General features: G+C 37.1%; 1 protein-coding gene and 1 non-coding gene across 2 annotated transcripts; one reads left to right on the forward strand and one right to left on the reverse strand.

The window, feature by feature from the left end:
• The first annotated feature begins 31,426 nt into the window (after window positions 1-31,426).
• Window positions 31,427-31,530, forward strand: LOC131180391 (U6 spliceosomal RNA). The gene has a single exon (XR_009149167.1). It is a non-coding gene; the product is annotated as a U6 spliceosomal RNA (small nuclear RNA).
• Window positions 31,531-65,081: 33,551 nt separating this feature from the next.
• On the reverse strand, window positions 65,082-65,576 carry LOC131180099 (uncharacterized). The gene has a single exon (XM_058147712.1). The coding sequence runs from the start codon at window positions 65,574-65,576 to the stop codon at window positions 65,082-65,084; it is 495 nt and encodes a 164-aa protein (XP_058003695.1).
• Between the last annotated feature and the right edge of the window lie 6,513 nt (window positions 65,577-72,089).

Raw genomic sequence — 72,089 nt, forward strand, 5'->3', positions numbered from 1 at the left:
ATTGCATTTGTAAGAGTCGAGGTGACACTAACACAGATCTGTTTATCCTTCTTATTTTGAATAGGATATGGACCCTTCATCTCAGAGAGCCGTTGAGGAGGAAGTGGAGAGTCATGCTACACCTGCAGCAGCTGAGACTGGGGGCATGAGAGAATCTGCTCCGCCAGCTCAAGCAGAGCACCTCAGCCTCCATGAGCCATGTTCCAACAAATGGCCGACTTTTTAGACAAATGGCGGGGTAATGCCGGCACCACCACCACCACCGGCTCACAGTAAATCACACTGGAAAGACTAAGGAAGTTTGGGTGTGGACTTCTATGGTAAGAGAGAAGATGACTCTGTTGCGGTAGAATTGGTTGAGCAGGCAGGCGAGTCTTGAAACAACTCCACTGCACCCCTGAGCAAAATCTAGAAGCTGCTATCTCTTTACTGCAAGACAATGCATATGAGTGGTGGGACACTTTGTCCAGTGAAGTGCAGCCAGAAGCTGTAACTTGGGATTTCTTTCTCTCTGAGTTCAAGAAGAAGTATGTAGGTACTGTATATCTGGAAGAGAGAAGAAGAGAATTTATTAACCTGAGGCAGAGACAATTGTCCGTGGCTGAATATGAGAAGGAATTTGTCCGATTGAGCCGATATGGAAGGGAGATAGTCCCTAATGAAGCTGAAAGATGCAAGAGATTTAAAGAGGGACTAAATGACAACATCAAGATTCAGCTCACTGCCTTGGGAATCACAGAATTTACCAAGTTAGTGGAAGCTGCCATAAAGGTTGAAAAAGTGAGAATTAGTGAGTGGACTAGAAGAGAGAGACAGCAGAAGAGGGGACCGGGTCAGTCGAGTTCAGCTCCTGCATCAGGGAAGAAGTTCAAGGGTCCTCCTGCACAAAGTTCAACTCAGCCACAGGGTCAGGGTCAGTCTCAGGGGCCCAGGCCACAGTTCACCCCTAGGAGAGGTCACCCACACCATCGGTGGGCGCTCTCCAGGATGGGGTTCAGAGGACCAGCCGGCATCTTCTCGCATGTCCACACCACAAAAATGGCATAAGGGGGAGTGTTGGAGAGTGACTGGTGCTTGCTTGAGATGTGGGTCGAAAGAACATCAACTGAGGAACTGCCCACGCAGAACTACTACAGCTGCTCCGACACAAGCAAACAGACCTGCTCCTGCACCACCAAGGGGTAGAAGGTCTGGTAAATCCGAAGCTGTGGGACCATCTCAGAGGCCTGCATCTGAGCCAGCAGAGAGGCCAGATAACAGACCACCTGCCAGAAATTATGCCCTGAGAGCTCAGGAGGAGCAAGATGCCCCGGACGTCATCAGGGGTACGTTCTCCCTCTACAATACTCCTGTGCATGCATTGGTGGATCCAGGATCCACACATTCCTACATTTGCATCAACCTACCCGTAGAAAGGGGGATACTAGTAGGGGAGAGTGACCAAGACATTCTGGTCACTAATCCATTGGGCCACAGTGTAGTGGTGAACAAGGTATACAAGGGTTGCCCGTTAAGGATTCAGGGGTATGAATTCTTGGCAGACCTAATTGAGTTGCCCTTCCATGAGTTTGACGTGATATTGGGAATGGACTGGTTGTCACGTCATCAGGCAATAGTTGATTGCAAATTGAAGAGAATTTCTCTAAAAACTTCAGAGGGTAATGAGATCACAGTTGTGGGGGAAAGGACAGATTTCTTGTCCAATGTCATCTCAGCCACAGTTGCAAGAAGAATGATGAGAAAAGGCTGTGAAGCCTACCTAGCACATGTGGTGGATACTAGGCAGGCTAAGCCAAACCTGAGTGACATACCCACAGTGAGAGACTTCCCAGAAGTATTTCCTGAAGAGTTGCCTGGTTTGCCACCAGAAAGGGAAGTCGAATTTGCTATTGAGACACTGCCGGGTACCGCACCCATTTCCATTGCTCCTTATAGGATGGCACCCATGGAATTGAGGGAGTTGAAAACTTCGATTGCAAGAGTTGCTTGATAAGGGGTTTATACGCGATGTGTCACCATGGGGAGCTCCGGTTGTTTGTAAAGAAGAAGGATGGGACTTTGAGGCTATGTATTGATTACTGCGGTTGAATAAAGTGACCGTGAAGAACAAGTATCCGTTGCCTAGAATTGATGATCTGCTTTGATCGGTTGAAGGGAGCAGGAGTATTTTCTAAGATTGATCTCGATCGTGGTATCATCACCGAGGGTGAAAGATGTAGATGTGCCCAAGATCGCATTCAGGGACCAGATGGGCATTATGAGTTTCTGGTGATGCCCTTTGGCCTAACAAATGCACCAGTGGCGTTCATGGACCTTATGAACTGTATCTTCCATCCATACCTAGATCGGTTCGTAGTGGTTTTTATTGATGACATTCTGGTGTACTCCAACACCAGGGAAGAACATGATGAACATTTGAGGATTGTTCTCGCAAACCTCATGAAAAGAAGTCAGATGCTAAGTTGTCCAAGTGTGACTTTTGGCTGAATGAGATTGCATTCCTTGGACACATAGTGTCACTGATGGGATTAGGTGGATCCCAAGAAAATAGAAGCGATGATGGAATGGAAGCCTCCCGTAAATACAACCGAGGTCGAAGTTTCTTGGGGCTAGCTGGGTATTACAGAGATTTGTGAAGGATTTTCCTAATAGCCGCTCCAATGACCAAGTTGTTACACAAGAATGTCGATTTGACCGAATGACAAGTGTCGGACCAGCTTTGAGAAATTGAAGGCTATGTTGACAGAGGCACCAGCAGCACACAAGGTGTCCGGAAAGGACTTTGTGGTCTATAGTGATGCCTCACATAATGGGTTAGGGTGTGTATTGATGCAAGAGAGGAAGGTGGTCGCCTATGCCTCTAGGCAGTTGAGGCCACACGAACAGAACTACCCTACCCATGATCTAGAGCTTGCAGCAATTATCTTCGTGATCAAGATATGGAGGCATTACTTGTATGGTGAAAAGTGCTACATTTACACTGCACCACAAGAGCACGAAATATTTGCCAACCCAGAAGGAGCTCAACCTTAGACAGAGGCGATGGATTGAGTTCCTGAAGGACTATGACTGTGTAATTGACTACCATCCTGGGAAGGCAAATGTAGTTGCTGATGCTTTGAGCAGAAAGTCCATCACAGCTTTGAGATCACTGAATGCCCGTCTAACCTTGATTCGAGATGGAGCTATTTTGGCTGAGTTGCAAGTAAGGCCAAACCTGCTACAGCAGATACTAGATGGGCAAAAGGAAAATGAAAAGTTAATGGCTATTATGAGCAAAATCCTAGAGGGAAAAGCAACTGACTATGGGGTGAAAGCAGATGGGTGTCTGTACTACAAAGAAAGACTGTGTGTACCAGATGATGGGGAATTGAAAGCTAGTATTCTAAAAGAGGCACACACTAGTGTATATGCTATCCACCCAGGAAGTACAAAGATGTATCATGACCTGAAGCTTCAGTATTGGTGGCCTGGTATGAAGAAAGACATAGTTGACTATGTGACTAAATGCTTGACATGTCAGCAAGTCAAGGCAGAACATCAAGTTCCATCAGGTTTGCTACAGCCTATACGCATACCTGAATGGAAATGGGATCGGGTCACCATGGATTTTGTAAGTGGTCTACCTCTCACCCAGAAGAAATATGATGCAGCATGGGTAATAGTGGATAGACTGACGAAGTCAGCACACTTTCTGCCAGTTAGGACTGACTACTCACTGGAGAGGTTAGCAGAATTGTATATTAGTGAGATAGTTAGACTGCATGGAATCCCACTTTCCATTATATCTGACCGAGACCCAAGGTTCACATCGAGATTTTGGAAGAAGTTGCATGAGTCCTTGGGTACACAACTCCACTTCAGCACAGCTTTCCATCCTCAGACGGATGGACAATCCGAAAGAGTAATCCAGGTAAACAATTGAAACCCATGAAATTGATACAAATATTGAACTAAAATGATGACAATAACACGAAATATATGTCAGGTCCTTGAGGATATGCTGAGGAGTTGTGTCATTGAGTTTGAGGAAAGTTGGGATAGATATCTCCCATCGGCAATCAGATACAACAATAGCTATCAAGCTAGCATCCAAATGGCCCCATATGAAGTAATCGTATGGGAGAAAATGTAGAACTCAGCAGTCCGGACTGAATTGGGCGAAGACAAACTGGTAGGGCCAGACCTGGTGAAACAGGCTGAGGAGAAGGTGAAATCAATCAAAGCCAACTTAAAGGTTGCCTCAGACAGACATAAATCTTATGCCGACCTGAAGAGGAAAGAAATAGAATATGTGGTTGGCGACAAAGTGTTCCTCAAGGTGTCACCATGGAAGAAAGTGTTGAGGTTTGGAAGAAAAGGTAAGTTGAGCCCTAGGTTTATTGGCCCATATGAAGTTATTGAACGTGTGGGTCCAGTGGCCTATAGGCTAGCTTTACCTCCAGAGCTGGACAAGATCCACAATGTGTTCCATGTATCCATGCTCAGAAGATACCGCTCAGACCCTTCACATGTCATCTCTAGAGAAGAAATTGAAATACAACCGGATTTGACATATGAAGAAGAACCTCTACGGATCCTAGCTCGGGAAGTGAAAGAGTTGAGGAACAAACAGATTCCATTGGTGAAAGTGCTTTGGAGGCACCACAACACCGAGGAAGCAACTTGGGAAAGTGAAGAGACGATGAGGCAACAGTTCCCTCAACTGTTTGCATCAGGTAAATTTCGAGGACGAAATTTAAATTAGAGGGGAAGAGTTGTAACACCCTCCCGGTAACCACTCCGTACATTCTACTGTTCCGGTGACCTGTGTCGGTCCGGACAGCTAGAACATCCGGAAAAATATTAAAATTAAAGTCGGGAATCATAATTAACTCAAATATTAATAAGAAACACTTAGTAAAAATTTTAGAAATAAAATACAACCAAGCAAAACGAGCCGGTGCCCAAGCGATGGGTAACCGGAGGGAAGTTGCGGTTCTCGCAACGAGGAGCCCTAGACCCGGGGGAAAAATTATAAAATAATTTTTGGGACTCCAGAGAAGGGTAATTGAGGTTCCCATGGCATTAGAATGCCAAGAAAATACCTAGAAAAATTTTTCAATCGGTACAGACGATTTTGACCCGTTAAGCCAAACTGAGGGCATTTTGGTCATTTCGCCTTCTGAGGTGATTTTTGGCCGACTTGTCCAGTTGAGTAAATAATTAATATGACATAAAATATGAATTAATGTTGATGAAAAATTTATTAAAAATGAGAAATGAAAATAAGAAAACAAAAGTAAGAAGAAAAGTAAGTAAATGGGAATTATGATGTCATTAAGAAAAACTATGACTAATCAAAATTTAGCCATTATTTGACTAACTAATAAAGAGATAAAAGAAGACCTAAACAATTAAAAAACCAGCTGCTTTCTTCTTCTTCTTCTTCCTTAAAAACGTGATCCTCTCTTCTTCCTCCCTCCATGAAAATTTTCTTTCATTACCTCCATTTCCCATGAGTTTCCACCACTAAACCCTAACCCCTTTCATTAAACCTTGACCATATCACTTGGAGAAGCTTTTGGCAGCCAAGGAAAGGAAGAAAAAAGAGGTTTAGGGCTTTGGAAATTCTGCCCAAACAAGGTTAGTGCACTTATACCCATTAAACTCTTTAATTCCATGATTTTGGACTTGAACTTAGTAAGATTTGTAGTTTAAATGAACAAAAAACCTATGGGTATGAACACTTTAATTTCAGCAGCCCTAAGAAGAACCAATAAGGGAGTGTTTTGAATGTTTTTAATGGACTTAGCATGAGTTGGAGATTGTATTTAAGTTATATAATTACCTAGATATTTAACTAGGGTGCTAAAGGAGGTTTATGGGTAAATTGCCTTGGACACTAGGGTTTTGAGGCATGAAAAAGTGACTTGGATGACCAACCTATTAAAGAACACTCTAATGGTCAATAAGTGACCATTTTGGATATGTTGACCATAATTAGAACTGAAAAATGGTAGGGTAAAGTGAAAGTGAAATCTGCCCTAGGACAGCAGCATAGGGACTGAAAATTCAGTCCCTTTGCACAGCCATAACTTGGGCTGTGTTAGTCCAATTGGTGTTTGGCCAATTGGACATGAAACTAGGCTTATAATGGCACATTTTTGCTGAAGAAACCATGCCCAAAAGACCAAAGCAAAAGGGTCAAAACTCAGCCACAATCCGGATACCCTGCACTGAATTCTGCAGAATTTGCCAAATAAACAGTAACTGTTCATTTGGCCATAACTCACTGTATATTTGGTCAATTGGCCTGAAATTTTTACAGCAACAAGTTAAGACATAGACAAACAACTTTCATGAAGGAACATACCCCAAATTATGGCCAGAACCCATTCAACCAAGTGACTCAAGTTACTGTTCATGCACTGTAGATATGGTAAATTTCTGCAGAATGCATATCCGGACAGCTTGGGTTTTTGAGCCATATCTGGAGCTACAAAACTCCAAATGGAGTGATTCAAAAAAGGAAATTCAACTAGACAAAATAAGGAACAACTTTAATGTTTTACATTTCTTCAAATTCCAACAGTAACAGTGTCCAATGGATCAGTAAAATTGACTCACCAAAACTGAAATTTTCTGCTTGTGTGGGTTACACTTTGAAATGGTATTAACACTTAATGCCAACAAGTTTTAAACACCAAATGTGGTATGTTGGGAGTGCCAAAGGCAATGTACACATTTTTATTCCAAAATTCAACATTTTTGTTGACCAAGGATGAATAGTGACACCAAAAAAGTTGAAATTCACAAATTGACAAATTTAAGAGTTTCAAATGCCCTAGTATACCTAACAAGATTGGTTTGGATAGTTTGGCATGCCAATAGGGTTCGATTAGCGATCGCACATGGCAAAAATGCCATTACGTGATTTCATGGCTTTTAGCCATTCGACTTTGCATTGAGACTTGGCCTTGTGCACGATATTATTCTGACTTGTTAGTTATTACATTTGCTGCTGGGAGATGCATATGTGACCGATGGTTTGACGGCCCGAGGTACTAGGTACCCGTGCGGTTACCCGTTATCGATCGATCGTCTAGTGTAGGTTACTTGGGGCAACCAAATGAATAAAAGTGAACAACGTTAATGAAACAATGAATATATCAATACCAAACAAAGAAAGCATACACATTCTATACACATTTATTTTCTTGCTATTTTCTTTTATTATATTATTGCACCACTAAGCATTATTGCTTATCGCGTTGCTTTTGCCACGCGTAGGTACTGGAGATCCCGATCGCGAGCCCACTAGACCACAGACTGGGTGAGTCCATCCGGCAGTTCTGCTCAGTGTCCGTGTCACCTCGTCACCTGCAGTGCATGGGTAGGACACTAGATGTCATTTTGTCATTTTGTAATTAACTTTTTATTTTCTCATATGTATTTGGGATTTATGTAATGTATTTTGAGGTTCATGTAAATAATAAAGATTTATGGTCATGTATGGTATTAATTTGAGTATTTAATGGTTGTTTATATATATGAGAACCCTGAGAAAGGGATGTTTTGAGAAATGAAAAGGTTGTTGAGACCTGAAATTGACAAATTATTGAGATATTGATATTGAGTTTTGTTGATGATATTGGAGTTGAGAATGAATGAAATTGTATATTGGAAGTGTTTTTAACAGGTTCCGAAGAACTGTTTTCTCCATTTTTAGCCGGTACTCTGCCGGATTTTCTTTAAAATCTTCGGAACCTCAAATGAATAATACTTTTGATAAATAGTTAAAATAAATCATATTTCATAAATTAACTTCAAAAGCATGACACAAATTAAGTAAGGTATATTAGAGTGTGCCAGTACACCGTGTGGCATTACTAACTCGGGTATACTGTACACGGGTAAGGGGTGTCACATCTTCTTTTTACCCTCTTGTTTATACTCTTCTATGAGTATCTCCTGATATTTCATTTTCTCCCGAAGCTGGCCATTCTGTACTTCTGCTTCTTTCATTGTAGCCTGGAGAGAGCTCTTTTCCTTTTCCCATCGTATTGCTTGCTCTTCAAACCCCACCTTTTCGGTCCTTGCCTATTCCCTGAGCCTTCTTACTTTTCTTTTGAGGATCTGCTGTTGGTCCTCTAGCTGTTTTATTTGTCCTTGTAATTGCGAGTTTTCGGTATTTGCCTTTTGTAGAGAGTCGGCCAAGCGAGTGCTAGCTCCTTCTGAGAGGTTACTACCTTCGAATTTGGTTGGATCCGCGGTTAGGTGTCCTTGGTCCCTGCCAGCCCTCCATTTAAGATAATCACCAGTGACATTAGGCCCTTTAGGCGACCTTTCCACCATGGTGATATTTTCCCAGGATCTGCGAGCTATTTTCAATTCTTCCTCATTATCGAGCTCATGGTAAAAATGACCTTCGTGGTATTCTTCTATGTTGACTCCGGACTGGGTTGAGCCGAACTGCCTCATTACTAACGCTGGAGTGCAACTCGTGTATCCGGTCACTCCAATTAGAGATACTGATTGATTGCCCCCTGTGCTGACCAAAATGGGTTGACTCGATGTCCACAATTTCCTCCAACAATAGTCATGGCTGTTGAAGCTCAGGATCCGTTCTTGCCACTGCAACTCATCTTTTGGGCTGATTACTAATCTAGTCATCTTCTCGATGAGAGGCTGGTCAAGATACCAAGTCAACCCTTTGTCTCTACAGGACACATGTGACTGATGATCCAGAGGTGTAACAATTGAGAACACTTAATGGATCCCTTGCCTTGTTGTCTGCAGTAAGTAAGGGTTAAGAAAGTCTCGGCAAGAATTGCCGATACTGGATTGACCTTCTGTTTTTCTACTGCCCAGAATATCTCCGCAACGCTGTAGGTTATAATTCCCGAAGGTCCAGGGAACAAGATCAGGCCGTAGATCCCTAAGGTGAGCGTTAATGAAGCTTGATCCCACTGTTCCTTTTGGACATATTGATCCAACCACTTCTTAAGATAAGTCTAATACCATCCATGCGTGTTCCCTTTGACAGTTTCCCTAACCTTTGCTTCTTTTGGGGGAATCCCTATCATATGTGCGAACCGTTTCCAGGTCTGCCTATGCTCGAGGTGCAGGTAGATCTGATTTTGCTCTGCATAAGGAATTCCTAGCAATGCCTGATATTCTTCCATAGTGGGGGCAGTATCGATATCGTTGAAAGAGAACACCCCATACTTAGGATTCCGAACTGACAGCATGGCCTTTAATGCCGGGACTTGGACTTTGACTCGTATCAAGGTTGCAATCCTCCCATATTTCTCCTCGAATCGTGCCTTGACCTGATCGGGAAATGACTTCCAACCATTAGACAGACCCTCAAGACTGTTCATTCTGACCTCAACTTTGCTCAGGTCCAATGGAGGTAATAAGCTAGTGTGTCCCCTGGTGACATCGCTTCGTGGGGACACTGAACTATGAGGTGGTTCGGGCCACGGTTTAGCGTTCTGTTCTGATCTAAGAACTTCTTCTGCTGACTGACTCGAGGATGCCATGTTAAAAATGATGCTTATCCTTTTACAGACCTTAACTTGGTGATGCCTGTAAGAAAACTTATTAGCAGGGAGAATTCAGGTAATTTTGAATTATACTGTTGGCAAAGTGACACCTACACATTTATCAAAGTAGGAAAGTGTGTAGGTTTTCTTAACAGTATGATTCAAGATTACCTTCAAAAATAAAAATAAAGATAAAACATAAACAGAATAGGGTAAGAGTAAGTATGCCCCTTTTGTCCTAAAATGGGGAGAGTCCTGATACCTGATGGGTGCTACCTAATAGGATAGTTCTATCTTATAAGGTAGCTTGCTATGGCTTCCAGCGATTGTGATAGTTTAGCTCAAGGTCTAATTTTCTAAAAGCCACAGGTTCCCAGATTGCCTCTACTACAAACAGTAGAGGCCCATTCTATCACCATGATACTAACGGGAGAATTCCACGGGTATCACAATAAATAGAACAAGTTTCAACCTGAGCAGGAGCCTTCACGGATACTAACGGGGTAAAACCCACGGGTATCGCTACATGACTCCCTCCTATTTTCCTAAAAGGGGTAAGAAAAGCCCGGGTATAGGGCTGAAGTGTGTGAGGACATTGTGTGAGTGTTCAGTGTGTGAAGGGACACCTTTACCTCTTCCCAATATGGGGGAGTTTTTCTTTTTTTTTTTTAGACGAAGAGTGCTGCGATAAGACAATCAAGACAAGCAAAATGGTTAGCAAAAATAACAATGATTAATATATGAAATTCTGTAAATTTGACCCACCTAACTATGGTTTGAGCATAAAATTAAATCTACTTTTGGACCTCTGAACTAGGGTGAAGGTTCATATATCCCTAGTGGAGTCGCCAAGTTGTCGCAAGGTATTTTGCGGTCGCCTGGACGAGCACTCACCGAAGTGGGAAAGAGTGAGGAGTCGCCACTTTAATTTTGAGGGAAATTAAAGAAAACCATTTGTGAAATGCAAATTAAGATGAAACCACTTCAAATGTAGAGATTCTAGGTTCGGGGTCCGTAAACGGGTGGGGAAGGTGTTAGGCACCCCACCTCGTCCCTCAATGAGGGTGAGCAGATTTAACCTTATGCTCTTTATAAATTAAAGTCAATAGTTAGGAGGGGATTCGAATGGAGATGTTAATCCTTTTGATAAAAGGGAATATTTGATTTTTCACTAATTCGGATTACCCAGCTACACAAGTAAATGAGACAACCTTAGTGAATTGATGGGATTATTTTGCGTATTTGTTAAAATTTCGATTCGAGAATCGAATAAGAACTCTCCTCCGACCTCTTTTAGATGATCATTAAAATTTCAATTGGAGATCGGATAAGAACTCTCCTCCAATCTCTTTCAGATATTTATTAAAAATTTTGATTGAGAATCGGATAAGAACTCTCTTCCGATCTCTTTTAGATGTTTATTAAAATTTTGATTGAGAATCGGATAAGAACTCTCCTCCGATCTCTTTTAAATGTTTATTAAGATTTTGGATTGAGAATCAGATAAGAACTCTCCTACGATCTCTTTTATTTGAATGAGAGCCAGATAAGGACTTTTCCGACCTCTTTTAAATGTTTATTAAGATTTTGGATTGAGAATCGGATAAGAACTCTCCTCCGATCTCTTTTAAATGTTTATTAAGATTTTGGATTGAGAATCAGATAAGAACTCTCCTCCGATCTCTTTTATTTGAATGAGAGCTGGATAAGGACTTTTCCGACCTCTTTTAAATATTTGATTACAGCTACACATCATAAGAGCCTAAGGCTAAGGGTTCTGGCATTCGAAGATGCCGGGGACCCGAAGAAGACTTCTTTTGGTACATCGTGACTAGATATGGGATACCAGACTGAATTTTACCGACCTCCTATGTGATCGCCTTATCAGTACATTTTGGAAAGTAACATTTGCTTTATTTCATTTGCTAGTCTGAAATTCAATTTTACTCCAACCCCCCAACTTACCTAATTCAACTTTCGAGCTAGTCTAGTGGTTCGACTTCACAATTTTCCCCTGACTTATTATTTGAACTTTTTATTATTTTAAAGAAACTCTTAAGATACAGCTACCTATATTTTATCAAACTACTTATACGTTACTCGGGATTGGAACACGTACATTTGGAAATAAGAAAGGTTAACAAAAAGAATGGGCTGACGAACGAAAAGTAAACTCGAGAATAGCCTTCTTCGCGGGCCCCCTTTTTTAACACAATATAAACTTGGTGAAAATTGTGAGCATGAAAACAAGGGAAAATACGTAAAATAAGAACGAGCACTTGATAAAGCAGTGGTATAGACACTCACCTGTAGGGAGTTGAATCTATTGAACTAACTATGGAGTCATAAAAATGTAGCAGAGCTGCGGGCTGATAGCCTGAGGACTAAGGTTCGCCTTGAAATGAAGAATACCCCATTAAAATGAAGTCAAGTGGAGATAATGACCAGGTTTGAATGAGGTTGAGCTTGGAAAGTGGGAGTGGAAATAAAGATAACAAAGACAAAACTGAAGGTGAGGGGATGTCACAGAGCAACGAATGAACTAAAAATGAAAAGTTTCAGTATTCAAAACCCCTTCAAAGAAAATACTTTAGAAAAATGGTTTCTGAAGTTTTTCCATCTTTGAAAGCTTAAAAATAGCAGAGTGACAAACTGAATTAAGTTTCAGAGTCCTTCCGCTATAGTCACCACCTTTTCCTTTTCTTCGTCCTCTTCTTCAACAGTTTTTATGCAGGTATTTATAGGGACCGGGTGCTCCCAATGAAGGGTCAGAATTTTCTTTGAGGGAGATGGAAGGTTTGGATTTTAAAGGACATGATCCGATGCTTGGGAATTAAAGAGAATCAGAATGAGCGGCTGAGATCCTTTTCAGAATATTTGTCCTTTTTCTCTTCTAATCTGACGGTCTCAAATTTTCTTGTCCAGGGCGATCCGAGGGCTGGGAATAAAAGGCGCCGGTCTTGTCGTCTTCTTCTTTGATCCAAGGGCTCCGGGCTCGTCCTTACAAGTAAGATCAATGGTGGAGATTAGGATGTACAGGACTGTCATGACATACTCTGGCACCTATCAGTAATGTAGGCGATTCTGCAAATGAGGCGTGCGGTGGAGATCTCGTCTGCAACGCTTTAACTACCTCGGCTCTGATTATGATGACAGTTATTGGAAGTTGTCTTATTCTCCTTGCTTTTCGATCTCCCCTCCCTTTCGATCTTTCTAACACGCTCCTTTTTCGATCTCTCATGTCGGGCCCCCCTCTTCCGATCTCTTTCACTTCAGTCTTCTCCTTTATCTGGTCCGGTTCAGTCAAAGCATTTATTCCAAGGCGTTCGCTTCGTTTTTTGCTAGTAATAAATGCTCAGACTTTCTCTATATATACCCCCGATGGGAAATCCTCCCACATTTCATTTTTCCTCTTTCTCTCTCACTTTTCCTGTTCTAGCCACTCCGGCAACAATTTCGGCCATAATGGCGGCTTTGGATCTTTTTTCGGCTATTCGCCTTGTTCACCGACTGAAAATTTTTGACCCCGGTGATCGAAAAATCACTATGGCCATATTTGATGACAGTGAGAGAACCAGACTAAGTTACTGATCCAAATCGAGAATATCGATCGTGTCGACCTTGAGTCGGTTGACCGATATAATTGGCGAACCAATTTCGGGCGAGAAGACTGCTAATTTCCCTTCTACCATTGGTGAATGCCCTTCGAAGCTTATTTGGCTTCTCACCACAATGGGTGTTTCGACAGCGGCTCGGTTCCGAGCGATAACATTGATGACGACCTCTCTCATCCTCATGAGAGTCATAGTCTCCCCATCTGAGCTGTACATCTATCCGATGTCGATGGCCGGTCTCCTGATCAAACACATCTTTTGGTTTAGCCACGAGACTAAGCTTTAACATAGGTCTTTATTAGATGGGATGCATTGCCGATCTCTAGATATCACCCAAATGATGTAATCCAACTTTTAGTGTAATCCGATCTCTAGAGATCGCCCAAATGATGTAATCCAACTTTTAAGGTAATCCGATCTCTAGAGATCGCCCAAATGATGTAATCCGACCTTTTAAAAATAAAATTTTTATTTTGTCAATTGTCATTTCATTATTACCGTATTGGTTATTTTTCGATCTCTGAAGTATTTACCCGATCCGACTCTTAATTTGAATGACCCTTAATCGATCTGTAATTCAAAATGTCTATCTCAATCTGCCGATCTCTTAACTAGCCGATCTCCTTATGGAATCTCCGAAATATTCGTGAGACTTGTCAGAAAAGGCTGGCGAATCCCACTAACCGATGCGCCGCTTGGGACAACGTGAGCATTAAATGCTCAGACGGGTATAAATAGAAGATGGGTCAGCCAGTTGCTTCCTTATGTCATTTTCAGCCTCTCGCGAGTGATTCCAAAATCCTCTCATTTTCTTCAAGTTCTTCCGACGCCGATCACACTCTGGTAAGGGTTTTGATCTTTCTTTTAGTTTAAATTTTCTCTTTTCTTTGAAAATGAGCGGCGCCGAGGGTCAGAGAGCGGCAAGCCCCCCTTCCGTTCAGATCTCGTGGTCGTCAGATGAGGTAGAAGTAGTCGGAACAAGCGGGCGATCTGAACTTCCTAGGACCTCCATTCCAGTCCGCAGTCAAGCAGCACCCTCGAGGCAAACACATTCTTCAGGGAGAGAAAACCTCCCCATGGACGAGCTGCAATCAATCCTTCAAGAAACTAACCTGCAGTCGTTCAGCCAAGAGTATAACATTGAGCCCGATTCATATGAGCTCATTAAGTGTCACGGCGATCTTCGAGCCGATCACTTCTTCGAAGAGAATGATATGATCATGGTATATGAAGAGTAATTAAAAGCCGGGCTTCGGTTCCCTCTTGACGACTTCTTCAAGGAAGTCCTAAAATTTCACCAAGTGTGCATAGCCCAAGTTCACTCGAACTCATGGCGGATCCTAGTAGCCTTCAGAGGCCTTTGTCGAGCCAAAGGACTCAGTCCTACAGCTAAGGTGTTCGCTGAATTACATAGGCTAACTCGTCGAAAGGATGACGAGTACTGGTTCTTTCAGGTGAAGCCACATTGTGGGCTCTTTACCGATCTGCCGTCCTCCCTAAAGAATTGGAAGAATCGCTTTTTTATTCTGAGGAGAAAATTCCGAATGGCTTTGAGGGCTTCCCACGTAGCTGGCTGCATCAGGGCCCCTTGCTTCCAAAGCGCATCACCTTGAATAGGGAAGAGGGCCTAATAGTGATGAAACTTAAAGATCAGGCGGCCAGATAGAAGTTCTCTTGTCTAGATGCAGTGACGACCGAACTGCATCATTGGACAATGGAGTTGATTACTGGCGAAGAACGCGGGCTTCAGCTCTCTGACCTCGGCCTCGGTACTTTCTATATCTCTGATCTTTGGGCCTTAGCGATCTCACTAACCTTTTCTTTGTGCAGTTATGGCAAGCGGCGAGGCTTCCAAGGAGAGCCGGAAGTGGAAGAGAGAGGTCTCCCAGAAAGTGTGGGAGATGAAGCGTTCCGTGCTGCTTCAGACACCCAGGCATGATCCCGGAGAGATGCAATGAGGCTCATCTCAACCCTCAGGACCGCCGATACCTGACATAGAGGTAGTCCGGTCTCCTCCTCGTCAAGAAGAGCTGCCACCACCACCCGAGTTTGGCTAAGGTTTTAGGGGCCTCCATCTGCCTTCGGGAGGATCGAGATAGGCTAACCCCGAACAATCTTGATGATATCCTGACCCAAACTATAAGCTTGAGTGTGGAGAGTTTGGTGAACCAACACATTGTCTGGGAGAAGGCTCACCGGTTGAGGCAGGAGGTCGAGAAGGTGGGTCAGGAAGCTGCTTCCCTCCGATCTCAACTTTCATCCGCCCAAAACTACATATCTGAAATTGAAGGGCGGATGAAATTCTACGAGGATAAGCTGGCCGAGCAAGCTCATGTTCTTGAAGAGGTTCGGGCGCTCCAAGCCACTGAAGTCGCTCGCCTCACTGAAGAACTCAAAGCAAAAGAAGAAGAGGCAGTGACAAGGGAGGCCGGCGCTTATGTGAACGCTCATGGGGATCTCTTGGCCGAGCTCAGGAAGCTTTATCCCGAGGTGGACTTCTCCTGGATGGTGGATTTGGCTCCCCAAGACGAAGAGGATAGCGAGGAGGAGACCGAGGGTGATAGAGGGGGGGAACAAAATGTAGAACAGGCTGGAGGATCACCTCCAGCAGAATGACTTGTATATATTTTAATTGGAAATGAAATGAAATTCCCTTTTTGTTCAATGATTGGATGAGACCGGAAAGTATCTAAGTTGCATAAGCACTTGATTGTCTGAACATATTAGAACAACAACTAAAAGTGATTATTAATCTAAGTGTAAGAGGTCGGAAAACATTGTAAGCATGAGATAGGCTGAGAACAAACGCTAAACGGGACTTGATTAAAATTGGAAACTTGATTTGAACACTTAAGATCGGAATCATCATTAAACCGGATTGGAACCTTAACTTTATCAAACGATTATCCCCAAACTTTTAAAAGGGAGATCGGCAATAATACTGGTGGGATGAAGACCTGACGTTGGTTTGGTTTTGTTAGACAAGAGATCGGAAATGTGATTGACTGGCCAAAGAACTCAATAATTGATTTGAGAGACCGGATAGGATTGAGAGAGATCGGAAGTGTGATTAGCTGGCAAAGAGGTTTGGCGTCGATTTGATCCCTATGAAGAGAGATTGGAAATGAATTGAATGACATGTAGACTTGGCGTTGGAGATCGATTTCTAAGTCTTTTGATTTCAGGGATCGACCAAAATATGGTGTCGACAAAAGTAATTAAAAATTTAATTAAAAATAATTAATTTATTGGATATATAATATGATGGGTATAATTTTATAATATTTGAATTTATATACTTCAGAAAATTATAAGATCCTTGAAATGTGCTGAAAAGAATTTCAAATTTTAATAGTTAAGATTTTAGTAGCTAAAATTTAAAAATATTTAAAAAGAGGTGCCGCATGTTAATTTTTTAAGCATTTTTATTATCTTATGTGGTACACTCTTAAGAAATTGTTTTTAAGGCTTAGCTTCAAAATATAATTATATAATAAATTTAGGGAAAATTATAAAAAAGTAGCATGTGCTTTTACTTATTTTCACTTCAGGTTTTGTGGTTGAGTTTGTGACAAAGTGATAAACAGTAATTTTTCTTTTGAAAAATATCTTTAAAATTTGTGAGTAAATTATAAGGAGAAAAAACGGCCTTGTGGGAAGTTGTGGGTGGGTAAGAGCGAGTTGGTTCCTATGACCAAAACTTGAAGTTGCTTGTATGGTATCTCTAAATCTATGCATATAGAACTTGATTTGTCCTTTTTTCCTCATATTTTAGCTTTCACTTAGTAGATCTCTTATCTACTCTATTTTTTAAATACAAAAATGTATACATGGCATGTAATATGCCATAAGTGATGCTACTCACCCTAAATAATGTTCACCTAAAGTACGTTCACCCTAATGGGTGATCCACGTATCCCCTAACAGTAAAAGAAGGCTTTTGGATGCTTAGCCAAACCGGGCATTTGAACATACAGCTATGGAACGGGAAGATCTCCCTCTCTCTATACATGATTTCAAGATACTTACTTGATGAGTTAGAATCCTAATATGAAGAAGACTCCTAGACCAAATAGGACTCTATCAAAAGGATAGTATGAGATATTCAGGTATTAATCCCTATCACAATGTAACACTCCTAATCACAATGGGAATCTAACTGATGCTTATATATACATGGGGATTCAAATAGGACTCTATCAAAAGGATTGCATGAGATATTCAGGTATTAATCCCTATCATAATGTAACACTCCTAATCACAATGGGAATCTAACTGATGCTTATATATACATGGGGATTAACAGGTAAGCAAGATTTAACCTCATTCTCTCAATTCTTCCCTCTAATTCTCTAGTTCCTAATACGGACTTAGGCATTGGAGTGGTGGTCAACTAATCCACTCAGTGCTCTCCTGTTTTAATCAAAAGGATAGTATGAGATATTCAGGTATTAATCCCTATCACAATGTAACACTCCTAATCACAATGGGAATCTAACTGATGCTTATATATACATGGGGATTCAAATAGGACTCTATCAAAAGGATAGTATGAGATATTCAGGTATTAATCCCTATCACAATGTAACACTCCTAATCACAATGGGAATCTAACTGATGCTTATATATACATGGGGATTCAAATAGGACTCTATCAAAAGGATAGTATGAGATATTCAGGTATTAATCCCTATCACAATGTAACACTCCTAATCACAATGGGAATCTAACTGATGCTTATATATACATGTGGATTGACAGGTAAGCAAGATTTAACCTCATGCTCTCAATTCTTCCCTCTCATTCTCTAGTTCCTAAAACGAACTTAGGCATTGGAGTGGTGGTCAACTAATCCACTCAGTGCTCTCTTGTTTTGCAGATTTGTACCCATGGAGATTTTTGTGACAACATCATTACTAATGATACATTAGCACCCAAAATACCTAAATGAATATGATTCTATTCTAAAATAAGCATTATCCACTAAGGATAAGTATCCCACTTTATTAGGGATTCCAAATCTCATTTTAAATGGACTTCCTTTAAAATAGGAATCTTATGTCAAATACTAAATTCTATTCCAAATAGGAGTCTACCTGATGCCTATATAAGGAGATCAAGCCTCCATAGTTAGGTAGGTTATATTTAGCTAATTCTATGTTCAACTCTTAGTACCAACGCTGACTTCAGCGTCAGAGAGGTTGCCCAAGTCAATCCACTCAGTGTTCTCTCTTGTTTTATAAGTCTAGACCCATAAGAAGAATCCATGAATAGCATTATTGGTGTCTAAACTCATAAGAAAAATCCACGAACAACATCATTGGTGCCATCTATGGGAAGCCACCTATTCATTTTCTTATGATTGTTGTCATCTCCACCAAACCATGGTTTTAGATCCACTAGCTAAACCACCAATTATTGAAATACCACCCACTAGTAATGGTACCACCAATAGTGCCACAGTTGTAAATAATGCCCTAATGCAACTTACCCTAGAATAAATGCTGCTTTGAATTAAAGAATTTGAAGCTGAAAACTTAGGCCTAAGAAACCAAGCCATGTATTTGGACAATTTCAGTGCCCTAGAAAATAGTTCAACAATACGAGTTAATGAAGGACCTAAGTCTAATTCAAAAATGAGGAATGAGGAGGGTCTAGAAGTAAATTCAGCCAAGAAAGGTCTCAATTGGAGGTTAGTCTAGGCTATTGAAAAAGTGCAGAAAGAGATTGCTTGAGAAGATGACTTTGGGGTAGGAGATTATTCCCCTTTAATGGAGGAAATTCTAGCTAAACCATTCCTTGTAAAATTTAAACTCTCGAGTTTGGACAAATATGACAGAAAGACTGATCCTCACAGCCACCTTGCTAACTTTTGAACCACCATGCACCTCTAGAATATCAATGATTTTATCCTCTATAGGGTCTTCCCATCTATGCTAACTTGCATAACACAAAAGAGGTATCAATAACTCCTAGCAAATTCCATCCAAAACTTTGACCAACTGGTAAGCAACTTCAAATAGGAATTTATCACTTAGATCCCACCCAAAAAGCTCTCTTCTGATCTACAAAAAAATCTGGCGAGGAGAGCTTTCAGAGCTACATAGACCGATTTAATTCTGAAGCCATACAAGTGAAATAACAAAACCATGAGACAGCCTATAAAGCCCTAAAAAAAGGTTCCACCAATGTCAAGTTTGTTGATTCCCTAATAAAAAACCCTACACTAACATAACATATTACCAGCTAATAAAGAGTGCTCAAAAATACATCTGCCTAGATAATGAATGGCATGGAGCAAAGGTAGTTAAAGAAAAGAGGGATGCTTTGAAAAGTCGATCACACCAAACTAACAAGGGAAGGAATAGGTTAAGAAACTATACACCCCCCCCCCTGAACGAGTCTCAATCTTGAGTGCTAATGTAGATCCAGAAGAACAGGGAATTAGTAAGATGGCCTAAAAAGTTAAACCCCAGAATTAAGAGACCAAAGTAAGTTTTATAGGTTTCATGATGACTATTGGCATACAACGAATGAATGTAGACAACTAAAAGATAAAATTAAAAGGAAGGTAAGGGAAGGAACACTTAAAGGCTTTGCAAGAAAGGGCGATTGAGACTTTAGCTCTAAGGATAGGAGGGGTGGCTGTAGGGATAGAAAGAAGTCTGAAAGACAGCAAAACCAAAAGGGGGAGAGGAATAAGTCTGATGATAAAGACCCAATTGGAGTAATAAACTTGATTACTTATGGTCTCAGAAGAAAAGAGACCGGCTCTCGATGGGTCAATAAAAATTATGGTAGTCGAACAATTGAGCCAGTGTCCCATTACCTTTGGTCCTAAGGATGATAAGGTCGCTCACCCACTCTGATCCCTTAGTTATCAAAGCTAGATGCAACAAATACGAAGTAAAAAGAGTACTGGTAGACACTAGTAGTTTAGTTAACCTCCTTACTGTAACACCCCTCACCCGACTACAGTGTAGCCGAGCAAAGTGTGCTACATTCGGTGCCGGAGCACCCTATCTTATCTTACTTTATTCCTTTCATATTTTGATCTTGATATATTTTAATATTAATAAATTTTTTGACGGAGAAACCAGCGGAGTTTCCCCTATTTTATTACCAGTTGACGTATTTTACTATTTACCTGTTTGAAAGTTTCAATAATATTTTACAAATAAAATCTCATCAATTATTTTCATAACCATCTCATAATTCACATCTCATTCATATATCTCAATTTCATATTCATTTCCATGCATTATCTATATATTTCAAATCTGTCTTCGAATCCATACAATCTCATTCATGCTCAAATCACATAAGTAAAATTTTCAAATTTCTTTAATTTATATAATTTCATAATTTACATGATATATAAATTAATTACATATGAAAAAGCTAATTTATTAAATTACATTATATTTCTATTAATTACCTGCTCATAATCTACATTATAATACAATATCTAGCATTTTATACTAAATACAAAATATGATCTATATGGGCCCTATCTACATGCATTCTTGAGGAGGTGACAACCTTGAATACTCCGACCATACTGCAGATCTGGACTCCAAAAATCTTAGTCAAAGTACTGCGCGAGAAACAAATCCATCGCGCTAAGCATTCTCGCTTAGTGGTGCAATAATAGAACAAGAAAATAAAATATACAAATAAAGAAAGAACGAAGCATAATTTGAATATTTAAGAATCAATTTAATTTAATACAATGTGTCTAATATTAATTATCTTTTGTTCTCATTTGTTTCGCTTTGAAAGCGTTTAATTCAAATTCACAGGATAATGTACAACATACGAATTAATAAAAATACTCGATTTATATTTATATGGAAATAGAAGGTACATTTAAAATATTTAGTTAAGTTATACCTATTTTTGCAACTCTTTTATCATTTTACTTAACAATTTTTATGTGGTTTGGATCATTTCATAATTGTAACTAATTCTTTTGAAGTCTTATTAACTCATTTATTTGATTTCTAATATTTTTAATTACTAATAGTCTTAATTTATTTTAATAAATTACACTGCCCAAGTAACCTCTGACGGTGACTAAACTGGATAACGGGTCATTGGCTCTGGACACCGCGGTCCCTCGGGCCGTCATACCATGGGACGCAGAACGTCAACCACGTATGCAGTCAGTATGGCTAAAAAGCCATGATATCACATAATCGGGCATAAAAGCCATGAATACGGGTATAAGAGCCATGAATACGGGCATAGAGCTATGAATATAGGCATAAAGCCTTTTGCAGTACTGCTAAAACAATACCCTATTGGCATGCCAAACTATCCAATCTGACACACATGTCTAGGCAATACAAGGGCACATAATATTATTAAATATTAATATATTGTATTTTATGACTTCATTATTTCATGATAAATTTCGATTATAATTCATACATTCATTTGATCATTTATATGATCACAATTCACATCAATTATCCTTTTATACCATTGTACTCAAAACATTTTTCTTTTCTCATTTATACATTCAAGAATCTACTCATGTAATTACAATTTTTATATTTCAAGTTGAGTTATTAATATGTTATGAATTCCATTTGTGAGGGGCATATAAGCCCTAACTAATTATTCACATCAATTTGGTGATTTATTTTTCATGTTTCAAGTAATCCATAAATATTTCATGGATTTCAAATTTATGGCCTTAATTTCTTTTTAACAATTTTTACTAGGATGCATAGTCCACATTTGTCATACAATTCTAAGCAATTAAGCTTAGAATTGGTTCTAGGTCTTCATCTTAATTTACTAATCATTTTGATTACTATTCACCTTACTAGTCAACCCAAAATGTTGACCTTTTTATACTTAATGGATATATTAATTCTAATTACACCAAGATCCCACATTTTTAGTTTTACATTTGCTAGTATTAATTGCCAATTGCAATTTAAAGTCCCCTAGATGCATTTCTAATTTCAAATTTTGAATTTTCAAGTTTTGGTGTCACTATTCACCTTATTGGTCAATAAAAATGTTGACTTTTAGATAGAAAATAGGTACATTGGTTTTAAAACACCCAACATACCACATTTTGCATTGAAAACTTGTTGGCATTAAGCATTAATACCATTTCTAAACTTAAACCAAGGGAAGCAGAATTTTCAGTTTTTGAAGCCTAACTTTACTGTTCCATTAAGCACTGTTACAGTGGGAATTTGAGGAATTGGTAAACATAAAAGTTGTTCCTTATTTTGTCTAGTTGAATTTCTTTTTTTGAATCACTCCATTTGGATTTTGTAGCTCCAGATATGGTCCAAAAACCACAGCTGGCCGGATTGGAAAAACTGCAGAATTACCAAATCTACAGTACCATGAACAGTGACTGTGACTGCCATTTTGGTTAGGTTCTGTTCATAATTTGGGGTAGGTTTCTTCATGAAAGTTGTTTATCTATGTCTTAACTTATTTCTGTAAAAATTTCAGGTCAATTGACCATATCTACAGTGAGTTATGGCCAAATGAACAGTTACTGTTCATTTGGTCATTTCTGCAGGTGCTGTTGCAGGGTATACGGATTGGGGCCAACTTTTGGTCCACTTGCTTTGGTCTTTTGGGCATGGTTTCTTCAGCAAAAATGTGCCATTATAAGCCTATTTTCATGTCCAATTGGCCAAACACAAATTGGACCTACACAGCCAAAGTTATGGCTGTCTAAATGGGCTGGAATCACAGCCTCATTGCTGCTGTCTCTAGGCAGCCTTCCCATTTCAATTTGCCATACATTAGCTCACTTCAAATTATGATTAACTTGCCTCAAATGGTCACTAATTGACCATTAGAATGTCCATTAATCATTTCATCAGCCAAGTCCAATTTTTCACTCCCAAAACCCTAATTTTCCCTTTCAATTCACCCATACACCTAGTTAAGCACTTTCATTCATTCTATATGTGTATAGACACCTTAAACATAATCTCTAATTCATTTTAAGTCCATTAAAACCATCAAAAACACTCCATCATTGTTCCTTCCTTAGGGCTGCCGAAATTCATGGTGGACATACACATATATTTGGTTCATTTAATTCACAAATTCTTACTCAATTCAAGTCACTAACATGGAAATAAAGAGCTTAAGGTGTATAAGTGCACTAACCTCTTGTAGGGCAGAATTTTCCAAGCTCAAACTTCACTTTCCTTCCTTTTCTAGGCTGCCAAACACTTCCCCAAGAGGTATGGACAAGTTTTAATGAAAGGTGTCTAGGGTTTTATAGTGGAAATTCATGGGAAAATGGAAGTGATGTAAGAAATTTTTATGGAGGGCTATGGAAGAGAGGTCACGTTTTGAGGAAGAAGAAGAAGAAGATGACCAGAATTTTTGGTCCATTTTGTATCTTTTAAATTTTTTAAGAATACTTGTTAACTTGTGATTGGTTGGGAGTAAGATAATGACATCATGTGATGTCACTATCCCTAATTTTCTTTATTTTTCTTTTCTTTTCTTTTCTAATAACTTTAAATTAATTTTTCATCAACCTTAATTCATATTTTATGTCATAATAATTATTTACTCAACTGGACAAGTCGGCCAAAAATCGTCTCTGAAGGCGAAATGACCAAAATGCCCTCCGTTTGGCTTAACGGGTCAAAATTGTCTGTACCGATTGAAAAATTTTTCTAAATATTTTCTTGGCATTATAATGCCATAGGAACCTCAATGACCCTTATCTGGAGTCCCAAAAATTATTTTAAAATTTTTCCTCCTGGTCTAGGGCTCCTCGTTGCGAGAACCGCAACTTCCCTCTGGTTACCCTTCGCTTGGGCACCGGCTCATTTAACTTGGTTGTATTTTATTTCTAAAATTTTTACTAAATTTTTCTTATTAATATTTGAGTTAATTATGGTTCCTGACTTTAGTTTAAATATTTTTCCGGACGTTCTAGTTGTCCGGATCGACACTAGTCACCGGAACAGTAGAATGTACGGAGTTGCTACAGTGAGGGTGTTACACTTACCTTGGAGTGTATCAAAAGGTTAGCCTCTAGGTAAAAAAATCTATCCAAGGTCCCCTACCATCTAGATGGTTTGGGAGACAAGTCAACATTAGTGGTAGGAACAACCAACCTCACAATAGTCCTGGGTGACGGAAAGCACAAAAGGGAATTGTATGCTAAATTTATTGTGGTAAACATCTCTTTCTCTTATAATGCCATCCTTGGTAGACCAATAATAAGCGATTATGGCATAATAATAAACATGGGAATGCTTTGCTTAAAGTTGCCTGTAGTTGTAAATGGGTGTTGATCCAGTAGTTATGACCCACAAACCAAATGTTGATCCGAAGGCCAAACTAGTACAACAAAAGAAGAGAAAATAAAATTTTCCCTTGAGAGGTGAAAGGTAATATCAGAAGAAGTAAAAAAGCTAAAAGATGCTAGTTTAATTTTTGAAGTCCAATACTGATGTAGTCAAATTATATAGGCATTTAGGGTTAATATTCACTACAATTTGCCAGCATTTAGTCTCTTTTATATTTATTTTTAAGCATTTTTAATTATATTTTATAAAATACATTAATCCAACTAGTCTTTTGATTTTTATATTATATTAAGAGTTTTGATATGATCCTAGAGCCAATGACGAGTTTGAAAGACGTCTGGAGGTCAAAAAGTGAAGAAAAGGAAGCTGGAAGCATTGCACCGGGCATGTAAATGCATTACATAGCCCGTGCAAATTACATAGCCCATGCAAACTGTGTGACCTCCTAGATCCCTTGCAATTCTCTAGATAGAAGAAAACTAAAAAAAAAAAAAAGGTATAGAACATTGCATGGGGTACCTTGTGCAACATTAGATAGCCCTATGTAATGACTCAGAGGCAAAATTCTAGCCTGACTTTTCTTCCTTCTCACTCTATCTGAGAGGACTTATAAGGCTTTTAGAATTCTAAAGCAAGGGTTTTTACACTAGATATAAATATTATAAGTCAAGATTTGAGAAAAAAAGAAGGAACCTTTTTACATTCAAGAGAGCACATCACCTTCAAGAGAGCTAAGACCATGGATCTACAAGGTTTTTAGAATGGTTTCTAGCTGAAGTTCCAAAAGTCAAGGTTGTGATTCTCCATCTGGGTTCTTTTATTTTATTTTTTTCTCATGTATTTTCTTTATTAATTTATAAACTTAATTTCTAAAACTCACATTGTGTGAGTAGTTTTCTTTATTTTAGGGTTAAGGATGTAGCACTTTCAATTTAGTTATGGATTTGGTTTGATTTAATTTAATATATTGGGATTTTATTCTTTAATTCAGCTTCTTATGTTCTTAATGCATGCTTTGTGCTGAGCTCCACTTAGTATTAATTCTATATATTAATTGAAGGGTTGGAAGGTGAAAATTAATATTAGAATAACATAGTTTTAAAGTTAGAGTTCTTGATCTAGAGATAGGTTGGAATTTTGTGGAACTAACAATTAATCATAAAACTTAATGAGTTTTAATTAATTTAATAACCACGAAAGTAGGGTTTGAGTTGATTAACACACAACTTGAGTACTTTGAGAGAGGAATTAAGATAGCTTAGGATTAATTTCCTTCAAAGTAAGAATCTCCAATTTATTGAATGAATTAGATTAAATTTATAATAGATTGAAGTGTGAACCCCTAGCTCTAGAATGTTTTAGTTCATTGATATTAAGTTTAGTTAATTAGTTTATATTTGCCTTTAGTGATAATTAGTTTTAGTTTAATCATTCATCTCAAACTTAATAGTCTAGATAATTATAATAGTTGTGTAGTTTTGTACTCAACACGGTTTTTGTAGGAACGATACTCACTCTGTAACACCCTCACTGTATCCATTCTGTACATTCTACTATTTTGGTGATCAGTGTCAGTCTGGATAGCTAGAACGTATAGAAAAATATTTAAATTAAAGTGAGGAACCATAATTAACTCAAATATTAATAAGAAAAATTTAGGAAAAATTTTAGAAATAAAATACAACCAAGTTAAATGAGCCGGTGCCCTAGCAATGGGTAACCTAGTGGGAAGTTGCGGTCTTCGCAACTAGAAGCCCTAGACCCAGGAAAAAAAAATTCATAAAATAATTGGGACTCCAGAGAAGAGTCATTGAGGTTTTTATGGCATTAGAATGCCAAGAAAATGCTTAGAAAAATTTTTAGATCGGTACAGACGATTTTAGCTCAATAAGCCAAACGGAGGGCATTTTGGTCATTTCGTCTTCAGAGGTGATTTTTGGCCGACTTGTCCAGTTAAGTAAATAATTATTATGACATAAAATGTGAATAAATTGAAAATGAGTAGAAAAAAAAAAGAAAGAAAATGAAGGAAATTTAGAATTATGACATCACATGATGTCACTAAAGCTCTCCCACCCAATCACATTGTGACTCATGTCCATAAACCACTTAAAAAGCATAAAATGGGCAAAAAAATTGAAGAAACCAATCTGTTTCTTCCCTTTCCCATTTCCAACCGTGACTCTCTCATCTTCCCTCTCCCTAACCCATTCCTCCATGAAAGCTTAAGGCAAGCTTGAGACAACCCACCAAATCACCTCTAAGCCCTAACTTCTCTTCATGAAAAACTATCCCTACCACTAGAGCAAGCCTTTGACAACAATTTGAAGAGGAAAAAGAAGGTTTTGGCAAGCTTGGGAGTAGCTCCAACAAGGTTTGTGACCAATCTCCTTCCATTATTGTTTAATTCATGTTTATTAACATGAGATAAATGGAAATTGTTAAAAAAACAAAATAAAACTTATGTATATTCTCCCCTACAATTTTGGCAGCTTAGGGGTAGTTAGGGTTTGATGAATTTACTTGAAGTAAAGTGTTTATGAGCTGCCCATAGCATGAGATGAGTGCTTGAACATGTAAAAGTAAGTGAAATGCAAGTGTGATGCATGAATGAACCTTGAAAATGTGGACACTTGAACAACATTAGGGTTTGCTCATGTAATGGTATGTTAACATTGTAATGGTCAATTAGTGACCATTTGAATGTGTGTGAGGAGGAATTGAAGTAAGTAAGGATGTTGGAGTTGAACTTAGGCATGCTACCCTTGGTGACCTGCAGGACTGGTTATGAGTCCAGCAGGTTTGGGCAGCTATAAATGGAGTTGTAGAGGTTCAATTGGTGCAAGGCCAATTGAATATGAAACTAGACACATAATTTCACAACTTTGGTGAAGAAACCCTGCCCAGAAAACCAAATTAAGTTAACATAAAAATTGCCATAATCTAGGTGACTTACATTCTGCCTGGGCAAAATAACCAAATGAACAGTGTCTATTCATTTGGTCATAACTTAGTGTAGAAAGGTCCAATTGACCTGAAAGTTTACCAGTAGAAAGGTGAGGTGAGATGTATACCTACAACTTTCATGAAGAAACCTAATCCAAATTTTGACCATAACATGTTCAAAAAGTGACTTGCAGTCACTGCACAAAACACTATAGATTTGGTCAGTCCAGAAAATCTGGAAAATTTGTAATCCGGCCAGTTATGGTGTTTAGGCCATAACTTGAGCTACAAAACTCCAAATGGAGTGATTCAAAAAAGGAAATGTAACTAGACACAATAAGGTACAACTTTCATAAAGACAACTTTGCCAAATTCCTATTGTAAAAATGACTAATGAAATAGTAAACACAAGGCTTGAAATCTGAAAATTTTGAACAACTAGCACTAAACTTAGAAATGGTATTGGCAACCAAAACCAACAACTTTAGAATGCAAAATGTGGCATGTTGGGAGTATTAGAACCAATGTACCTATTGTCTATGCAAAAGTCAACATTTTAGTTGACTAATGAAATGAATAGTAACACCTAAACTTAAATTTTAAGAATTGTAAAATTTAAAAGTGTAACATGCCCTAGTAGGCCTAATGTGATTGGTTTGGATAGGTTGGCATGCCAATAGGGTTCTGATAGCAGTACTACATATGATGTATGGCTTCATTGCCATTTTGTGATGTGATAGCCTATGGCTATACTGATTATGATGTTTTACTTGGCTTTATGCCTTATTGCTTTTATGGCCTATTAGCCATTCTGTTTGCACACCGGGAGACACATTGTGACCGATGGTGTGACGGCCCGAGGTACCTGGTATCCAGTGCTAGTTTACCCATTTATCAAGTTCGATCAACTTGTATAGGTTACTTGGGCATGGAAAAGTATAACTGTAATTGAACTGATTATTAAAGAAAATACGGAAATTAAATATCAAGAATGATTACAATAAAATACAAAGAAGCTCAAAATCATCAAGAAAATAATTAACAAAATGCATAAAGAAGTTAATATCATAAAATGTAATTAGCTCTCGACTAAATAATAATTTAGTAATTATTCATTTCTTATGAACACAATAACTAAGAAATTATTACTTTTATTTGCATATTATATTTTCTTGTATTAATGACACCACTAAGCTTTATGCTTAGTGCGTCGCTTTTGCAACGCGTAGGTACTAAAGATTTGGACAGAGAACCCAGTAGACCACAGACTGGGTAAGGCCGCTCAGTTCTGTATAGTGTCCGTGTCACCTCACAGACTACAGTGCATTGGTAGGACACTAGGTCCCATTTTTGAATTTTGCGATTTTTGTAAGTTTTGTAATTAAACTCTTATTTTATCATGTATATTTGAAACAAATGTAATATAATTTTATATTAATATAAGTATTTGTAACTTTGTGATTAAAAATACCATGTGAGAATTTATTTATGATTTGAGCATGATGATAATGTGAAATGAATGAATGACAAAATGGAGAAATTGTTGTAAATCGATGTGATACAAATGGAGTTTGAGAATGATTGAAAATTATTGGAAGTGTTTTTCACAGGTTTCGAAGAACTATTTTCTCTATTTTTAGCCGGCACTCTATCGGATTTTCTATAAAATTTTCGGAGCCACAAATTAATTTACAATTTCAATAAATGATCTAAATGAGATCAATTTCATAAATTTCACTTAATAACTATAATAAATAAATTAAGAACTGATAAATATCAATGAGATAAGTTATGGTGTTTCGGTACACTGTGTAGCATATCTTACTCGGCTACACTATAGACGGGTAAGGGGTGTCACATTTAGTGGTATCAGAGCACGGTTTAGGCGTTTCTGGGTCTAGATCGAGTCTATACCATGCATTACAATTGTAAGAGTCGAGGTGACACTAATGCAGATCTGTTCGGTTTTCTTATTTTGATTAGGATATGGACCCCACGTCACAGAGAGCACTAGATGAAGAAGTAGAGAGTCGTGCTCCACTGCGATTGAGATCGGGGCCGGGGAGAACTCGCTTACTGCACTCACAGGCTCGATCGGCTATGTTTCAAAGAAATGGCTGAATTCTTCGCATGCATGGGGTTGTGCCACCACCACCACCTCCATAGTAGAAATCCCATCTAGAAAAACTGAGAAAATTTGGGGCTGTGGACTTCATTGGTAAGAAAGAAGTGACTCGGTGGCGGCTGAGAATTGGCTAGACCGTACAATAAGGGTATTGAAGCAACTGCATTGCAACCCAGAGCAGAACTTGGAGGGTGCTGTGTCCCTACTTCAAGATGATGCCTACCAGTGGTGGGACACTATTTCTAGTGAGGTCTGACCAGAGTTGATAACTTGGGATTTCTTCCTTGCTGAATTTAAGAAGAAGTATGTGGGAAGTCTGTACCTGAAAGACAGAAGAAGAGAGTTTATTAGTCTGAGACATAGGCATCTAGCAGAAGCGAAGTATGAGAAGGAGTTTGTCAGACTAAGCCGCTTCGGAAAGGAGATAGTCCCCACAGAAGCAGAGAGGTGCAGAAGGTTTGAAGAGGGGCTAAATGACAACATTAAAATAATGATCACTGCCTTGGGGATTATGAATTTCACGAAATTAGTTGAAGCTGCACTGAAAGTGGAAAGATTAAGTGAATAGAATAAGAAAGATAGGCAACGTAAGAGGGAATTTAGACCACGACAGTCAAGTATACTGACTGATAGTAAGAAGTTTAAAGGTTTTGGTTCACAAGATCAGACACAGGGCCAGAGAGGCCAAATTGGAATATCTATAGCTAGCTCCCCAAGCGCAATAACAAGGGGATCAGCCCCAGTGCCTGAATGTATGCACTGTGGTAGGGGACACAGAGGGGAGTGTCGACTATTAACTGGAGAGTGTTTCAAGTGTGGGGCTACGGATCATTTCATAAGAGATTGCCCTCAGAGGGGTGGTTCAATAGCTCCAGTACAAGTTGATAGACCTGCCCCTACAGTTTAAAGGGGTAAAAGAATGGGTAGAGCATAAACGGATGACATTTCACAGAAGATTGTTTCTGAGACAGTTGAAAGGCCCGAAGTCAGGGTGGCACCACAGGTATATGCTATGGAAGCTCAAGAGGAGCGAAACCCAGACACTGATGAGGCGATACAAGGAAGTGAAGAAACAAGGAGGTAGCAACTCCACGATTACTTAAGTCAGGTAAATTTCGAGGACGAAATTTAAATTAGAGGGGAAGAGTTGTAACACCCTCTCTGTATCCATTCCGTACATTCTACTATTCTGATGACCGGTGTCGGTTTGGACAGCTAGAACGTCTGGAAAAATATTTAAATTAAAGTGAGGAACCATAATTAACTCAAATATTAATAAGAAAAATTTAGAAAAAATTTTAGAAATAAAATACAACCAAGTTAAATGAGCCGGTGCCATAGCGATGGGTAACCTAGTGGGAAGTTGCGGTCTTCGCAACTAGAAGCCCTAGACCCGGGAAAAAAAAATTCATAAAATAATTTTTGGGACTCCAAAGAAGAGTCATTGAGGTTTCTATGGCATTAGAATGCCAAGAAAATGCTTAGAAAAATTTTTAGATCGGTACAGATGATTTTGGCTCAATAAGCCAAACGGAGGGCATTTTGGTCATTTCGTCTTCAGAGGTGATTTTTGGCCGACTTGTCCAATTAAGTAAATAATTATTATGACATAAAATATGAAAAAATTGAAAATGAGTAGAAAAGAAAAGGAAAGAAAATGAAGGAAATTTGGAATTATGACATCACATGATGTCACTAAAGCTCTCTCACCCAATCACATTGTGACACATGTCCATAATCCACTTAAAAAGCATAAAATGGGCAGAAAATTTGAAGAAACCAATCTGTTTCTTCCCTTTCCCATTTCCAGCCGTGACTCTCTCATCTTCCCTCTTCTTAACCCATTCCTCCATGAAAGCTTAAGGCAAGCTTGAGACAACCCACCAAATCACCGGCCCCCTCGGGGACATCCGATAAAATTGGAACGATACATAGAAGATTAGCATGGCCCCTACGCAAGGATGACATGCACAAATCGAGAAATGATCCAAATTTTTTGGTCCCTTAGGCAAATCCCACATCGGCAAAGCACGGAGATGGTCTTGGGTGCAAAAAGTAATGATATATAAAATGGGGGAACTAATCACTAGAGGCGCCTTTTGGTGGAATGGCCTGGAGAGTTGGAAGAACTCCAGGGTTAAGCGTGCTCACTTGAGAGAAATCCTAGGATGGGTGACCTCCTGGGAAGTTCTCCATTCCACCTATGGGACAAAACCGTGAGGCTTATGGCCAAAGTGGACAATTCCTCTAGTGGTTGGAGTCTGATCGTTACAATTGGTATCAGAGCCACTCGCGTGTCCTCTTGGGCGATGGTGGGGCAAACCTCATTGAGGACGCTGAGTCCCGAAAGGAGGGGAGAAAGGTCCCTTAGGCAAATCCCACATCGACAAAGCACGGAGATGGTCTTGGGCTCAAAAAGTAATGATATATAAAATGGGGGAACTAATCTCTAGATGCGCCTTTTAGTGGAATGGCCTGGAGAGCTAGAAGAACTCCAGGGTTAAGCGTGTTTGCTTGAGAGAAATCCTAGGATGGGTGACCTCCTGGGAAGTTCTCCATTCTATCTATGGGATAAAACTGTGAGGCTTATGGCCAAAGCGGACAATTCCTCTAGTGGTTGGAGCCTGATCATTACACACTCATTACTTTATTACTTGTTAATGATCTGTGCACTTGTAGGATATTGTAAAGCAAGTTTTTGGTGCTGTTGGTGGGGATCGGATCAATGATATTGAACGATAGGCAATTTAATTAATTTAGACATTCTATTTTATTTTATTTTAATTCTTACACGTCACTTGGCTTGTTTGATAAGTTTTCAGGAATTTTTATTTAGTTTATGACTAGAGGTAAACTAAAAAAGGAATTGCTTAAATTATACCACAAATAGATTGAACTGAAGCCATTAAAATGGGGAAAAAGCAATGAGAGACCAAATCTTCAAAAATGGTAAAGCAAGACACCAAACCTTTAAGAGACTATGGTGCACCTAACGTTCAAGGATTTCAACCAAGCGTGACATAACCTATAATAGCCACTAACAATTTCAAATTGAAACTAGCATGGCTTTAGATGATTCAACAAAGCTAGTTTTAGGGTTCTCCATTAGAAGATCCACATTTCCACTTATAATGCTTCCTCGCTATACGTGATACATTTAAGATGAATGGGGTTTCTAAAGATACCATTCGCTTAAGAGCATTTCCATTCTTTCTTAGGGATAGAGCAAGGAAGTGGTTACTATCTTGGCTCGCCGGTTCATTCACCACATTGGATGATCTATCACAAGCCTTCCTAGCTAGATATTTTCCACTTAGAAAGATAGCTAAACTTTGCATTGAATTGAACACATTTCGGTAAAGGGATAATGAATCTCTCTATGATGTATAGGAAAGGTACAAAGATCTTTAGAGGGAGTGCCCATACCATGGAATTCAAAATTAGCTACTCATTTAGAATTTATGATTAATAAGGAGCACCATTTATTTAGTAATTGGTGAAGATCTGATGGAAAGGACCACAACTAAAGCTTTTGATGTTGCCTACCATAACTTTAAGTGGGCCAATGAAAATGGAGGCACAAGAAATCAGCTAGAGTGCTTAAATTAGATGCATTAAGCATGATCAATGCTCAATTTGATCAGCTAACAAAGAGGTTAGATAGGTTGAGTGCTAATGCTTTTGGAGCTAGTAACTTGGTTTGTAATCAGTGTGGGGGACATCAAAGTTCAGAGTGCAATTATTACAATTATTACAACTATGTGAACAATAGTGGGATTTTCAACCAAAGATCTAGAGGGAACCCTTGCTCAAATACTTATAATCCTGGATGGAAGAACCACCAAAACTTCTCATGGTCTAACCAACAGAATTAGCCCACCAACCAACAACAAGGCTAGAAACCACTACCACTGAGGTTTCAATAAAGAAACCCTAATCCACCTTCATTACTTCCTCCTCAACCTTAACCATAACCCCAAAGGCAGAAATCATCCATGGGAGCTATGATGGAGAACTTTTTAATAGCACAACAACAGAAAAATGAGATGATTAAGTAGCTCACCTATAGAGTGGATCAACTATCCACTCACAATAAAATGCTTGAGAATTAGATTGTTCATTAGGTTAGCTCCTCAAGCAAAGCCCTTGGTAAAGCACCTAGCCAATCAGAGATGAACAAGAAAAAGCATTAGAGTGCTATTACATTGAGAGGTGGAAGTCTAATAGAGAATCAATTGGGCAATGGTGTGCAAGAAAGAGGGAGAGGACAAAATTGAAATGGCTACACTAGCAGGAGAGGAGAAAATTCTTTAAGACAAAGGTGTTGAGGAGAAGGAACCCAAATACATACCTCCTAAACCATATGTTCCACCTTTGCCTTTTTTGCAAAAGGCATTAAAAGCAATGCTTGATGCTTAATTTGGAAAGTTCTTGGAAGTATTAAAAAAGCTTTATATCAACATCCCATTTATGGAAGCAATCTCCCAAATGCCATCGTATGCAAAATTTCTAAAGGAGATCTTATCCAATAAAAAGAAGCTTGAGGAGTATGAAACTATCACATTTACTGAGTAGTGAAGTAAAATTCTTCAAACAAACTTCCTTCAAAACTTAAAGATCTGGGTAGCTTCTCTATTCTTTGTTCTATTGGTGCACTGACTATTGAATTAAGTGTTTCTTAGGAGGCAACCTAAGTTTTGCTTTTAATTTTTGAATTTGCTTATTTCTTTTGTTTTATCACCCTCCTAAACATGTTTTGATGTTTGTTTACTTTGTAGTTTGAAGAAGCACTTGAAAAGGAGGAATAGAAATCAACCATACAAATCTTCGAGGGAAGGCACACTTCAAAGGGGTAGTATTTTTTATCCATTACCTTTTCTTTATTGATTGCATTTATGATATTGCTCTTGAACTAATTATGCTATTTTGATGACATTGAGGACAATGTCAAATTTGAGTTTGGGGGTACAACAAATTTTGCATTTTAGGTTTTGCATTTGTAGAAAATTTTTACATTTTTTGCATTTTAGTTATAACATCAATAAAATTTTTGCATTTTTTTTAACTCTTTTGGTATGATGAGAATTGTTTTAATGGATGATTGAAGCGGCTTTGAGAGGGTTAATGCGTTGATTGCTTAGAAAATTATAAGTGGAAGAATGCTCGTAGTGGAATTGATATTTAGCTTTATATAGATTATTTTTCTTGGGCATGTGTGCATCAATCCATTACAATAAAATTGTGAGTTCTTAGAGCAAATATAAGTGCATGAATTTGATTTTCTAATTGTCTCACCATTCCTAGGATAGGTCTTTTAAACTTATTAAGGCAAAATCCTAGCATGCACTTGATTAAGATATGATTTAGGCATTCTTTGATTTTAGCCTCATTATAGCCTTAACCACCCTTGATTAAAATACATCCTTTGTAGCCAACCTGAGCCCATGTTTTTACCTATAAAATTTTCTTTTTACCCACATTATTCATCTAGCCCTTAACCCAAACACTTAACTTACCCTTATAAGAGAGCTTATTTGTTAAAGTGAGAGGTACACTAGATAAAAAAAAAAGGAAGAGAAAATATGGAGAAAGAAATAAAATAGAAGTGCTAGTATATGAAAACAAATTACAAAGAAATAATCTACCCAAGTGTTTAAAGAAAAAGTTTGGGGGTGGAAACTAACGAGGGACAAGTATAGTGTTTGCTTGGTTTTACAACCACTGCAAGTGCATGGGTCACTAACAAGTAATAAAATAATGAGTAGAGTATCATTCCCATGAGGAGTTATAGGCATAAGTACTAAACTACATATCAATCTTAACTGTTTAAACTACCAAAAGTTATACGAGGGTAAATTCTAAACTAAGATGAATAACTATTGAGAATTAAAGAAAGTGAATCTGGAAACTTAAAGAGAATTCTAACTATGTGAATAATTATGGAATTTTAGATTTCACACCTTAACCTTGTTATAGTTTTAATCTTGCTTTATCAATGGATTGAGTGTTTGTTTATTTGATGGAAATTAATCCTAATGTATCCTAGATCCTCTCTCAAGGTATTTAAGGTGTATTTCAATTAAAGCTAAATCCTACTTTCGTTAGTGATTAGTCCTAGTCAAAACCTTTTGAGATTTATGATTAATTTTTGAACTCCATAAAGGTTTTCAACCTATCTATAGGTCAGAGTTTCTAGGTTCAAAATCTTAATTTTTCAATACTAATGTTTAGCTCTCAATTCATCAATTAGTATTTTAGATCATGACTAGGTAGGTACCAACACATAGCATGTATTAAGAACAAAAGAAATTGAATCAAAGAACAAAACTCAATTCCATTAAATAAAACTCAATATATATCCATAACAAAAGTCAAGAATGCTACTTTCTAAATTCTATTTAAGGAGTTACTCACTTATGGTGAGTTTAATACACATAATGTAATAATAGTAAAAGCACATAAAACCAATCTGAAAACTAAAAACAAAAGAACCGAGGGAGGATTCTGCAGCTGTGAACTTTTGAAACTTTGGCTGACGAGTCTATCCTTGGTACTGATGTGATCCTTCTTCAAGATTGCTCAGGAAGGCTTCTCTCAAAACTCTTCCCTTTGTGTGTATATGATTTGTATCTTTTTTTTTCTTTTTTCTCTTTTTTCTCTTCTCTTCTTCCTTTTCTATTTTCTACTGACTTTTATTTATATTAGGTGTCTTAGGGTTAAGTTTTGGAGTCCCAAGGGCATTAGAAGTCCAATTGGTGTGCCAAAATAGGAGTTGGAGTCGGATTTAAAAAGTTGATAAAAGGTAGTACACAACCCGTGTGTGTGTTGGGGGGGGGGGGGGTTGCGGTAAGTTACACGGGTTAGATGCTTACACGGGTCAACTTACACGGCCCGTGTACTTGTGCATGCTCCATTTACTTTGTCACACCCTATCCCTCTGTAAGGCATGACATGATCTCGTAGTATACCTAATGAATTACCAACTTCGTCTACTGATAACACATTAAATACACTACAAGGGATTCTAAAACTTTTCTTACTTCTTTTACAGTGATGAGCACTATTTACAGGTGTTAAAAACTTTTTTGAACTGAAGTGAAACAGTTAGCACATTTGAATTATTAGTAATTTCTATAAAAATTTTGGTGGAGTGCCATCTGTATTTTGAATAAAAAAGTTCTTCAAAAACCTGTAAAAAGCATTTCAAATATATTTCCCAATCTCAAACTCCAACATTTAATCAACACAATATGTTTCTCAACTCAAAACCACAATAATTTTTCAATATTTCCAAAGGATGAGATAAAAGAAATATAGTACAAATTTTACAAGCCCAAAATAATTTACAATTTATTTTACAACTTCAATGTACAATTTTAATTTACAACTGCTCAAAACCAAGAACACTATATACTTACAGTGATCATACATTATAATACAAAATGCAAAATATGGTATACTCAATATACCCGATGATCTCTCACTGAAGCACTAGCAGCCTAGTCTGCTGCCCTGTCAGTCTGTCTACCTGCAATAGCAATGAAAAGCTATCGCTGAGTAAAATTTACTCAGTGGTGCACAATAACAATTTGAAATGCGATATATAAATCTTTTATTGACAATTCACAAATCAAATGATTCACAATTCCATTTCACAATTTACAAAGTTCATATAACACCACTTTGATCAAATAACTGAGTAACATAGTTTTGCCAATCAATAACACAATTTGATCAAATAACTGAATAATAAGTTTTGCCAATTAATAACACAATTTGATCAAATAACTGAATAATACAGTGTTGCCAATCAATAACACAATTTAGGCCATGACACAATTTTCCACACATGCCGTGTTGTACATCACGACAAGACACACTCACCCCAATAATCGAAATCAATGAGGGAGGAAGCTAGCTAAATAATGAGTACTCATCCACACTCACCTCAGACTGATAAATTAAAGAGGGAGGAATATAGTCTACCTATTAGAGCACTTGCAGGCATTACGTATCGCCATCCCTACAAGCTCCTGGGTTCACGCGTAAGAGTTCCTAGGAATCTTAGGCGTTACGTATCGCCGTCCCTACTTTGCTCCGATACCACTAAACACAATTTATCTCAAAATTTCCATTTACAAAGTAGGCAACACAATAATTTTCAAATAATATTCCCAAAACCAAAACAATCAAAAATTATTCATAACTCATTTCTTCAAATAAATTTACTAGTAAAAGCAGTGAATATAAAAGTATTGTGCACAGACACAATTTAAAACTATAATGTTCAATTAAATTTTTAAGTAGAAAATGAGAAGTCATAATTATTGTGCACAAACACAATTTAAAACAATAACATACAAATAATCATAATTTACTTCAATTGAAAAATTCAAAAGAAATAACTATTGTGCACAAACACAATTTAAAACAATCACATACAAATAATCATAATTTATTTCAATTGAAAAATTCAAAAGAAATAACTATTGTGCACAAACCTCTGATAACCGTCTCTTGGCTCTGACTCATTGTTTCCTTCCCTTTCCCTGAGTCTTTGCTAACTGAGAAACACAATTTGAAGTGTTTCAGTACTCATTTAAACTGTCTCTAACGATAATGCTTAATAATTAATTCATTGAGTTCTATTATTTCCTTAGTCAACCTAAGATGTCGACCCTCGACGCATTCTAGGTGAATTAAGTTTTAATGTTACTAATATGTCACATTTGTAGCCTTTTAGGGTTCGTACATGTTACCCAATTCATTTTCATGTATATTGCGTTTTATTGCAATTTATCGGATCCCGATATACTAATTTGACCTAGTTGGATGATCTAGTTCCCTCGATTTTCGGGTTTCGATCAAAACTACAAACTTGTAGATCTATGTCTTATTGCACGCGGGGCAAAATTTCAGGTCATTCCGAGTTTACTAGACCAAGTTATGGTCATTTTACTATTGCTGGTCAAAATGTACCAAAATTGGTCACTTTAGGTCATTTTAGGTTACTTATGGTTCGGCCAGTTTTTGGACCCGAACTTTTGCAAGCTATTTGACTTGCTTATGGTCATTTCTGGGCTTTGGTGTCTTCATAAAACTTGTAGATATATGTCTCAAATATTCATGGTAAAAATTTCAGGTCAATTGGACTTGTTTTGAGTGAGTTATGGCCAAAACACAAACTGCTGCCCAAATGGTCAATTTTCAGGCCTTAAATGCACTAATCTGGATTTGGTCATTTTTCAAGTTACCTTATAAGAAGAATTTTGGTAAGCTTCCTTCATGAAAGTTGGCACTTTTTGTGCCTAGTTTCACCACCAATTAGTTTCAAACCAATTGGAGCCACACACTTAAGGTTCTAGGCCAAAATGCACACTACCCTATTGCAACACTCTTCATCACATACCAAATACACTTTTAACACTTACCAAGTTACACATTCATGCCATTTCTGTTTTGTACCATAACATGAACACATTTCACAACACATTTTTGGTCACTTTGGTAGCTTATAACCACACTCAATATGCACATTATAGTCCAGAATTTACCAAGTTCAATTTACACACAATTTAACTACACAACCAAGCTCATTTACATATCCAAACTCAAACCCTCATACACATACACAAGCTACCATAACAAGTACCACAATTCAACATTAATATTCCATAAACCAAACCATGAAATAATATTTTTTTGGTTCACCATTCAAGCTGTCAATTTGTACCTCACTTTGAATAAAGTTCCAAGCTTCCAAATTCAAGTATACATTCACATATACTTAGTATACATCACCCAATTTATTCCTACACGTATAAAAACTTAATCAACCTTTTAATCTACCATTTACAAGCAAGAATAGACTACCCTTAAGGAGTTTCCATGGCTGCCAAAAATAAACATCTCCCTTAAAACATCAAACTCCAAAATTCTTTCCATAATTCAAGTACCCATTACATCCTCACAAACTTTAATGAAGCAATAATAAAAAACACATACTTACCACTTTGAAAACTCTTCAAAACCTCACCAAAAATTGATCTTCTTGCTTCCTACATGCTGCCCATGATGTGTAGAACAAGTTTAATGAAGATACTTGCATGGAATCATGGCTTGATCATGGACCATTAGAGCTCTTGCATGGACGGCAATGGAGGAATTTGGAGAATTGAGAATTCGGCCATGGATGTGTGATTTGAAGGAAATGGAGTTGTGAGTGGATAAAATCTGTTCCCAAGCCCTTTTATACCCCCACTTTCATTTAGTTTAATAGTTAAAATATTCAAATTTTCATAATTACAATTATTCCTCCCACATTTCCTTAATTACATTTTATATTTAATTTCTTATTTCCATGAAATTTCAATATTTAGTACTAGTAATTTTTAATGGATATTTGGTCAAAAGCCAACTCTGGATATCAAATGACCAAAATGCCCCTCTTCGGGTCAAATTCGAACTTTTTCGGTGCTACCAATTTACTCCTTGTACCGCCGATTTCTTTAATTTTTGTTTCCCGTTTATACTGACTTACTAATTTTTTTCTTAGACAATTCCCAAGTGTAATATCATGTATTTTTAATGGACATTTAGGTCAAAAGACAACTCGGGGTGTCAAATGACCACAATGCCCCTGTTCGAGCTGCATTCCCGATTTTTCGGTAACACCGAGTTTTATCGTTTTCTCGATTTCTCACTTTTCTTTGTACTAATTAATTTATTTTTATTTGATATTTTTAATGGTATTTATACTTCAATAGACATTTATTTAAGTCCTAAAAATATTTTTCAGGATTCCCCGCGGTCCAGGGCTTGTTAACGGTCCACGCCGCAACTTCCTGGTGCGGTCACCCATCGCTAGGGTTCTCGGCTCGCTTAACTTGGCTACATTTCATTGCTATTATTTTTCCTTTTTTTTTCTTGTATTTCATTATTTTATGTCTCCTCACTCATATCTAAGTGTAGTTCTCGGCATCCTAGCTGTCCGGACAACACTGGTCATCGGAACAGTAGAACGCACTACCCAATATAGGGGTGTTACAATTCTCCCCCCTTTAAAATAAATTTCGTCCTCGAAATTTTACCCAATAGTCATCTTATAATAGTCATACGTTTATTTTCTCCTTTCTATATGATCGTATAATCTTCTTTCCCTCGAATTTGTATAGGACTTTTAACAATTTAATACAATATTTAATTTATTTGTATAACACCAATCTTCTCTTACTATTGTGCTGTCTAATATTTCGGTTCACGTTCCTTCTTGAATGACCCTTGAGGTTATGTTAGAATGATTTATCTAGTCATTGGTCATCTGACCATTCTAGTCAATTGTTTTCCTCACATTCATAACATTTCTTTGTTATATCTGAACCAATTGTTCAAATTTTTACTTCCATAACTCTCTTTATCTATCAATATTCTATAACTTACTTCCCTTTTGTACTAAACTATAACCTTTCGATATTCTAACTTTTGAGTTTTAAATCCCTAAGTAGGATTTTCAAACTTATTTCCAACAATAAAATAATGTCCTTGCATAACTATACCAAAACAGATGCCGTTGGCAACTATTCTCATCTTGGTGTACTATCTAGTAGTACGTAGCCCTATACAATAATCTCAAGTCAGTACTGTAATCTGCAGCTTACAGTATAAACATCAAGAACATTACATAGTTACTACGATACATCCCAATATATCAAATTTTCCTATCTTTTATCCTTTTCAAATTCACTGATATCCGAAACTTATTCTGATTACAATATCCATTAACAATTACTAACAGTAACATCCTTGCCCTCATCTATAGTAATTCTATTACTGTAACTTACTTTTACGTCCTTTTGCCTTACATTATGTAGGCTCGCCAATTAGATTTATAATTTATGGTGTGTTAGAAAATACTTTTCACCGATAAATTCTTCCAAAACTAATTTCACTTATTATCACAATCCTTATCTTAAAGGACTAATCACTAATGCATCAAAATTTATTCCCCTGTAAAGGAATAACAATAGAACATATAGTTCTAACACTAACATAAAAGTATGCAGACCTCAGGTCAAACAATACATAAACGAAGAGTGCCATCCTTCTTCTTAACAAACAATACTGGCGCTCCCCATGGTGACACACTAGGGCGGATGAAGCCCTTTTCAAGTAGTTCTTGCCATCGTAACTTCAACTCCTTCAACTCTGCTGGTGCCATTCTGTATGGTGTTATGGAGATTGAATCCACACCAGGCAGAACATTAATTTTAAACTGCACTTCTCTTTCCAGAGGTAATCCTGACAATTCATCAGGAAACACATTTGGAAAGTCATATACTGTAGGGATGTCCCTCAATGCTGGACTCCCCACTTGGGTGTCTACCACATGTGCCAAGTATGCATCACACCCCATTCTGATCATTTTTCTAGCTAGTGCAGCCGAAATGACGTTTGATGGAAATAGCTACCTCTCCCCATGTATTACCACATCACTGTACTGAGGGAGACCAAAAGTGACTGTCTTCAGCCTACAGTCAATCATGGCGTGATGCCTGGCTAACCAATCCATGCCCAAGATGATATCATAATATCTGAAGGGCATTTCAATGAGATCAGATAGAAAAGTGTGTCCTTGGATCACCAAAGGACAATCCCTATACATTATATTAACCCTGAACTCTTATCCTAACGTACTTGTTACTAGCACCTCAAAGTTCATTTTTGTCCATGGAACAGCAGTGCAATCAATGATGCTAGCACTCACATAAGAATGGGTAGAACCCTGATCAAATAACACAAATACATCTTGATTAAAAGTTGAGAAGGTACTAGCCACAACATCAGATGTCTCGACTTCTTCTCTCTGTTTCATTGCGTAGTCTCTGACTATAGCACTGTCTTGCTCTGATTGTTTCATTGTGCCTTGGCTGCCTGCTGGGTTACCTCTACCCCTGCCTCTACCTCTGCGGGGTGATTGTGAACCTCTAGTGACAGGGCTCTGAACTAACCCTTCAGCAATAGTAGGAGGTGGTCTAAATCTACGGCCACTGGTGCAGTCCTTGGCAAAGTTTCCTATGCCTCCACAGTTATAACAGGCTCCTATGGCCTTGTAGCATACCCCACCATGATTTCGACCACAAGTTGGTGGGGAGGGTAGGAACTTCTAATTGTTCGGCGACTGGACCTTGGTGGTCTCTGCCTTGATGATCCACCTCTGTTATATCCCTGAGCTCGGGGCTCCTCAAATTCTTTTCTCTTCCTTAAATTACTTCTTGAGCTCTGACCCATAGGTTTCTCCCTCTTCTCTATTTCATGTTGCCCTTGTGGGGGTTGGGTCTATACTTGGGCTTAGGCTGACAGATTATCAGCCATTTGTTGAAAGAAAGTGGCCATTTGCTATGCCATTTGTGCAGTAATTTGTACCAGTAAAACTGGTACAGTCGGGCCTTCGACACTTTGTGGAGCTGGGGCCTCAACTTGCACCTCAGCCTCTATTGATTGATTGACTGAATGATCACCCTCTTCCATAGACAATTCGAGGATCTTAGACCTCCTAAACAATTAACACAAGGAGATTTCCTCCCGTTAGTGCATATTTATAATGTAATGTACTGTATGTATCAAACAATGACATTGAGCAGTTGTACTATGAAGAAAGAATATTCAAATTATAGGTAAAAACAGATTTAAAAACTTGCTCTGATACCACTTAAACATGTCACACCCTATCCCTCTCTAAGGCATGACATGATCCCGTAGTATACCTAATGAATTACCAACTTCGTCTATTGATAACCCATTAAATACACTAAAAGGGATTCTAAAACTTTTCTTACTTCTTTTACAGTGATGAGCACTATTTACAGGTGTTAAAAACTTTTTTGAACTGAAGTGAAACAGTTAACACATTTGACTTATTAGTAATTTCTGTAAAAATTTTGGCGGAGTGCCATCTATATTTTGAATAAAACAGTTCTTCAAAAACCTGTAAAAAGCATTTCAAATATATTTCCCAATCTCAAACTCCAACATTTAATCAACACAATATGTTTCTCAACTCAAAACCACAATAATTTTTCAATATTTCCAAAGGCTGAGATAAAAGAAATATAGTACAAATTTTACAAGCCCAAAATAATTTACAATTTATTTTACAACTTCAATGTACAATTTTAATTTATAACTGCTCAAAACCAAGAACACTATTTACATACAGTGATCATACATTATAACATAAAATGCAAAATATGGTATACTCAATATACCCGATGATCTCTCACTGAAGCACTAGCAGCCTAGTCTGTTGCTCACCATGTCTAGTCATGACAAAGAATGAAAAGCTATCGCTGAGTAAAATTTACTCAGTGGTGCACAATAACAATTTGAAATGCGATATATAAATCTTTTATTGACAATTCACAAATCAAATGATTCACAATTCCATTTCACAAATTACAAAGTTCATATAACGCCACTTTGATCAAATAACTGAGTAACACAGTTTTGCCAATCAATAATACAATTTGATCAAATAACTGAATAATAAGTTTTGCCAATTAATAACACAATTTGATCAAATAACTGAATAATAAGTTTTGCCAATTAATAACACAATTTGATCAAATAACTGAATAATACAGTGTTGCCAATCAATAACACAATTTAGGCCATGACACAATTTTCCACACATGTCGTGTTGTACACCACGACAAGACACACTCACCCCAATAATCGAAATCAATGAGGGAGGAAGCTAGCTAAATAATGAGTACTCATCCACACTCACCTCAGACTGAAAAGTCAAAGAGGGAGGAATATAGTGTACCTATCAGAGCACTTACAGGCGTTACGTATCGCCATCCGTGCAAGCTCCTGGGTTCACGCGTGAGAGTTCCTAGGAATCATAGGCATTATGTATCACCGTCCCTACTTTGCTCCGATACCACTAAACACAATTTATCTCAAAATTTCCATTTACAAAGTAGGCAACACAATAATTTTCAAATAATATTCCCAAAACCAAAACAATAAAAAATTATTCCTAACTCATTTCTCCAAATAAATTTACTAGTAAAAGCAGTGAATATAAAAGTATTGTGCACGGACACAATTTAAAACTATAATGTTCAATTAAATTTTTAAGTAGAAAATGAGAAGTCAAAACTATTGTGCACAAATACAATTTAAAACAATAACATACAAATTATCATAATTTACTTCAATTGAAAATTTCAAAAGAAATAACTATTGTGCACAAACACAATATAAAACAATAACATGCAAATAATCATAATTTATTTCAATTGAAAATTCAAAAGAAATAACTATTGTGCACAAACACAATTTAAAACAATAACATACAAATAATCATAATTATTTCAATTGAAAAATTCAAAAGAAATAACTATTGTGCACAAACCTCTGATAACCGTCTCTTGGCTGTGACTCAGTGTTTCCTTCCCTTTCCCTGAGTCTTTTCTAACTGAGAAACACAATTTGAAGTGTTTCAGTACTTATTTAAATGGTCTCTAACGATAATGCTTAATAATTAATTTATTGAGTTCTATTATTTCCTTAGTCAACCTAAGATGTCAACCCTCGATGCATTCTAGGTGAATTAAGTTTTAATGTTACCAATATGTCACATTTGTAGCCTTTTAGGGTTGGTACATGTTACCCAATTCATTTTCATGTATATTGCGTTTTATTGCAATTTGTCGGATCCCGGTATACTAATTTGACCTAACCGGATGATCTAGTTTCCTCGGTTTTCGGGTTTCGGTCAAAACTACAAACTTGTAGATCTATATCTTATTGCACGCGGGGCAAAATTTCAGGTCATTCTGAGTTTACTAGACCAAGTTATGGTCATTTTACTATTGCTGGTCAGAATGTACCAAAATTGGTCACTTTAGGTCATTTTAGGTCACTTTTGGTTCGGCCAGTTTTTGGATCCGAACTTGTGCAAGCTATTTGACTTGCTTATGGTCATTTCTGGGCTTTGGTGTCTTCATAAGACTTGTAGATATATGTCTCAACTATTCATGGTAAAAATTTCAGGTCAATTGGACCTGTTTTGAGTGAGTTATGGCCAAAACAATAACTGCTGCCCAAATGGTCAATTTTCAAGACTTAAATGCACTAATCCGGATTCGGTCATTTTTCAAGTTACCTTACAAGCAGAATTTTGTAAGCTTCCTTCATGAAAGTTGGCACTTTTTGTGCCTATTTTCACCTCCAATTGGTTTCATAGCAATTGGAGCCACACACTTAAGGTTCTAGGCCAAAATGCACACTGCCCTATTGCAACACTCTTCATCACATACCAAATACACTTTTAACACTTACCAAGTTACACATTCATGCCATTTCTGTTTTGTACCATAACATGAACATATTTCACAACACATTTTTGGTCACTTTGGCAGCTTATAACCACACTCAATATGCACATTATAGTCCAGAATTTACCAAGTTCAATTTACACACAATTTAACTACACAACCAAGCTCATTTACATGTCCAAACTCAAACCCTCATACACATATACAAGCTGCCATAACAAGTACCACAATTCAACATTAATATTCCATAAGCCAAACCATGAAATAACATTTTTTTGGTTCACCATTCAAGCTGCCGATTTGTACCTCACTTTGAATAAAGTTCCAAGCTTCCAAATTCAAGTATACATTCACATATACTTAGTATACATCACCCAATTTATTCCTACACATATAAAAACTTAATCAACCTTTTAATCTACCATTTACAAGCAAGAATAGACTGCCCTTAAGGAGTTTCCGTGGCTACCAAAAATAAACATCTCCCTTAGAACATCAAACTCCAAAATTCTTTCCACAATTCAAGTACCTATAACATCCTCACAAACTTTAATGAAGCAATAATCAAAAACACATACTTACCACTTTGGAAACTCTTCAAAATCTCACCAAAACTTGATCTTCTTGCTTTCTACATGCTGCCCATGATGTGTAGAACAAGTTTAATGAAGATACTTGCATGGAATCATGGCTTGATCATGGACCATTGGAGCTCTTGCATGGACGGCAATGGAGGAATTTAGAGAATTGAGAATTAGGCCATGGACGTGTGATTTGAAGGAAATGGAGTTGTGAGTGGATAAAATCTGTTCCTAAGCCCTTTTATACCCCCACTTTCAATTAGTTTAATAGTTAAAATATTCAAATTTTCATAATTACAATTATTCCTCCCACATTTCCTTAATTACATTTTATATTTAATTTCTTATTTCCATGAAATTTCAATATTTAGTACTAGTAATTTTTAATGGATATTTAGGTCAAAAGCCAACTCTAGATGTCAAATGACCAAAATGCCCCTCTTCGGGTCAAATTCAGACTTTTTCGGTGCTACCGATTTACTCCTTGTATCGCCGATTTTTTTAATTTTTGTTTCCCGTTTATACTGACTTACTAATTTTTTTCTTAGACATTTCCCAAGTATAATATCATGTATTTTTAATGGACATTTAGGTCAAAAGACAACTCGGAATGTCAAATGACCATAATGCCCCTGTTCGGGTTGCATTCCCGATTTTTCGGTAACATCGAGTTTTATCGTTTTCTCGATTTCTCACTTTTCTTTGTACTAATTAATTTATTTTTCTTTGATATTTCTAATGGTATTTATACTTCAATAGACATTTATTTAAGTCCTGAAAATATTTTTCAGGGTTCCCCGTGGTCTAGGGCTAGTCAACAGTCCACGCCGCGACTTCCCGGTGCGGTCACCCATCGCTAGGGTTCTCGACTCGCTTAACTTGGTTACATTTCATTGCTATTATTTTTCCTTTGTTTTTCTTGTATTTTCTTTTCTTGTATTTTCTTTTCTTGTATTTCATTATTTTATGTCTCCTCACTCATATTTAAGTGTAGTTCTAGGCATCCTAGCTGTCCGGACAACACTGGTCATCGGAACAGTAGAATGCACTACCCAATATAGGGGTGTTACAATTCTCCGCCCATTAAAATAAATTTCGTCCTCGAAATTTTACCCAACAGTCATCTTACAATAGTCATACGTTTATTTTCTCCTTTCTATATGATCGTATAATCTTCTTTCCCTCGAATTTGTATAAGACTTTTAGCAATTTAATACAACATTTAATTTGTTTGTATAACACCAATATTCTCTTACTATTGTGCTGTCTACTATTTCAGTTCACATTCCTTCTTGAATGACCCTTGAGGTCATGTTAGAATGATTTATCTAGTCATTGGTCCTCTGACCATTCTAGTCAACAGTTTTCCTCACATTCGTAACATTTCTTTGTTATATCTGAACCAACTGTTCAAATTTTTACTTCCATAACTCTCTTTATCTATCAATATTCTATAACTTACTTCCCTTTTGTACTAAACGATAACCTTTCGATATTCTAACTTTTGAGTTTTAAATCCCTAAGTAGGATTTTCAAACTTATTTCCAATAATAAAATTCTGTCCTGGCATAACTATACCAAAACAGATGCCGTTGGCAACTATTCTCATCTTGGTGTACTATCGAGTAGTACGTAGCTCTATACAATAATCTCAAGTCAGTACTGTAATCTGCAGCTTACAGTATAAACATCAAGAATATTGCATAGTTACTGCGATACATTCCAATAGATCAAATTTTCCTATCTTTTATCCTTTTCGAATTCACTGATATCCCAAACTTATTCTGATTACAATATCCATTAACAATTACTAACAGTAATATCCTTGCCCTCATCTAGAGCAATTCTATTACTGTAACTTACTTTTACGTCCTCTTGCCTTACATTAAGTAGGCTTGCCAATTAGCTTTATAATTTATGGTGTGTTAGAAAATACTTTTCGTCGATAAATTCTTCCAAAACTAATTTCACTTATTATCACAATCCTTATCTTAAAGGACTAATCACTAATGCATCAAAATTTATTCCCCTGTAAAGGAATAACAACAGAACATATAGTTCTAACACTAACATAAAAGTATGCAGACCTCAGGTCAAACAATACATAAACGAAGAGTGCCATCCTTCTTCTTAACAAACAATACTGGTGCTCCCCATGGTGACACACTAGGGCGAATGAAGCCCTTTTCAAGTAGTTCTTGCCACTGTACCTTCAACTCCTTCAACTCTGCTGGTGCCATTCTGTATGGTGTTATGGAGATTGGATCCACACAAGGCAGAACATTAATTTCAAACTGCACTTCTATTTCCGGAGGTAATCCTGACAATTCATCAGGAAACACATCTGGAAAGTCATATACTGTAGGGATGTCCCTCAATGCTGGACTCCCCACTTGGGTGTCTACCACATGTGCCAAGTATGCTTCACACCCCTTTCTAATCATTTTTTTGGCTAGTATAATTGAAATGACGTTTGATGGAAATAGCTACCTCTCCCCATGTATTACCACATCACTGTACTGAGGGAGGCCAAAAGTGACTGTCTTCAGCCTGTAGTCAATCATTGCGTGATGCCTGGATAACCAATCCATGCCCAAGATGAGATCATAATCTCTGAAGGGCATTTCAATGAGATCAGATAGAAAAGTGTGTCCTTGGATCACCAAAGGACAATCCCTATACATTATATTAACCCTGAACTCTTGTCCTAACGTACTTGTTACTAGCACCTCAAAGTCCATTTTTGTACATGGAACAGCAATGCAATCAATGATGCTAGCACTCACATAAGAATGTGTAGAACCCCGATCAAATAACACAAACACATCTTGATTAAAAGTTGAGAAGGTACCAGCCACAACATCAGATGTCTCGACTTCTTCTCTCTGTCTCATTGCGTAGACTCTGACTGGAGCACTGTCTTGCTCTGATTGTTTCGTTGTGCCTTGCCTGCCTGCTGGGTTGCCTCTACCCCTGCCTCTACCTCTGTGGGGTGGTTGTGAACCTCTAGTGACAGGGCTCTGAACTAACCCTTCAGCAGTAGTAGGAAGTGGTCTAACTCTACGGGCACTGATGCAGTCCTTGGCAAAGTGTCCTATGCCTCCACAGTTATAACAGGCTCCTATAGCCTTGTAGCATACCCCACCATGATTTCTACCACAAGTTTCACATTGGCGGGGAGGGTAGGAACTTCTAGATGTTCGACGACTGGACCTTGGTGGTCTCTGCCTTGATGATCCACCTCTGTTATATCCCTAAGCTCGGGGCTCCTCAAATTCTTTTCTCTTCCTCAAATTACTGCTTGAGCTCTGACCCATATGTTTCTCCCTCTTCTCTATTTCATGTTGCCCTTGTGGGGGTTGGGTCTGTACTTGGGCTTGGGCTGACAGATTATCACCCATTTGTTGAAAGAAAGTGGCCATTTGCTGGGCCATTTATGCAGTAATTTGCACCGGTAAAACTGATACAGTCGGGCCTTCGACACTTTGTGGAGCTAGGGCCTCAACTTGTACCACAGCCTCTATCGATTGATCGACTGAATGATCACCCTCTTCCATAGTCAATTCGAGGATCTTAGACCTCCTGAACAATTAACACAAGGAGATTTCCTCCTGTTAGTGCATATTTATAATGTAATGTACTATATGTATCAAACAATGACATTGAGCGGTTGTACTATGAAGAAAGAATATTCAAATTATAGGTGAAAACAGAATTTAAAAACTAGCTCTGATACCACTTAAACATGTCACACCCTATCCCTCTCTAAGGCATGACATGATCCCGTAGTATACCTAATGAATTACCAACTTCGTCTACTGATAACCCATTAAATACACTACAAGGGATTCTAAAACTTTTCTTACTTCTTTTACAGTGATAAGCACTATTTACAGGTGTTAAAAACTTTTTTGAACTGAAGTGAAACAGCTAACACATTTGAATTATTAGTAATTTCTGTAAAAATTTTGGCAGAGTACCATCTGTATTTTGAATAAAACAGTTCTTCAAAAACCTGTAAAAAGCATTTCAAATATATTTCCCAATCTCAAACTCCAATATTTAATCAACACAATATGTTTCTCAACTCAAAACCACAATAATTTTTCAATATTTCCAAATGCTGAGATAAAAGAAATATAGTACAAATTTTACAAGACCAAAATAATTTACAATTTATTTTACAACTTCAATGTACAATTTTAATTTACAACTGCTCAAAACCAAGAACACTATTTACATACAGTGATCATACATTATAATACAAAATGCAAAATATGGTATACTCAATATACCCGATGATCTCTAACTGAAGCACTAGCAATGAAAAGCGATCGCTGAGTAAAATTTACTTAGTGGTGCACAATAACAATTTGAAATGCGATATATAAATCTTTTATTGACAATTCACAAATCAAATAATTCACAATTCCATTTCACGATTTACAAAGTTCATATAACACCACTTTGATCAAATAACTGAGCAATACAGTTTTGCCAATCAATAACACAATTTGATCAAATAACTGAATAATAAGTTTTGCCAATTAATAACACAATTTGATCAAATAACTAAATAATACAGTGTTGCCAATCAATAACACAATTAAGGCCATGATACAATTCTCCACACATGCCGTGTTGTACACCACGACAAGACACACTCACCCCAATAATCGAAATCAATGAGGGAGGAAGCTAGCTAAATAATGATTACTCATCCACACTCACCTCAGACTAAAAAGTCAAAGAGGGAGGAATATAGTGTACCTATCAGAGCACTTGCAGGCGTTACGTATTGCCATCCCTGCAAGCTCCTGGGTTCACACATGAGAGTTCCCAGGAATCGTAGGCGTTACGTATCGCTGTCCCTACTTTGCTCCGATACCACTAAACACAATTTATCTCAAAATTTCCAATTACAAAGTAGGCAACACAATAATTTTTAAATAATATTCTCAAAACCAAAACAATAAAAATTTATTCATAACTCATTTCTCCAAATAAATTTACTAGTAAAAGCAGTGAATATAAAAGTATTGTGCACGGACACAATTTAAAACTATAATGTTCAATTAAATTTTTAAGTAGAAAATGAGAAGTCAAAATTATTGTGCACAAACACAATTTAAAATAATAACATACAAATAATCATAATTTACTTCAATTGAAAAATTCAAAAGAAATAACTATTGTGCACAAACACAATTCAAAACAATAACATACAAATAATCATAATTTATTTCAATTGAAAAATTCAAAACAATTAACTATTGTACACAAACACAATTTAAAACAATAACATACAAATAATCATAATTTATTTCAATTGAAAAATTCAAAAGAATTAACTATTGTGCACAAATATCTGATAACCGTCTCTTGGCTCTGACTCAGTGTTTCCTTCCCTTTCCCTGAGTTTTGCTAACTGAGAAACATAATTTGAAGTGTTTCAGTACTCATTTAAACTATTTCTAACGATAATGCTTAATAATTAATTCATTGAGTTCTATTATTTCCTTAGTCAACCTAAGTTGTCGACCCTCGATGCATTCTAGGTGAATTAAGTTTTAATGTTACCAATATGTCACATTTGTAGCCTTTTAGGGTTGGTACATGTTACCCAATTCATTTTCATGTATATTGCATTTTATTGCAATTTATCGGATCCCGGTATACTAATTTGACCTAGCCGGATGACCTAGTTCTCTCGGTTTTCGGGTTTCAGTCAAAACTACAAACTTGTAGATCTATGTCTTATTGCATGCGGGGCAAAATTTCAGGTCATTCTGAGTTTATTAGACCAAGTTATGGTCATTTTACTATTGCTGATCAGAATGTACCAAAATTGGTCACTTTAGGTCATTTTAGGTCACTTTTGGTTCGGCCAGTTTTTGTACCCGAACTTGTGCAAGCTATTTGACTTGCTTATGGTCATTTCTGGGCTTTGGTGTCTTCATAAGACTTGTAGATATATGTCTCAACTATTTATGGTAAAAATTTCATGTCAATTGGACCTGTTTTGAGTGAGTTATGGCCAAAATACTAACTGCTGCCCAAATGGTCAATTTTCAGGCCTTAAATGCACTAATCCGGATTTGGTCATTTTTCAAGTTACCTTACAAGCAGAATTTTGGTAAGCTTCCTTCATGAAAGTTGGCACTTTTTGTGCCTATTTTCACCTCCAATTGGTTTCATACCAATTGGAGCCACACACTTAAGGTTCTAGGCCAAAATGCACACTGCCCTATTGCAACACTCTTCATCACATACCAAATACACTTTTAACACTTACCAAGTTACACATTCATGCCATTTCTATTTTGTACCATAACATGAACACATTTCACAACACATTTTTGGTCACTTTAGCAGCTTATAACCACACTCAATATGCACATTATAGTCCAGAATTTACCAAGTTTAATTTACACACAATTTAACTACACAACCAAGCTCATTTACATGTCCAAACTCAAACCCTCATACACATACACAAGCTGCCATAACAAGTACCAAAATTCAACATTAATATTCCATAAACCAAACAATGAAATAATATTTTTTTGATTCACCATTCAAGCTGCCGATTTGTACCTCACTTTGAATAAAGTTCCAAGCTTCCAAATTCAAGTATACATTCACATATACTTAGTATACATCACCCAATTTATTCCTACACAAATAAATACTTAATCAACTTTTTAATCTACCATTTACAAGCAAGAATAAACTGCCCTTAAGGAGTTTCCATGGCTGCCAAAAATAAACATCTCCCTTAGAACATCAAACTCCAAAATTCTTTCCACAATTCAAGTACCCATAACATCCTCACAAACTTTAATGAAGCAATAATAAAAAACACATACTTACCACTTTGGAAACTCTTCAAAACCTCACCAAAACTTGATCTTCTTGCTTTCTACATGCTGCCCATGATGTGTAGAACAAGTTTAATGAAGATACTTGCATGGAATCATGGCTTGATCATGGACCATTGGAGCTCTTGCATGGACGGCAATGGAGGAATTTGGAGAATTGAGAATTTGGCCATGGATGTGTGATTTGAAGGAAATGGAGTTGTGAGTGGATAAAATCTGTTCCCAAGCCCTTTTATACCCCCACTTTCAATTAGTTTAATAGTTAAAATATTCAAATTTTCATAATTATAATTATTCCTCCCACATTTCCTTAATTACATTTTATATTTAATTTCTTATTTCCATGAAATTTCAATATTTAGTACTAGTAATTTTTAATGGATATTTAGGTCAAAAGCCAACTCTAGATGTCAAATGACCAAAATGCCCCTCTTCAGGTCAAATTCGGACTTTTTCGGTGCTACCGATTTACTCCTTGTACCGTCGATTTCTTTAATTTTTGTTTCCTGTTTATACTGACTTACTAATTTTTTTCTTAGACATTTCCCAAGTATAATATCATGTATTTTTAATGGACATTTAGGTCAAAAGACAACTCGGGGTGTCAAATGACCACAATGCCCCTGTTTGGGTTGCATTCCCGATTTTTCGGTAACACCGAGTTTTATCATTTTCTCAATTTCTCACTTTTCTTTGTACTAATTAATTAATTTTTTTTTTTATTTTTTTAATGGTATTTATACTTCAATAGATATTTATTTAGGTCCTAAAAATATTTTTCAGGGTTCCCCGTGGTCCAGGGCTAGTCAACGGTCCACGCCGCGGCTTCCCGGTGCGGTCACCCATCGCTAGGGTTCTCGGCTCGCTTAACTTGGTTACATTTCATTGCTATTATTTTTCCTTTGTTTTTCTTTTATTTTATTTTCTTGTATTTCATTATTTTATGTCTCCTCACTCATATCTAAGTGTAGTTCTAGGCATCCTCGCTGTCCGGACAACACTGGTCATCGGAACAGTAGAACGCACTACCCAATATAGGGGTGTTACATACTTCTTCAAGCCTTAGCAATAAAAGGTTACACGGATCTTTGAAGGTTACACTACCCGAGTTCTATGGCCTTTGTATTGTGGCTTTTCTATAACTTCTTCAAGTCTCACCAGGCAGGAGGTTACATGGGTTCAGGGCTGTGTTTACACGACCCGTGTAAAGTGTATCAGCAGCTTGCCTTACTTCTTAAGTTCTTCCAAGCTTTCTTCTTTCCTTTTATGCCTTGAATTTCCTTCAAAACACCTAAAAATATGCAGAAAACATAGATTTTAGTGTCGATCAGTGAAATTTACAAAAACTAATGAAATTATCAAATATGAATTCAATTACCTATCTAAATGCCATGAAATATTTTATAATTATACTTAAAAACATTTTTATAATACAAGTGTATCAATTACCCCCAAACTCAAACTTTTACTTGTCCTCAAGCAAATGAAAACCCTTTTTAAAACACTTTTTAAGGGAAACTTAGAAACATAAACAAAATTTCAATATGCATACATTTGAACTCCTTCCATCTTTCATACAAGTTTCCCTCTTTCAAGGCATTGAGACCTTAATAGCTGCTTGTTTAGATATTTACCCCCTTTATTGTGCTCCAACTAATTATTCCTCTATGCAAGGCCATTAATAAGTCACAAATAACATGTTTCATCAGGATAAACTTAAGAAACACTTGCTCTCCTAAGTTGCCTCTATTGAGGATAATTGTGGTGAGTTTGATTTAATTCTAACTCTATAGGCATATCTCAATTTCCTATCTCCACTAATATAGCATACACTTTCAAAAAATCAAAGGTATTTAAAAGGGTTGTAATGAGGCTAAGGATAATGATTTGGTTACCAATGAAGGGTTTTAAGGATTGCAAATATAAGGATAGCATCTATGCACAAAGTACTAAGTATACCAAGTTTATACTGCTGGTTTTGTATAGAGAGGAGGAGTTCTTGGTTTTTATAGTGCCAAGCATGCTTATCTTGGAACTTTCTCTTTTTTTTCCCCCAAACTCACTATTTTTGCTAGGTTGGAAAGAGAAGTTATTCTTTGATTTTAATTGCACACTTGCACTCTTCTTAACTTCTATACCCTCTCCTCATATTTTTTTTTTTTTTTGCACTTGATATACATATCTTTTATGCATTAGGCTTCCTCAAAAAGGTAAGGTAAGTGTTTATGCTAGGGGCTAGGTCAATAATTATGGGTAAACAAGGAAAATCATATAGGTAAAAATATAGGCTCAATTTGGGTGCAAGGGATATATTGTGATTAAGGGTGGCTAAGGCTTAATTAGGCTATATCAAAGAATACCTTAATCATCTCTTCATTAAGCATATGCTAGGATTTTGCATTGATAGGTCCAAGAGACATGTTCTAGACCTGGTGAGGCATTTTTAGGTTTGCTTGTATTTAAAAAATTTTCTCCTAATTTTGTAAGTTTAATGTGATAGATTAAAGGCTATGAAGGGGTTTAACTAGTTTAACTCCATTTAGGCGATTTAGCTTTTCCTAAACAACATATTAAAGGTTTTTTGCCTATCCAGATACATTCATTTCTTAATCCTAGGGAGTCCAATTATTAGTTGATCAAAGTTTTGGTTATAATTCTAAGTTAAAAGCCATTTGAAAAAAAAGTATAGAGTTCTCAAAATTTGCAAAAATTTTCTAGATTTTTAATATACAAGTATAATATGGATATAATTAAGCAGTATAATGAAATGCAATGTGTGAATGTATAAATGCATAAATGCTGTAACACCCTCCCCGTAGCAACTCCGTACATTCTACTGTTCCGGTGACCGGTGTCGGTCCGGACAGCTAGAACGTCCGGAAAAATATTTAAACTAAAGTCAGGAACCATAATTAACTCAAATATTAATAACAAACACTTAGAAAAAATTTTAGAAATAAAATACAACCAAGTGAAAGCAAGTGCCCAAGCAATGGGTAATCGGAGGGAAGTTCTGATTCGCAACGAGGAGCCCTAGACCCAGGGGAAAAATTATAAAATAATTTTTGGGACTCCAGAGAAGGGTTATTGAGGTTCCCATGGCATTAGAATGCCAAGAAAATACTTAGAAAAATTTTTCAATCGGTACAGCCAATTTTGACCCGTTGAGCCAAACGGAGGGCATTTTGGTCATTTCGCCTTCAGAGGTGATTTTTGGCCGACTTGTCCAGTTAAGTAAATAATTATTATGATCTAAAATGTGAATAAATATTGTTGAAAATTGAATTGAAAATGATTAGAAAAGAAAAGGAAAGAAAAATCCATAAAAAGCAATTTATGACATCTTTATGATGTCACTTACAAGTCCCCACCAATTGCATTCAAACAAGCATTTTTAAAACACTTAAAAGAGACTAAAAAATGGACTAAAGGGAAAGAAAAACGTGAGCAGCAGCCATTCTTCTTCTTCTTCACCAAAACGTGATTTTCCCCTCCCTCCATTGATGAGCTTGGCAAGCTCATGAAGCCCTAAACTCCCACCATATTTCCTCAAGTTCTCAACACAAAAATTTATTCTAGAAGCTTGCTAAGGTGTTTGGGAGCAAAAGGGAGAAGAGAAATTAAAGTTGGCAAGCTTGGAGATTCTTCAAGTTGAGGTTAGTGCAACTATAAACATAAAACTCTTAAATTTCATGATTTTGGACTTGAAATTTAGTAAGACTTGTAATTTAAATGAACAAAAATCTATGTGTATGAGCTCTTGAATGTTGGCTGCCCTAGAAAAGGAATATGTAGGAGTATTTGATGAGCTTAGAGTGAAATAGAAACCATGTTGAAGTTATAAACATATAAGCAATGCATTGGTAGTTACTAAGATACATGGCATAAACCATGAATTTGAATTAGGGTTTGGAAAGGTGAAAATGTGACTTGGCTTAGGAAATTATTAGAGAGCATTTTAATGGTCAATTAGTGACCATTTTAGGTAATTTGAACAACAAATAGACAGAAAAATGAGATTGCAAAGTGAGGATTGCAGGCTGCCCTAGGACAGCAGCATAGGGACTGAAAATTCAGTCCCTTTGCACTGCCATAACTTGGGCTGTGTTATTCCAATTGAGGTTTGGCCAATTGGACATGAAACTAGGCTTATAATGGCACATTTTTGCTGAAGAAACCATGCCCAAAAGACCAAAGCAAGAGGACCAAAACTTGGCCCCAATCCGGAACCCTGAAACTGCCTCTGCAGAATTGACTTAACTGTTCATTTGGCCATAACTCACTGTAGATTTGGTCAATTGGCCTGAACGTTTTACAGAAACAAGTTAAGACATAGACAAACAACTTTCATGAAGGAACCTACCCCAAATTATGGCCAGAACCCATTCAACCAAGTGACTCAAGTTACTGTTCATGCACTGTAGATATGGTAAATTTCTGCAGAATGCATATCCGGACAGCTTGGGTTTTTGGGCCATATCTAGAGCTACAAAACTCCAAATGGAGTGATTCAAAAAAGGAAATTCAACTAGACAAAATAAGGAACAACTTTCATGTTTTACATTTCTTCAAATTCCAACAGTAACAGTGTCTAATGGAATAGTGAAGTTGACTCACCAAAACTGAAAATTCTGCTTGTTTTGAGTTTCACTTTGGAATGGTATTAACACTTAATGCCAACAAGTTTTGAATGCCAAATGTGGTATATTGGGAGTGCCAAAGTCAATGTACATATTTTCTATCCAAAAGTCAACATTTTTGTTGACCAATGAGGTGAATAGTAACACCAAAACCAAAAATTGGCAATTTTGCCAAAATGTTGACTTTTGGATAGAAAATATGTACATTTAATGACCTAAGCTTTGAGAAAGTGACCAAAACTAACAAGTTTTAAATGCAAAATGGGGTACATTGGGAGTGTTAAAACCAATGCACCTATGTTCTATGCAAAAGTCAACTTTTTGTTGACTATTGAAATGAATAGTGACATAAAAACTTGAAATTCAAATTAATTAAAGAATTCAAAAGTATCAAATGCCCTAGTAGGCCTAATGTGATTGGTTTGGATAGGTTGGCATGCCAATAGGGTTCTGATAGCAGTACTGCGTATGATATATGGCTTCATTGCCATTCTGTGATGTGATAGCCTATGGCTATACTGATTATGATGTTTTACTTGGCTTTATGCCTTATTGCTTATATGGCTTATTAGCCATTCTGTTTGCACACCGGGAGACACATTGTGACCGATGGTGTGACGGCGAGTACACGGTACCCGGTGCTAGTTTACCCGTTTATCCATCCATCAATTTGTATAGGTTACTTGGGCATGGAAAAGTATAAGCGTAATTGAACCGATTGTTAAAGAAAATACGAAAACTAAATATCGGAATGATTACGATAGAATACAAAGAAATTTAAAATTCATGAAGAAGTTAATATCATAAAACGTAATTAGCCCTCGACTAAACACTAAGTGAGTAATTATTCATTTCTCATGAGCATAATAGCAAGGAAATTATGATTTTTATTTGCATATTATTTCTTTCTATTTTATTATTTGCACCACTAAGCTTTATGCTTAGCGCGTCGCTTTTGCAACGCGTAGGTACTGAAGATACTGATCGAGAGCCAGTATACCACAGATTGAGTAAGTCCATCCTGCAGCTCTGCATAGTGTCTGTGTCACCTCACTATCAGCAGTGCATTGGTAGGACGCTAGATGTCATTTTGGTATTTTGTAATTGATTTTATTTTCTCATATGTATTTGAACTTATGTAATATATTTTGATATTCATGTAAATAATGAAAAGTGTGGTTGTAAATGGAAAAGTGAATGTTTATCTATCATATATGCATGGTATCATATGAGATGGATGAATGATTGAGAAATGAATGGTTAACAAATGTTGAGAACTGAAATTGAAAAATATTGATGAGATTTTGATATTGGAGTTTGGAAATGATTGAATGTGAATATTGGAAGTGTTTTTCACAGGTTCTGAAGAACTGTTTTCTCCATTTTTAGCCGGTACTCTGCCGGATTTTCCATAAAATTTTCGGAACCTCAAATAAATTACAATATCAATAAATGAATTATATTTCATAAGTTATATTCAAAAGGAAGAATAAAAAATGAATTAAGATAAAATAGAGTGTTCGGCACACTGAGTGGCATAACTTGCTCGGCTACACTGTAGTCGGGTAAGGGGTGTCACAAATGCACCCCCAAACTCAGAACTGGCATTATTGTCAATGGCAAACAAAATAAGAAAAATGTTCAAAAAATAGCATGTTATTTATTAGGATAGAGAGTAAAGACATGTAGAGCAAAAAGATTAACAATCATGGACCTAGATACCAGAATTAAGGCCTAAGCAAGTACAGTATACCAAAAATAGCCTAATCTATGGTCTTATGACTAAAAACTCTTAGAGCGTGAGGAAGGGGCATATGTATCATGGCACTATAAGATCATATCCAACTTGTTATGGGCCTCTTGGAGACTATCTTTCACTGTGCGAAATAGGTCCTTAATAGTGGTCTCCAATGCCCACATCCGAGTGTCAAATGTGGCCTCCATCCTTTGTAGGAAAGCAAGCACGGGGTCGGTAGGGGGTGGTGAGTAGGGAGGAAGTCTAGTTAGGGATCCTTACAAGATAGGGTCTGGTTCCTCCTATTGTGGTTGTTGCTGTGCTACACTAGAGGATTCACCTCTTTCTCTCCCTCCCGGTGCTGCTTGAGGGATGACATTCCCTGCAGCATCAATTAAAAGGCATTGGTCTCCCACTTACTTGCATATCCCCATGGAGATACAGATGGTCTGGTCGATCCGAAAGGCACCAACAATGGGCCGTAAGTGGACATGGGTAGACACAAACTTGAAATGAAAAGCACTTACTGTGATTAGGCCACCCACGACAATGTTCCCCGTGGCTTGGTGGGATATCCGTCGAAAGTGGTTACAAAGGAAATAGCCTGTGCTACAATGCTGGCCAGTTACCATGCACCAAAGGAAAAATAGTTCACTATTACCACGTCTCATGATAGTGTGGGCAGCGAATCGATGCATGTAGCACAGAGTAGAGCTCACCAACCCACTAGATTTGGATTTGCAGGAATTGTAAATTTCTGAGTTTAGTGCAATGGATCACCAAAACTCAATACTGTTATAAACCAACCTGTTCTGCAGAATCTTTTAGTGTCTAGTACTATCAAAGCCAAAAATGGCATTAAACTAGCCCATGTTTAGGAAATGATCAACTTCCAAGAGGCAGAATGTGATCCTCCCTCTATCACCACTGTCAGTGGCCCATAGGGTGGCCTAGAAACTCCCTAGGAACTCCAAAGTGGTGTCCCTATAGGCAGGGTAGCGTAGTTAGACAAAACAGGTCCACCCAATGCTATCAAAAAGGATGTCTACCTCCGCTTTCAACCCTAATTTCTCCTGTAGGGCAGTGTCCATGTATTTGGTGGATGAAATCTTGTGGTGATCAAGCTTGGCACATAAGTCTCAATGCTCGGTATTATGGAAGGGCCAAGCGATGGAGAATTTAGGTTCTGGTTGTTGTTGGGGTTGCTGGTGTTATAGAGGTTATGGTTGTGGTTTTTATGGTGGGGCTCAGTGATTTCTTATGCATTAGGGTAGAGGTTAAAAGGGTTGGAATGGTGAATCATGGCCTTCTCGAGATAATGAGCCAACTCTACCTACAGCTCTATTTGCTGGTGCTATGGAAGAGGAAAGAATGAAGAAGTTTTTAGGGTTTGGAGAGGGGAATCAAGATGGAAAGGAAAACTTGTGAGGAAATCTTTTAAAAGAGGCGGATTTATAGGAGTTTAAAGGGTGGGTAATGGTTAGAGGGCATTTAAAGGGGCAAAGATGGCATTTGGAAGTGTTTTTCTACCTCTTCAGTGCGCTCTCTATGATGTTTTACACGGGCCCATGTATTACTACACGGCTCGACCCACATAACTTTATGTTTCTCTTTGTTCTATTCTCGAGCAGGTACATGGATCGTGTATTGTTACACAAGGTACCCCATGTAACTTTCTACCTATGTATTCCTATGTTTTCCACCTTACACGGGCCATGTGATGAGGAAAAGAGGCCCGTGTAAGTTTCTGCCCTAGGTTATCCCAACCTATTTTTCGAGTTTTCTAGTTACATGGGCCGTGTGTCTTCACACGAGGTGACCCATGTAACTTTCTGAGCAAAATTTTCTATGCTCTCAAAAGGTATTTTCTTATTTTAACTCTCTAAAAGTTTATGCTAACTTGTTTTTATGAACTAAATGAAAGTAGGAGTTCGCAATAAAAATACTCCCTTATTTTGTGGTTTACACTCTCTTGCGTGGATTAGACTTAATGATCTCCTCTTCCTTTTTATGTTCCTCTTATCCTATGTGCAATATGAAGAGTGGGGTGCCTACAAAATGAGAAAAACATTAAAAAAAAGGAAATTAAATTGTAAAGAAAATGTAAAAATCTCGGGTTGCCTCCCAAGTAGTGCCTATTTATAGTCGTTAGCTCAACTTTCTTTCAGCTTTATAATCGAATTGGAGGATTGTTATAGGATTGTGCGAATCCTTTCTCAATTCTGTCTCTCGATAAGTATGGCTTCAATCTCTACCCATTAACCTTGAAGGCACTGGAGGTTTTGCTCCACACTTCTACTGCTCCATGCGGGAAGATTTGAGTGACCTTGAAGGGTCTGAACCATTTTGACCATAGCTTTCCTGGGAAGAGCTTTAGCCTTGAGTTGAATAGCAGGACAAGGTCTCCTTCCTTGATTTCTTGCCTGGTTATGCCCTATCATACCATCTTTTGGTCCTGTCCTTGAAGATCTTTGCATTCTCATTGGTATTTTGGCTAATTTCATCCAGTTTATTGAGCTATAAAAGCTTTTTTTCTCTAGCGGCTTTCAAGTCAAAGTTCAGGGTTTGAATCGCCTAATAGGCCTTATGTTTAAGCTCGACTAGGGGGTGGCATGATTTCCTATAAACCAAATGAAAGGGGGTTACTCCAATGGGAGTTTTTTATGTAGTGCTGTAGGCCCACAATACATTATCTAATTTTTAAGACCAATCCTTTCTTGAGTGATTTACCATTTTCTCAAGGATTTGCTTCAGTTCCTTATTTGAAACTACCACTTGACCACTGGATTGAGGGTGATAAGGTGTTGCCACTTTGTGAGTCTCTCCATATTTCTTTAATAATGTCTCAAATTGCTGATTGCAAGAGTGAATTTCTCCATCACTAATGATTGCTTTTGGTGCCACATCTTGTGAAGATGCACTTCTTAAGGAATTTGGTTACCACTCTGGCATCATTTGTTGGTGTGGCTATTGCTTCCACCCATTTTGATACATATTTGACACTAACCAAAATATACTTTTTTCCAAATGAAGATGGGAATGGACCCATGAAGTCTATTCCCCACACATCAAATAGCTCTATTTTAAGTATACTGTACAATGGCATTTCATTCCTCCTTGAGATATTTCCTCTTCTTTGGCATTGATCACATATCAGCACAAAGGATCGCACATCTTTGAACATATTTAGCCAGTAGAACCCTGCTTATAAAATTTTAGTTGCTATTTTTATTGTGCTAAAAAGTCCTCTATAAGGTGATGAGTGGCAGTGTTACAGAATACTCTTTGGTTCCTCCTCTGGTATGCATCTTCTTATCAGGCCATTATAACATCTCTTGTACAGTAGAGGTTCCTCCCATGTGTAGTATCTCACATCATGTAGGAATTTCTTCCTTTACTAGTAGGACATGTTGGTTAGCAAAACCATGCACACAAGGTAATTAACAATGTCAACATACCAAGGGGCTTGGTAGATTACAAATAAGTTCTCATCTAGAAAGGAATCATCAATTGGCAGATCATCAAAGCTATCCCCATGTTCTTTTTGCCTGAGCCTAGACAGATGGTCGGCTACCACATTTTTTGTCCTCTTTCTATCTTTGATTTCAAGGTCAAATTCTTGCAGAAATAAAATCCACCAGATCAACCTTGGTTTTGCTTCTTTCTTATTCAAGAGGTGCCTAATGGCATTATGGTCTGTGTAGATGACAACTTTGGAGCCAACCAAGTAAGATCTGAACTTGTCAACTACAAACACAACAACTAAAAATTCTTTTTCTGTGGTTGCGTAGTTGACTTGTGCATCATCAAGTGTTTTACTGGCATAGTAAATGGCATGAACTTTCTTGTCCTTTCTTTGTCCAAGCACTGCCCCTACTGTGTAATCACTTACATCGCACATTATCTCTAATGGTAGCTCCCAATCTGGTGGTTGCATTATTAGTGCTGAGATAAGGGCTTTTTTTATCCTACAAAAGGAAATAGGGCAACTTTCATCAAAGTCAAAGGGAACATTTTGATTTAACAAATTGGTTAATGGCTTAGCTATTTTGGAGAAGTCCTTAATGAATCTTCTGTAGAAGCCTGTATGCCCCAAAAAGCTTCGCACTTCCTTGACTGATGAAGGTTGTGTCATTTTTTCAATGATCTCTATTTTTTCCTTGTCCACTTCTATCCCTCTTTCTGAAACTAGGTGCCTAAGGACTATGCCCTTTTTTACCATGAAATAGCATTTTTCCCAATTAAGAACTAGATTTGGTTCTTCACATCTTTGAAGCACTTTAGACATATTAGTTAAGCATTCATCAAAGCTAGTTCCATAGATAGAAAAGTCATTCATAAAAACTTCCATTATATTTTTAATATAATCAGAAAAAATGGCCATCATGCATCTTTGAAAAGTTGCAAGGGTATTACAAAGACCAAAAGGCATCCTTCTATATGCAAATATTCTATAAGGGTAAGTGAATGTAGTCTTTTCTTAGTCTTTAGGGTGAAGGGGCATTTGGAAGAATCTAGAATACCCATCTAGATAATAGAAATAGGAATGTTTAGCCAGCCTCTCTAACATTTGATCTATAAATGGAAGAGGAAAATGGTCTTTCCTGGTGGCACTATTCAATTTTCTATAATCAATGCACATTCGCCAATTAGTGACTACCCTAGTAGGGATCAATTCATTATTGTCATTTTTTACCACAGTTGTCCCACCCTTTTTAGGCCCTACATGCATTGGACTGACCCATTTGCTATCAGATATTGGGTATATAATACCTGCGTCTAATAGTTTTAAAATTTCTTTTTGCATTATCTCTTTCATGTTAGGGCTTAGTCTCCTTTAGTGTTCAATGGTGGGTTTACTGTTCTCTTCCATAGGTATTCTATACATACAAATAGAAGGTTTGATTCCCTTAAGATTTTTTATGGTGTACCCTATAGACTTGCTATGGGTCCTAAGTTTCCCTAAGAGTTTTTCCTCTTCTACAGAAATCAGACTAGCATTTAAAATGACAGGATGTTTGGAATTAGAGTCCAAGAATGCATACCTCAATGTAGAAAGAAGAGGTTGTAATTTTACCTATTTTGTTTCTTCTTGAAGGCTGTTCTTAGGTTGCTCATCCTGCAGATTTTCTACCATAAGTGCTTGGGCAAAAGGTAGAGGTGGATTTATCTCAAAAGATTTTGCATATGCTACAATTTCCTTGGTTTCATTCTCCATTGTGTGGCCATGCACTATACAAGCTTCAAGAGAGTCTTCAGGATATCTCTTTTGAAATTCTTCCTCCACTAGCTTGTTTGTGATGTTAACCTTTAAACATTTATCAGGTTTAGACTTTTGCTTCATTGCTTGGAATAGCTTGAATTTTACCTATTCATCCCCCATTTTGAGAGTTAGACGCCCATTTTTTATGTCTATGATTGCTCCAGCAGTTGCCAAGAAAGGTCTTCCTAATATTATGGGAATTTGGACATCCTCCTCCATCTCCAGGATAATAAAATCTACTGGAATGAAAAATTTTCCCACCTTGATGGGGATGTTTTCTAGGATGCCAACTGGGTACTTAACTGATCTGTTTGCTAATTGCAAGGAAATGGTAATTGGTCTCAATTCTCCCACATTCAGCTTTTCACATATGCACAAGGGCATTAGGCTCACGCTGGCTCTAAGGTCACAGAGGGCTTTGTCAATATTCATATTGCCAATCAAGCATGGCATGGAGAAGCTTCCAGGATCTTTTAATTTTGAAGGCAGCTTGTTCTGTAGGATGGCACTACATTCTTCTGTTAGAGCAACTGTCTCATAGTTTTTTAGTCTCTTTTTCTTGGAAAGGATTTCCTTTAGAAATTTTATATAGGAGGGCATCTGAGATAACACTTCTATAAAAGGAATACTGATATAGAGCTTCTATAAAACCTCTAAAAATTTCCAAAAATGCTTGTCCAATTTAGCTTTCTGGAATCTTTGAGGAAAAGGTAAGGGGGGCTGGTAAGGTTCTGACAGTTTCTTTTTCTTCTTTTCCCCTTCTTCTTTTCTTTCCTTCTTGAACGTCAGGATTTCCAGGAGTATTTTCCTTTTGTTTTTGCTTTTCTTTTGGTTCTTGTAATATTCTCCCACTCCTCAATGTGACAGCTTTGCAATATTCTTTGGGATTCATCTCAAGTTAACTAGGTAATTTTCCACCTTGTTTACTTGAAGAACTAGCCTACTGAATGATCTGATTTTCAAGCATTTTATCATGGGTGGCCAGTTGATCCACTCTAAAAGTTAGTTGCTTGATCATCTCATTTTGTTGTTGCTGTGCTGCTAAAAAGCTCTCCATCATGAACTCCATAGTCAACTTTGATTCTGCCTGTTGAGGTTGAAAGAGTGGTGGTTGTTACTGCATCAAATTTTATCCTCTGTTCTAGAAACCTAGTGGTGGTGGCCTATATCCTTACGGTTTGTTTATGGGCTGGTTTTCAGAATTCTGTGAGTTGGACCATGAAAAGTTTGGGTTATTCCTTCATCTAGGGTTATATGTGTTGGGATATGGGCTATTAACCTGCCTCTGGTTGAAGTTCCCTCAATTGTTCACATAGTTCAGCTGCTCTGTGGAAAGCTTACTATAAAGACTGCATTTTAAAGTTGTATGACCTCTTCCATAGCTATCACAAAATTGGCTATTTGGTCCTATTAAATTAGCCTACATTTTATCAAGTCTTTTAGTGAGTTGGTCAAACTAAGCGTTAATCATGCTGAGGGCATCTAATTGTAGGATCCCTGCTGTTCTTCTTGCATCTCCCCTTTCATTTAACCACTCAAAATTATGGTATGCAACCCTTTCCAGTAATTCCAAAGCTTCAGCCACTGTTTTCTCCATAAGGTCTCCCTCTACTGCTGAATCAACTGAACTCCTTGTAGATGGTAGCAAACCATTGTAGAAATTCTAGACAAGGAGCTAATCTTCTATGCCATGGTGGGGACATTCCCTTTAAAGGTCTTTGTATCTCTCCCATGTATTATAGAGTGACTCACCTTCCTTTTTCTTGAAAATGTTCAATTTTAACCTTAATTTTATGGTTTTTATAGGTGGTAAGTACCTTGCCAGGAAGGCTTGTGAAAGACCTTCCCAAGTAGTGAAAGTACTAGCTAGTTGAGAAAGCAGCCACTTCCTTGCTTTATCTCTTAATGAGAATGGGAATGCTCAGAGTCGAATGGCTTGATCAGAGACTCCATTCATCTTGAAAGTATCACATAGAGCGAGAAAGCACTCTAGGTGATAGTGTGGATCCTCTATAGGTGAGCCTCGAAACTATGTTTGCTGGATCATCTGGAGCTATATTGGTTTGAGTTCAAAAGAATTGACCTTGATTGTAGGCCTGGTGATGCTAGACTAAAATCCATGAATATTAGGACTCCATAGTCTCTCAGGGATCTTTGCCTGTTATTGTTGTTATTAGCCATAACTGGACCTTCAATAGCTTTAGGTTTGGATTCTGGCTTTTGATTTCTTCTTCCTCTCTTGATGGTTCTCAGAATCTTATCTATTTCAGGATCCAATTCTACCAATTCTTCTTCAGGTTTAGTTGTTCTGGTCATATACTAATTTCTGTACTTGAAAGAAGAAAAAATAAGTTAATATAAAATAATAAAAGAAATAAATGTTTAAATCAGCTAAATTGCCTATAGCATAATATTACTAAACTCTCCAGGAATGGTGCTAAAAAATTGTTTGTCTGGTTTTATAACCACCGCAAGTGCATGGATCACTAACAAGTAATAAAGTAATGAGTAGAGTATCATTCCCATGAGGAGTTATAGGCGTAAGTACTAAACTATATAACAATCTTAACTTTTTAAACTATTAAAAGTTATAAGAGGGTAAATTCTAAACTAAGACAAATAACTATTGAGAATTTAAGAAAGTGAATCTGGAAACTTAAAAAGAATTCTAATTACGTGAATAATTCTAGAATTTTAGATTTCACACCTTAACCTTGTTATAGTTTTAATCTTGCTTTATCAATGGATTGGGTATTTATTTCTTTAATGGAAATTAATCTTAAGGTATCCTAGATCCTCTTTCAAGGTATCTAAGGTGTATTTCAATTAGAGTCAAACCCTACTTTCGTTGGTGATTAGTCCTAATCAAAACCCTTTGAGATCTATGATTAATTTTTGAACTCCACAAAGATTATTAGCCTATCTCTAGGTCAGAGTTCCTAGGTTCAAAATCTTAATTTTCCGATACTAATCTTCACCTCTTAGTTCATCAATTAGTATCTTAGATCATGACTAGGTGGGTACCAACACATAGCATGCATTAAGAACACAAGAGATTGAATCAAAGAACAAAACTCAATTCCATTAAATAAAACTCAACATATATCCATAATAAAAGTAAAAAAGGCTACTTTCTAAATTCCAGAATTTAAGGAGTTATTCACTCATGGTGAGTTTAACACACATAATGTAATAAAAGTAAAAGCACATAAAACCAATCTGAAGACTAAAAACAAAAGAACCGAGGGAGGATTTTGCATTATGAACTTGTGGAACTTTAGTTGAGAAGTCTATCCTTGGCACTGATGTGATCCTTCTTCAAGACGGTTAGGGTTCCCCAGGAAGGCTTCTCCCAAAATTCTTCCCTTTGTGTGTGTATGTAGCTATATCTTTTTTTTTTTTCCTTTTTCTCTTTTTTCTCTTCTCTTCTTCCTTTTTTGTTTTTTGCTGGCTTTTATTTATATTAGGTGTTCTAGGGTTAAGTTTTAGAGTCCCAAAGGCATTAGAAGACCAATTAGTGTGCCAAAATAGGAGTTAGAGTCGAATTTAGAAAGTTGCTGAAATGTAGTACATGGCTTGGGAAGTAGAAATTGCTGGAGCTAATGGCCTCTTTTCAGACATGGGGGAGGGGGGGGGCGCAGTAAGTTACACGGGCCTTGGATGCTTACATGGGTCAACTTACACGGCCCGTGTACTTGTTCATGCTCCATTTACTTTTTGAAGCCTTAGCAATAGAAGGTTACACAGGTCTCTGAAGGTTACATAGCCCCTGTACTGTGGCTTTTCTACAACTTCTTCAACTCTCACTGGGTAGGAGGTTACACGTGTCAGGGGTTATGTTTACACGACTTGTGTAAAGTGTATCAGCAACTTGCCTTGCTTCTTAACTTCTTCCAAGCTTCTTTTTTTGCTTTTATGCCTTGAATTTCCTTTAGAACACCTAAAAATATGCAGAAAATATAGATTTTAGTGTGGATCAGTGAAATTTACAAAAACTAATGAAATTATCAAATATGTAAACAATTACCTATCTAAATACTATGAAATGTTGTATAATTATGCTTAAAAACATTTATATAATACAAGTGTATCATATAGTAAACCCAAAAATTATAAATAAAGTCCCTATTCAATTAGTAAGAAGTATACTAGCACTAGAGTCAATTTGTAAATTTCTTCTCTCCATAAGAAAAAAAAAAAGAAATAAAGAAAAAAAAATTGTCGGTGTGTCTTGATCTTTTATAGATTAATATCTCTCATACTTTGATTACCGTATATCATTTTCTTTGATTGCCACATTATTACACTTTAACTCCATTATAACCTTATGAAAGCACCTTTTGATCTTTTAATAGTGTGTGCTACATTAGTGGAGATAGGGTTAGGAGGTCCGCCTATGGGACTTTGGAAAATTAACTCAATACATTCATATAGAGACATTAAAAATCGATAAGTGTATATATACTTATTTAAGCAAAGCAATTTCTGATAATTAGTGTGTATACATATGTTTTGGGTTGATAATTTATGCTTCACTAGATATTGATACATACAATGGATGTTTGACTTCTTAGTATTTTGATAAGTTATTGACATGTTGATCTTTCTAAGGTTGTCTTTAAAAGTCTAGAATTTCATTTCTTGTCATATTAAAAGGAAAATGCCTATCATAGGCATTTAGTTTCTATTTTGCTTGAGAGCAAACAAAGGTTTGAGTTTGGGGGTATTTGATGCAGTCAAATTAAATAGGCATTTAGGGTTAATATTATTGCATTTATTTAGCATTTAGTCTCTTTAATGTTTTTCTTAAGCATTTTTAATTATATTTTATAAAACATGTTAATCTAACCTAATCATTTGATTTTTTATATTATATCAAATGTTTTAATGTGATCCTAAAGCCAATGACGAGTTTGAAAGAGGTCTGGAGGTCAAAAAGTGAAGAACAGGAAACTGGAAGCATTGCATCGAGTGTGTAAACGCTTTATACGGCCTATGCAATCAGCCCCGTGTAACCTCCTAGACCCTTTGCAATGCTCTGGATAAAAGAAAACTCAAATAACAAAGCTACAGAACATTGCACAGGGTACCCCGTGCAACATTGCATACCCCATGTAATGCCTCAGAGGTAGAATTCCAACCTGGCTTTTCTTCCTTCGCACTTGATCTGGGACTCTTACACAAGGGTTTTTACACCATATATAAGTATAATAAGTCATGATTTGAGAAAAAAAAAAAAAAAAAAAAAAAAGGAACCTTTTTACATTTAAGAGTGCACATCACCTTTAAAAGAGGCAAAAGAGGAAACAAATCTGCAAGGTTTTTAGAGGGGTTTCTAGCTAAAGTTCCAAAAGTCAAGGGTGTGATTCTCTATTTGGGTTCTTTTACTCTATTTTCTTCTTATATATTTTCTTTATTATTTTATAAACTTTAGTGTAAAATTCACCATGTGTGAGTAATTTCCTTTATTCTAGGATTAGAGATGTAGCACTTTCAATTTAGTTATTGATTTAGTTTGATTTTATTTATTATATTGGGTATTCTATTCTTTAATTCATCTGCTTGTATCCTTAATGCATGCTATGTGTTGAGGTCCACTTAACATTGATTATAGATATTAATTGAAGGACAGAAAAGTGAAGATTAATATTGGAATAATAGGGTTTTGAACTTAGGATTCTTGATCTAGAGAAAGGCTTAAATTCTATGTGGAACTAACTATTAATCAAAGAACTTAATGGGTTTTAATTAATTTAATTGCCACGAAAGTAGGGTTTGAGTTAATTAAAACACAAGTTGAGTGCCTTGAAGGGGGACTTAAGATAACTTATGACTAATTTCTTTCAAAGTAATAATCTCCCATTTATTGAATAAATTAGATTATAACTATAATAGATTGAAGTGAGAACCCCTAGCTCTAAAATGTTTTAATTCATTGATATATAGCTTAGTTAATTTGTTTATATTTGCCTTTAGTGATAATTAGTTTTAGTTTAATCATTCCTCTCAAACTCGATAGTCTAGATAATTATAATTGTTGTGTACTTTGGTACTCAACACGGTCCTCATGAGAATGATACTCACTCATCACTTTATTACTTATTAATGATCTGTGCACTTATGAGATTTAGCACAACAAATAGCCAACCTATGTTGCCAATGTTGTCCTTTTCAAAAAAGGTTAATGGTAAGTGGAGGATGTGTGCAGACTTCACTAACCTTGATAAGGCTTGCCTAAAAGACCATTAGCCCTTGCCTACCGTTAATCGATTGGTAAATGCCATGGCTAGACATGCCATATGTTCATTGATTGATGCTATTTTTGGTTACCACTAGATTTAAATGGAGCCTGGCAATACAGAAAAAAACATGTTCATTACATATGATAGGGTCTATTGTTATAGCGTAATGTTATTTGGGCTAAAAAATGCAGGTGCAATGTACTAGCATCTAGTTAACATAATGTTCAAAGACTTGATTGGAAAGGTGTTAGAGGTATATGTGGATGACATGATAATAAAAAATAGAAGTGTGGAAGACCATGCCAGAGATATAGTAGTGGCATTTGATGTCCTAGGCAAGGCTAGGATGAAGCTAAACCCATAAAAATGCACATTCTTGGATAAAAGCTAGATAATTTATGGGTTACATGGTATTAGAAAGGTGAATAGAGGCCAACCCCAAAAAGATAAAAACCATTATAGACATGCAGCCACTCAAAAACATCAAAGAAGTATAAAAACTAAATGGGCGAATCACTGTGTTAATTCGTTTTATGTCATGCTCAGCCAAAAAATGCCTTTGCTTTTACAATTGAATGCAAGGAAACAATTCAAGTGGGGAGAAGAATGTCAATTAGTGATGGATGAGTTAAAGGAATTCCTCACTCAACCACCACTCCTTGACACACCTCAGCCAGGTGAAACTTTAAACTTATACCTTTTAGTTACGAACAAAACTGTTAGTTCTGTTCTAGTTAGGGAAAGAATAATTCCCAATTTGTTACACAAAGCCAAGTACTAAAAGGAGGAGAATTAAATTACCCCACCCTTGAAAAGCTTACTTTTGTTGTTTTGATCACTGCGAAGAAACTAAAGCCTTACTTTGAAGCAC

The sequence above is a fragment of the Hevea brasiliensis genome, chromosome 5 (genome assembly GCF_030052815.1).
Source record: "Hevea brasiliensis isolate MT/VB/25A 57/8 chromosome 5, ASM3005281v1, whole genome shotgun sequence".
NCBI lineage: Eukaryota > Viridiplantae > Streptophyta > Magnoliopsida > Malpighiales > Euphorbiaceae > Hevea > Hevea brasiliensis.

What these genes read in the sequence shown, in the direction of transcription:
- LOC131180099 (XM_058147712.1), bottom strand. Translation starts at nt 65,576, where the DNA reads ATGCCCTCCTATATAAAATTTCTAAAGGAAATCCTTTCCAAGAAAAAG.